The 61,000-nt window shown below is 43.0% G+C and overlaps 1 protein-coding gene and 1 long non-coding RNA gene across 2 annotated transcripts; both read right to left on the bottom strand.

Annotated features, from left to right (window-relative positions):
• Positions 1-50,830: 50,830 nt before the first annotated feature.
• On the bottom strand, positions 50,831-52,161 carry LOC138956187 (dopamine receptor 1-like). The gene has a single exon (XM_070327614.1). It carries the CDS (start codon positions 52,159-52,161, stop codon positions 51,055-51,057), a length of 1,107 nt encoding a protein of 368 aa, XP_070183715.1. The 3' UTR covers positions 50,831-51,054.
• A 1,308-nt stretch (positions 52,162-53,469) lies between these two features.
• LOC138956186 (uncharacterized) lies at positions 53,470-57,620 on the bottom strand. The gene is made up of 2 exons (XR_011452540.1): positions 55,806-57,620; positions 53,470-54,817 (listed from the first exon to the last, which is right to left on the bottom strand). It is a non-coding gene; the product is annotated as an uncharacterized lncRNA (long non-coding RNA).
• Positions 57,621-61,000: the final 3,380 nt, after the last annotated feature.

The following is a 61,000-nucleotide window of genomic DNA, read 5'->3' as shown; positions in this document are numbered from 1 at the left end:
AAGCAGAGCCTCTTTGTAAACCGCCATAAAACGAAGTACCGTGATGTGCAATGCTGAAAGCGTAAATCTGACTTTTGAGAGGTTCCCTGAAATGCGTCAACTCGGCTAAGATTTAAAATCTACGAATGACGAACACAGTACGTGAACAGAGCAAACACATTGCTTGAAACCGTTTTGTTGCATAATGAAGCCTTGTTTGCAGCCACTTAAAAGTCTTATACGACAAGAATGTATTGCATAATTGATAAAAAGAACTTACCAGAGAACTTTCGTCAAGCCAGCGGCTGCTCACCGCTAGGAATTCTGGGTGGTTGAGCACTTTGAAAACTTCCGGTTTACATTATGTTCCAAATAAGGATATCCTACTCCGATTATGTTCCAAATAAGGATATCCTACTACGATGTAATACATCAATGAATTTTCAAACGGCTACACTTGCTCCGTCCTTTCTGATCGGAGGGGGGTGTTTTTTTGAAAGTGTTAGTGAATGGATTAAACATTTTAGCGGTCAAATCTCAATTTCTGTCAGAAAATGTAGACGAGGACCTTTAATCAGTGACAAAATCTGCTGCCTGAAACTGGTAATGATCATCCTCAGAATGCACCAGATTGCACCATTTTGCATCCTTTTTTTCAAAATTTTCCGGGGGGGGATGCCCCCGGACCCCCCTAGCAGGCTAGGCGCTTCGCGCCGTCGGCTCGGCGATTTGCGCCTTCACACTCATATCTTCACAATATACTTTTGAAAAAAAACCACCATAAAATGAACTGATCCGCCCCTGCCGCCAGGGGGGACATTCCCCTGGGCCACCACTGGCAACCCCCCCCCTCCTCTTCGCCTAGTCCGGCCTTGGTGTGTGTGTGTGTGTGTGTGTGTGTGTGGGTGTGGGTGTGTGTGTATCTGTGTGTATATATCTGTGTGTGTGTCTGTGCCTTTTACCTTTGCAGACAGGAAGACTTGAATATCATTCAGTGACAAAAACTTCCTGAAAAAGACACCTAGACGCGAGGTAGAACTATTCGACACACATTTGCGAACAAACTTTGCTGACACCACTGCGAGGTTCCTTTAAAGGTTCCAACGTCTGTTTGTCATGCTAATAGTGTCGTCTGCGTTTCCCAGCTGTCGATTTAACTTTCTTTTTTTCTGTATCGGCTTCGAACCTACCGCACCACCAAATTACACAAACATTGCGTTACACCACGAGTACAACAGAGAAAATCGTCATACAGCGATATTATGACGTTAGTTTCTCCTCACAAGAGAAGATTGCGTCAGTGTTCATTCGAAAGTTAGGGGAGTCTTATTTTCCACTGAGTCTCGGAAACCAAGACCAGAATCATGGCGATTATTTTGAAGACTCGTGCTATAATGCTGCGTGGCCCAAAACAAATAACGGTTTTGGGTGTGACGAAAAAAAGAACAGGGCCGGAGTGCTATGTTAATTAAATTACATATTCTTACTCCGAATCACATAAAAGCATTGACGCAGTCTGAATTGCTAAGGTCTGAAAAGGCTACCCGTCTTAAACAATTTTAAAGGGAAGCAACCCAACCACAAAAAGGTAAACATAGCAATGGTAATGACCATATACCCAGGGAGTTACCTCCCGTACCGGGGTATGTGACGTCACTTCCACTGCTACACCACATGGAATCCTCATTACGACTTTTCAGCTCTGGAGGAGAGGTCGTCTTTTGAAGGCTCTGTGTGGTTTGTTGGAGTTTTTACTCCCACCGACCACCTACCCGTCTGCTTGTCTTCTACCGTGTAGTTGGTGAGCTCTTTCCATTTTCTCTTGCTTTTAGTAAGAATATTTGACTTGTTATTGATAATTTTCCGTCCTTTTGGACTTGCGAATTTTCGTCAGTAGCTTGTTGTTGTTGTTGGCCGCCATTTGTATTTTCGGCCGGCATGGCAGATAACGGTAGTAAACGGGGCAAGGGCGACGTCAAGGGCCAAGTTAAGCCTTAATCGTCTTCTGCGGTTCCTATACCTCCCGTGTTAGTGGTTCTTCCGGACAAAGAGATTAACACTATCATGTCTGTTACTTTTTCTTCCCCTGACGCACGTTCGTTGTCAGGGGTCGTTCTTCTACTTGCGGCTTGCTCGTCCGTTTCGTCAAGACGGGCAAGCGTCTCTTGTTACTTCTCTGTTGAGCTTTGTTGTTCCAGAGATATGCAATTTAGTGCGCGGGAATTGAAGCGTGCTACACCTGCTCCAAGCCTCGTACATCCGCCGGCGGTGAGCGTTCTCGCTCGTTCGCTTCCGGTTCCTTTCCGGTTGCGACGGCATCCGGTGATGCCGGAACTTCTGCTACTTCTGCTTCCTCTGGAAGCTTACAAGGTATGCGAGCTTGTCCACCGGCTCTAGTGAAGCCACCGGACGGTCCCTGCTGGGACGGAGCTCACTTGGCAAGGGTCACTCCCTTTTTCCTGTTCAGTTTCGTCCAAACACAATGCGTGTGCGGCAGTCTCTGAGCAAAGGCGGTTTCCTTCGGAAGTCGCGTTTCCGGGTTTTCCCGGAAACGAAGGTCCTCCTGCACACTCACACTCAGAGGTGATGGTGGGAGTTGACCGTGGACTGGCCTCAGGGCAACAGGGCTTCCGGCCCCAGTCATCGCAACCTTCGTTTCCGCATCATGGTGCGGTTTCGTTTGTTGCGTTTCCTGTTCAGTTTCGTCCAGTACACAATGCGTGTGCGGTAGACTCTGAGCAAAGGCGGTTTCCTTCGGAAGTCGCGTTTCCGGGTTTTCCCGGAAACGAAGGTCGTCCTGTACACTCACACTCAGAGGTGGTGGCCGGAGTTGACCGTGGACTGGCCTCCGGGCATCAGGGCTTCCGGCCCCAGTCATCGCAACCTTCGTTTCCGCATCATGGTGCGGTTCCGTTTGTTGCGTTTCCTGTTCAGTTTCGTCCAGTACACAATGCGTGTGCGGTAGACTGAGCAAAGGCGGTTTCCTTCGGAAGTCGCGTTTCCGGGTTTTCCCGGAAACGAAGGTCCTGCACACTCACACTCAGAGGTGATGGTGGGAGTTGACCGTGGACTGGCCTCAGGGCAACAGGGCTTCCGGCCCCAGTCTTCATGCCTTGCGTTTCCGCATCAAGGTGCGTTTACGTCGGGTGTGTTTCCGGCTCAGTCCTGATTTGCTTTTCCTCTTACAGACACTCCTTCACGGATTGTTGGTGAGCGAGGATCAGCATCCGCCCTATGGGCTGTTAGGGCAGTCTTCTTTTCACCACCCTGGTGTTGGGTCGACACCCCTTTCAGCGCCGGCGGCACTGTTTTGATCTCTCCTTTGTCCCGTTGCGGGCATTGGCGTTTTCAGTGCAAGGGCGGTAGCCGCTGGCGCTGCGCTTCCGTTTACCGGAACCATAGGTCCTCCTTTGTAATTACACTGTGTGTTCTTTCCTGGAGTTGACCGTTGTCTGGCCTACGGGCGTTCGGGCTTCCGGCATCAGTCCACGCAACCTTTGCTTCCGCATTGTGCGGTTTTGTCTGTTGCGTTTCTGGCTTTGCCGGATTCATTGTTCTTCTTACTAACACTTCCTTTTGGGATGTCAGTGAGTGAGGAACAGCGGCTGGCCTACGGGCATTCAGGCTTTCAGCCTCGGCCGTGACAAGTAGTCTCTTCACTGGTTGGGTGTTGCGTCTACTGTTTATGCCTGGTGGCTTCGGATGTTACCTCCTCTTTTTCTTACCCTCTTACGGGAGGGGTTGAGACAGGACGGTTTCCGGGTGGACGGGTTTCCGGTTTTCCGGTCATCCCGTTCAGTAGTGTTCCACTGGCAACTGTGACTTAGGCCGTGTCAGTTCTCTTGGCTATTCTGTTATACAGTCTTTAGCCAACGATCAGACATGTCCTGGATTTCCGTCGAGGCTCTTGGCTTCTCTCGAGGTCTCGACGGAGGTTACTTCCAGATATTTTATGGAAGTACATCGGCTTCCTCTTTGGTTGCATTCAACGATGTCGGACTTCCGTTCCGCGAAGGAGGAGTTTTTTCCTACTTCCGGTTCAATAGTCTCCTTCAATGTGGGTACCACCTTTCGCAGGTTTTTGGCTAGTCAATCTCCTACCTGAAGTGGTATCCACGGGTTCCGGTTCTGCTACTCGTTATTTACGGGTCAGTTCCGGAACACGCTCAGCCTTGGCTGTCTTCGGCTACACAGGCTTCGGTTTTGGTTTCTTCTTGTTATAAGAAGTTCTCATTTCTGAAGCTGGGTCGGAACTTGCTGACGTCTTTGCTCTTCCGCATACACCTTTACTGGTAATGCAGGAACTTAGAGGATTTTGGACGTCAGTTTTTGGAATTTGTCTCTTTGTCGGAGATGATCGTCAGAGCGCCCTCGCGCTCTTTCCCGGAGTCACTGAACCGTTCACACTTAGCGTGTGTCAGGACCCTGATGTCATCTCCACTCTTTTAGTCAGCCCTGTTAGGGTGAACGAAGAGCAAACAAGAAGGGCAAAGCCCATACGACTCACATGCTTTACACATTTTTCCTACCAAAATACATGTGACCTTGACCCAAGGTCAAGGTCATCCAAGGTCATGCAACACAAAGCTGTTAATTCAAGACATAGGAAGTACAATGGTGCTTATTGGCTCTTTCTACCATGAGATATGGTCACTTTTAGTGGTTCACTACCTTATTGTGGTCACATTTCATAAGGGTCAAAGTGACCTTGACCTTGATCATATGTGACCAAATGTGTCTCATGATGAAAGCATAACATGTGTCCCACATAATTTTTAAGTTTGAAACAGTTATCTTCCATAGTTCAGGGTCAAGGTCACTTCAAAATATGTATACAATCCAACTTTGAAGAGCTCCTGTGACCTTGACCTTGAAGCAAGGTAAACCAAACTGGTATCAAAAGATGGGGCTTACTTTGCCCTATATATCATATATAGGTGAGGTATTGAATCTCAAAAACTTCAGAGAAAATGGGAAAAATGTGAAAAATAGCTGTTTTTTAGGCAACATTTATGGCCCCTGCGACCTTGACCTTGAAGCAAGGTCAAGATGCTATGTATGTTTTTTGGGGCCTTGTCATCATACACCATCTTGCCAAATTTGGTACTGATAGACTGAATAGTGTCCAAGAAATATCCAACGTTAAAGTTTTCCGGACGGACGGACGTCCGGACGGACGGACGGACGGACGACTCGGGTGAGTACATAGACTCACTTTTGCTTCGCATGTGAGTCAAAAAGGGGCTGTCCTCCCTTCACCTCACTTTACAGTCAGGTGTCGGAGGGACTTGTTTCTCTCGCATTCTCAGTTCTCTGAGCAGCCTAGGAGAGACACTCGGGCTTTGCTCGGGGTAGAGGGACCTACTTTTTGAACTTTGGTGTTTTTACCAGAAAAGAAAGGTAGATTCAGTCGAATAGAGATCAGCAGATCTCTGACTTCTCTCTACAAGGGTTAAAACAGAGCTAGCCGCCTTAGAGGAAGCATGCTCAGGCATCTGGACAATTTAAGCCGGCGGCCAATAGGCAGTCTCTGCCTGATTCTCGATTGTCGAGAAATAGATCACTTTCGGGCAGGGAGAAGGGCAGCCCTAGCAGCAAGCCTCTCCCCACAAGGAAGTGCCCCCGATCACACACACCCCCTCCTCCGCCCTCCACTTGGGATGGCGGTGGGGTCTCCTCCTTGCAATTTTTATTGGATGGTCTGATGATGATGATGATAATTAGTTTTAACGTCCTCTTAGAACCATTTGGCCTATCTTGGGACAGGTAGAGTTAATATGCTTTATGTGGGGACAAGACACTGGACAAACATGCAAACAGAGAACACATATGATCGTGTTATATATCTGGAGGTCCTGTTGCGATATTTCGAAATGGGGATGGAAGTAATGATTGTGTACGCGGAATGTGGTTGGACTGGAGCGGTTTTGTAGGCTTATTTGCTTTTTATGTATGTAGAATATGTTTGTATGTGTGGCTGAATAAAAAAAATAAATAAATAAAAAAAATCAAATTAATTCTTAGCCAAAGGAAAATATTGAAGCAACTTGCTAAAAAATATATCAGAATGGGGAACTTAAGTTCAGGTAGGAGGGCAGTATGTGCGTAAGCCTTGTTTGATCAATTGAGTATAGCTATGCTTTGTGTTTTAGACGCTTTAGTTGTTGGGCGTGGGAGGGGAGGGGGGGGGGGGGGGTAAGGGGTCGGTGGGAGAGAGGGCTGAGGGGTGGGAAGGAGGAAAGGGGATAAGGTTTTCAGAACAGATGTCCTATTTTAGCCTTATATATTGAGAGACACAGGGTGTATGCTGGCTTCCATTGAAGCGTGCAATGTTTATCTAAGAACTCATGGGGTTTCAGTTTGTGTTCGTTGACAAGGGTGTGTAGGTTGCGGAAATCTTGTTGGAGTGATTGGCAGCGGTCAAAGAGGTGTAAAAAAGATAGCAACTGTCCACATTCACAGAGACGGGGAAAGAACTTGTAAGCGCATCCATCCGTGCGAATTCTGCGAAGTATTTTAAGGAGGGGGTTGGGGAGTGTAGGCCTGTTTTGTTTTGTTTGTCGGGGCAGAATAAGCCAACCATGGGCATTGCCTTCTGTTTTTAATTCTGTTTCCCAGTGACACCAGGAAACTTTGGCCATTTTGTGTTTTGCTTCCGTCTTTGTTAATTTTAGGTCATGAAATGCTGCTTGATCTGTGACAGCCTCTTTTGCTGCTCTGTCAGCCATATCATTGCCTCTGATCCCTGTGTGTGAGGGGATGTACATGAGGGTCAGTTCTGTCCCAGAGGCAATGATCTGGTGACAGAGGAACAATATTTCCGTCTGAAGCTCTTCCCGGTTTCTGGAACCATTTTGGAGAGCAGTCAGAGCTGATTTTGAGTCGGAGAGAATGACGACTCTTGTTGGGGGTCGAGGGAGGTCATTGACATAGTGGCATGCTCTTAAGATGGCGTACATTTCTGCAGTGAAAATGGACACATCCTCATTGAGTTTAAATTTTTTAGTTATTTTGAGGTCGGGAATGACAAAAGCACAGCCAGTTTGGTCATCATTTTGTTTTGAGCCGTCAGTAAATATCTGTAGGTGATCTTTGTAACTGTTTGAGATTATTTCTCTTACTAGTGATGAGACAAGTACAGGGTTATCTTTTTTTGTTACACCCAGATCATGATCAGGGATGATAATGGGAGATTCCATGAGCCAAAAGGGGAAGGGGTGAATGGGAATGTGGGCCATCCTACCTGGGTTTACCCCACTTTCTTGAAATATCGGTTGAACATAGTCTGCTAGTGGGATCGTTGCTTCGTATATTGTGGGTGTTTTTCTTTTTAGGTTTTGGTAAGGGGCCGAGGTAATTGTGTCGAACTCAGCAGTGAGCTCTTCGTTCACAGCATTATCAACTGTACTGGCTCTTGATACGTACTGGGCCGACTTTAGTCTTCTTTCTTCATCGAGGGGCAGCCAGCCAGCCTCTTGATACACTAGTTTGTTTATGGAGTGTTTTGGGAGATCAAAGATGATTTTGAGTGCAGCCATTTCGGCTCTTTCCAATAGTTTTAGATTCGATTTTGATGCAGCAAAAAATGCTTCTTGACCATAGGTTAAACGGGATCTTATAATGGCTTTCGTAATGTGAAGCAGGCTGTCTTTATTTGAGGCCCAGGTCTCTCGTTTTAACACTTTGAGGAGACTAAGTGCTTTCTTGGCTTTGCCGACAAGGTTTTTGATGTGTGGCCCCCATGTTAGGTTCGGGGTGAAGGTAACGCCAAGGAATTTGACTTGGTTTTTAGGCTCCAGGGGGGTATTGTTGACGATAATGGTGGATTTTTCGTGTACCTTCTTTCTGGTGACAACCATGAATGTTGTCTTTTCGGCGGCGATTTCGAAGCCGTTTGTGTATAAATACTTGACTATGTTGTCTACTGCGTTTTGATATCTCTTCAGGTTAGTTCTGTGTTGAGTTTCTCCTGGTTTGTGATTTGACCACAGAGCCAGGTCGTCCGCATACAGTGAAATCACGGTTCCATTCGTCTTGACTTTGTGAATGTCATGCAGCATGATGCTAAACAATGTCGGGGCAATGACACTGCCCTGAGGGACTCCCATGTTAACTTTGTGTGCTGTGGATACATCTCTGCCTACTCGAACTTCTAGCGTCCTTTCGTTGATAAATTCCTTCACGAAATTGTACAGTCTTCCTGATATGCCAATGTTTTTCAGTTTTTCCAATAGTTTGGTGTGCCAGACTGAATCGTAGGCGCGTTTAATGTCAAAGAAGGTGGCAAACATGGTTTTATTTCTTGCTCGAGTTTTTTTAATGTGGGCAGCTAGTTTAACAATGTTATCTGTACAGGACCTGGATTTTCTGAAGCCGGCCTGGCACGTTGGGATGATGCCATGTTTGTCTAAGTAGTGTTCCAGCCTATTCTTGATAATTCGTTCATAGATCTTACCAATATGGGGCGTGAGAGATATGGGTCTGTAACTAGATGCTAACTGCTTTGGTTTTCTGTCTTTTGGGATTGCTATCACCAGCGCTTCTTTCCACGCCTTAGGAATTGTGTTGCTTTCATAACAGGATTGGAAAAACTTTAGCAGTATGTCAAGGAGGCAGTCAGGGAACTGCTGTATCATTTTATATGAGATTGGATCTTTGCCAGTGGACTTGTTTCCAGTCTTTATGCTTTTTATTGCTTTCTTTAGTTCCTTTTTGGTAAGAGGGTGATTTATTGGTAGGGTGTTATCTTCAGCTGGGTGGGTGTAAGTCTTTTGGTGTTCTTCTCTGTATTCCCGCCTGTCTGCTTCAAGGTGTTCAGTCTGACTGGCCCTGGCAAAAGTTGCAGCCAAAAGCTCAGCCTTTTCAAGGTTGTTTGTGGTGAGTTTATTGTCAACTATTAGAGGTTTTTCTGGGAGTTTATACCTGTGTTTGATTTTAGTTATCTTTTTCCAAATTTTTCCAGTATCCTGTGGGTTATTTACTTCCTCCTTTACAAACTGGTCCCAGTAATCTCTCTTGGCTTTAGCGACTGTGCGAGACATGAGACTTTTTGCTTCTCTCATTAACTCTTGATTAGCATCTGTTTCATTCTTCAGGAGGTCTGATGTAGCTCTGTTTCTTGCGTTTTTGGCCTGTTCACAGTCATCATTCCACCAGGGGTTTGGTTCTGTCTTTCTTTTATTTCTGTTGGTGGTGTTTGTTGGGATTGTTACATTAGCTTTTGATATGATGAATTCTCTAATGTTTTCATAAAATGTGTCTATGCTTTGTGATTCTAACTTGGTTATGTCGCAAGTAGAACATTCTTGTCTGAAGGTCGACCAGTTGGCTCTTTTATAATTAAATTTGGGGAGGCTTGTGCCCTCTGCTATACCGGGGTTTATGTTATGTAGTGTGAGTAGAATTGGCCTGTGGTCTGAGTGGAGTGTATCGGGAATGATCGTCCAGTCAGCTCTACTCGCTAGTTTTGTACTGACAAGGGTTATATCTATAGCTGTGGCTGACTGTTTGTTATTATCAGGAAGTCTAGTAGGGGAACCGTCATTTAACACAACCATGTCTGAGTCTATTATATGGTCTGCCAGATGACTGTGTGTGTTGTTGTTCTTGAGTTTGTCATCCCAAAGTGCGTGATGGTCATTGAAATCTCCAAGTACCACCCAGCTTTGTGTGTCACTTTTGAGTTCCCTGATCCATTTTGTATATTCTTCTCGACAACCTGTTGGGTAATATACATTCACAATGTGTGCCTTGCCGCTCCCTTCCATCGTGATCTCAATTGAGCATGTTGAGCCATGAGCGCCAACGGTGGGTGCGGGAGACATGGTCTGTTGATAGTGAATATCTAGTTTGATATAGATGGCTACATCTGTTTTATTTCTTTTCCCATTTGGGTCTGTAACTGGTGGGTAATAATACCCATCTATTTGTGGGAGTTTGTATTTTGGGACAGTTAAGGACTGTAGGGCTAAAATATCTGGTTGTCTTACACTTAAGAACTGTGTGAGGTAGTTAAGGGTGGTGTTTCTACTTCCGCATTTCTACTGTAGTATGTTTAAGTTTCTTTTTAGTTTTGTGGATTGTGGATTTTGTTTTGCCCTTCACGTTGTATTGGCCATTAGGAAAACAAGAAACAGAGAAATCATACAAGACGTGTATTTCTGTGTTTTTACTTTGAACATATCCATTATAGATTTTGCATTGCCTTGCCAAGGCCAACAATTTCAGTATCTGTAAGGTCTCTGACACCTAGTGTGGTGAGTGTGAGGAGAGCGGGGCTTGGTTGTTTAATTGACACATTCTTGCCGGTTATATTTCTGTATACCTTGGACATGCATTCCAGGAGGTAACCGGGGTTTTGTTTGAACTGGGCATCGACAATTACAGTCATCACTTGCCCCAGAAAACAATGCAACCCCTGGTCTTCTCTTTCAGGACTTGCCTGTCTAGTGCGTATTTTTTCCATAGCAAGAGTGGCCAGTTCCAGCTCTGCTTGGTTTCTTTTCATTTTGTCCTGTTCAATGGCCAGGGAGATTTGCTGGCCAATGCTGGCTTCAATTTTTGTCAGAACCTTCTGTGCGATTTCATCTTCTTGTTTTTGAGCTATTTTGTGTTTTGCGGCTGTGAGGCGCGCCTTTTGTTTCAGGACTTCTGCTTTGTCTTTAGTGATTTTCTTGTGGAGAGCCTGCGGCCGTTCGTCAGGTAGAGCCTGTGTGTTTTGGATGGTAACAGTGGGTTTATAGGAAAGGCGACGTCTAGGGGCTGGTCTTGGATGAGAATCCCGTTTGTTGGCTGCTTCCCCTAGTGATTTGGGTTTTGCAATGAATGCAAATGTGGGTTTGAGGGACTCTTCCCTTCTGTAGAAGGCATCATGTATTATAGGGGGGTCAATTTCGGCATGCTTGGCCATCAGTTTAGTTTCATTTTCTGTTAGAAGCTCGTTTTTGGCTCTTCTCAAAGCTTCTGAGAAGGGAAGGTAAGAGCAGGCCCTGATTTTGTTTGCACGTTGTCTGAGTCTGTACTCGGGGCACCCTAGGTATGCCGCTGAGTGATCCCCGAGACAGTTAATGCAATGTTTTGGGTTGGTGCAAGTGCTGACAGGGTGGCCGTCCTTAGACCCACATCTGGGACAGACTTGGGCTTTGGATCGGCACTGGTCTTTTGAATGTCCGAACCGGTTGCACCTGACACAGCGCCTCACAGGAGCCACAAAAGGGATGACGCGAAACTCCTGGTTCTCGAGGCGGACTGTGTCAGGCAACACGGCCGTCAGGAAGGTGAGCCGTACTGCCGCTGAAGGGGAGCCATCCTTGTTGGTAAGGCGCCGGGCAACCTTTACCAGCCCAGTATGACCCCCATCAGCTGTGACGGTGACGAACTCCATGTGTAGAATGTCATCGTTGGTGTGTGACCGATCAACACCTTTGATCACTCCTTCTGTAGTTGGGACGGGGATGGAACATTTAATGGGGATCCCGTTTAGAGTCTTCAAGTTTGCGAGTTGTTGTTGTTGTTTAGAACCGTGGCAGCCTATCAGCCACTTGTTTTGGGGTAACGGACGAATTAGCAGGACTTCCCCTACGACATGCTTTATCTGTTTGTTTCTTCCCAAACCGAGGCCACTGAAGGTTGCAGGGCCTGTTTTGAGGTCCTCAAGTATGCAAGGGAATTGGAGAAACACTGGTTTTGTTTGATCCGGTTTGTTTATGTTGCCAGTCTTGGATGGTCTCTGTACACAGCCAATAGTTTGTGGGAGTGGTGAGGTCGGGCGACTCCCATCGATCTTATGTGTGCATATTTGCTTATGCGTCAGTCCGATCTTTTAACAGTGATCTAGGCCCATCAGCTCGAGCACCCGCTGAGATCTCTTCTGGTCGGATCTAACGCTGTTCTTCGGGTATACTGCTTCAGTCCTCAGTTAGTGTAACAGTAGTTCAGCCACGGGCTGCTACAGTGGCACTTCCGGTTTTACCGGAGAGGTTGTTTCTTTCACAGACGCTTCATAGGTACGTCTGAGTTTTGGAACAACGGCTGACCTTCGGGCATCCAGGTTTTTAGCCTCGGCTGGTGCAACAGCCATTCCACCTGTTTGCGGTGATGGTTGTTGCTTTCCCTTTTCTTGTGGCTTCGGACTTCGACTTTCTTCCTTTATTCTCATCTTAAGCAGGAGATGAGATAGGACGATTTCTGTTGAGTGGGGTCTCCTGGCTTCAGGCTTCCCCGTTTTTTCTCACGTTTTGCCACAAGCTTCTGGACTTGGTCCTGGTTTGTCTTTCGCAGAGTCTGACTCTGTCTTTCTCTAGCAATCAGACTCGTTCTGGTGTTTCGTCCAAACTTGAGTTGGCCTCAGAAGTAACATTCAGATTTTCCGGAGGGGGCATTGTCTTTGGCAATGTATGTTTGAGGAGTCATTCTTTGTGGCTTAACACCTCTCTCAGGTTTTTTGGCTACTCCTCTCCTTTTGGGCAGAGGGTTAGCTAACGTTCCGGTTTTTTCTTTGCTGGGGCTTTTAGCCCAGCATCTTATTTGACAGCCGAAACTTACGTTTCTTACGTTTACACGTGTACTGTTGGTACTTTGGTACATGGTTGTCCTTCGGGCTTCTTGGCTTTCAGCCTTAGCCTGTGCTATAGCCTCCTGTCTAGCGTGGGCGACTATGGCATTTTCGGTTCCTGTGACTTCGGATTGGGCTCTTCCTCTTCTTCCTCGTCCTAGCACGAGGTGAATCAGGACGACTTCCCTTGGGTCGGGTTTCCTTTTACAGTCACCCTTCTACCACAGGCAACTATGACTACGGCGTTTGCCCGTTGATCTCTGCGTCTGCCTCTCAGTCTTTCAGAGTTAGTCAGACGCGATCTACTTCCCCGTAATTACCTCTCTCTCTGATTTCGCATTGACTGGTAGAGGATTACTGGCGAACGTCTCTTTTTGGGATTTTCCTGTCGAGGTGGTCTCTGGTACCTTGTACGCAGGTGTCTCTCTCTCTTTCTTGGTTAGATATTGGTCACTCTTTTCTGGAGCTGACCTTTATCTCACAGTCCTTTCGGGCTTCACTCCATCCCAAGGTTGCATACTTTGGCATGATTGTCTGACGGTCTCCGTGAGGTTTGTCCTTCACTGCTCTGAGTGGACATCCTTACGCACGGATCGTTTCTAGGGCGGCATTTCCTTCCAATAGAAAGGGGGGGGCAGCTTGTCTTTCCCTCTACTCGGCTAGGGTTAATCCAAGGCTGGGGTCTCTTTCTGGGTCGTTTGGTCCAGCAGATCGGAAGAAGTGCTGGGCACAGATTTCTGGCTCTCTGACGTTGTCTTTCGCAACTTTTTGCCTGAGAGACATCTCGGCTGTCAATCAAGATGGTTCTCAGGTCCTTTCCTGCCTTTTTGGCAGTGGGCCAGTTCCTGGCTAGGGTTTAGAGTGAGTTAGATTTTCTTTCTCACTGGGCCCTTCCCTGACCTTTTGGCAGCAGGCCAGGTTTTTGGCAAGGTTTTAAGAGTGTGTTTGGTTTTCATTCCCACCGCCTTGTTGAAGCTATCTGCTTTTATGTGATTCGGAGTAAGAATATGTAATTTAATCAAAAATTTTTAAGTAAATTTTCATTTGATTAATATACTTACCCGAATCACATAGTGTATTCCCTCCCGCCAACCCCGCTTATGGTTTTTTAGTTTCTTTAAAGCCGTAATGAGGATTCCATGTGGTGTAGCAGTGGAAGTGACGTCACATACCCCGGTACGGGAGGTAACTCCCTGGGTATATGGTCATTACCATTGCTATGTTTACCTTTTTGTGGTTGGGTTGCTTCCCTTTAAAATTGTTTAAGACGGGTAGCCTTTTCAGACCTTAGCAATTCAGACTGCGTCAATGCTTTTATGTGATTCGGGTAAGTATATTAATCAAATGAAAATTTACTTAAAAATTTTCGATTATGAGCAGTTCTTCCACACCCATTTAAAAAATATGACACTACCGGCATGTTCCCGCATACTGAGCCAGAATTTTTGGTTTTGGCAAATCGACGTTGCAGTTCCGGAGCAAATGAGCAACATTACTTTGCGAATTTGCGTTCAAACGTGTTTTTCTCATAATATAAAGATGCACAGGTTGAAAATATGGCCAAGAACAAATCTATGGTACTTCGAAGAAAGAAGAATAACAAACTTTTTGTCCAATACGACTTGCACTTTACCGTGTGCGCTGTAAAATCTCCCTACCTTCAAAGCAGACGAAAAGCAGACATCTTCATTTACTTCCAAGGGAGAAATCGTTGGTCATAAAGTCTTGCAGAACCCAAACATACTTCTGCACGCTTTCTTTTCTTTTCATAGTCAGTTGCTTCGCAAAAATGAAGTGTCATTGGTTTTCTCAACTTGTCAAGTCAGTCAAAACGAACGCAGAACACAGAACTGGGAAATGACACTGATTGAAATACGAAAGATCTCCGATGACAAAAGTATAAATGACGTCATCTGGTCACACCTATCTCGAGAACTAAGCGTCGCTCAGAACCAGCGCCCTTCCATTACACGCAATACACCCCCACCCATGCACCCACCCTTCCCCTCCTCCCCACCTCCGAAAAAGCACTAACAAACCAAGTAACACGAGAAATTTACTCTCACGAGATTTTTACTCCGGAGTACAAATTTCCAACGAAAATGTTACTCCCTTTACGAAAAAACTACTCCCCTATAACAAGAGAAAATTACTCCCCACGACAGGTGAGTTTCGAGTCAACATTTAGGTCGAAAATGTTACTCCCCTGACGAATAAATAACGAATATACTCCACCCTAACACGAGTGCTCAATTTACTGCCCACGCCTGTCCGCTGTTAGTCCTGGTGGTGGAAGGGGTGGAAGGAGGGTAGCGTGACATTTGTTTGTGCGAGATCACAGTCATATTGGCATTATCCCTTCGCCCGCATCCCATTCTTGCGTACGAGATTTTTATTTTTTTTTTTTTTTACACCTGTTCCTTGTCCCGTTGTGCTCTCGCACCGCCCCGTCCCTGCACTCACTGCTCCAACCACCTCTGAATTTCGTTCCGCTGCCATACTTGTCGATTGTACAGACGCTCCAGGGATGTCAGGTCCCTGCGGTAGGCTACCCTCGGAAGATGACACTGCACTTCTGCTGAGTCACTTCGACGGTGTTCAGTAGTGGGTCTGTCCCGAGCTAACGGACGCAGCCCACTACCTACTATGCCACCTACTAACGACATTGACTTTTTAAGTCGCGGAGCCAGACTTAGTGAGCGTCCCCTCCACAGAGCAGACCGACACCACGTCCCTCCGTCGACCCCCCAGAACGTCACACGTTGATAGGGAGGCCCACTGACAGTAAGCGTGAACAGACCACAGAAGGCCATTTTTAGAGTGCTGTAAACAGCTTCAAAATTAAGCAATGTTCTTATAGTTCAGGTTTGAAATGTAAAAGTACTTATAGAATTGCTGTGCAAAGTTTGAAGCCTGTTAGAATTATACATTTGGAGGTATTGGACTGTAAAGTCAGGCAAATATGCGATTTTTTCACAATTGGGAAGTTATGTACAGGGCGACAAATTAAAAAAAGCAAAAAGAAATGACCTTTTCGGTTTTATTTTATAAAACAGATTGCAGCAACCACAAATGTATCACAGTTGAACCAATAAATGCAATAAAAAGGGTTTTATAGCCGATTGCAATTTTAGGCTATATTGACGTCATCACACGAAATTTAAGAAACGCGAACAAGCAAATCTTCAGTGGTTTTACAGGTAAAGATGTCATACGATATATCAAATTGAAGATCTCTTTGTGTACAATCTAGCTGTCATACTTTTGATGCTGTATAATCAAAACTTTACAACTTAAGCTTGAAAATCAATATTTTCAAAAATAATAAATTTAAAATAAAAACTATAAAATGTATTAATGTTCCGCAATGTCAATCTTTATAAACATTTGTAACCTCACATTTTAGCATATTTCCACACATTGAATGATAATAATGTTACTTCCAAACAAGAAAACACTAACTACAGCACAAGTTTGCAGTTATGCGTTATATTTTAATCTGCCTGACTGAAAATGTGTGCTTTCTTCCTTAACCTGTATATCCGCGATTATATAGCAAATTATGTGTATGTAAGTGTGTATATATCCATGTATGCAGGTATGTATGTGTGTATGTATGTATGTATGTATGTATGTATCCTTATTGTTTTTATGTGAATCTCTCTCTCTCTCTCTCTCTCTCACACACACACACACACACACACACACACACACACACACACACACACACACACACACACACACACACACACACACACATACATTCACCAACACACACACAATATCTGTTATCCTTGTTGTGGTGCAATTAAGGTCAGGTATACAGCATGACAAAATCCCCTGCAATGCAATAATGACACAAACAACAGATTTTCCAAAAAAACTGTCATAGCAACACAGAAATTGTCTAATCAATGAAATGTAACAAATACAATTGCATAACAGAACAAAGAAACATTTGAATATAACATCAGGTATTTAGCGCCAAAAAGAAACCCAAGTCAGATCATTAGTTATGAGAACCAATTAAGAACATCAAACAACTCAGCGCCATAAAAGTCATTTCAAGTCATCAGTCACAGTTTAAATGTCAAAAATCGTCGGGAAATTAATTCAGCATTATAATAATACCATCAATAAACACACAAGCATGAAGATGAAACAGAACAGACGGAAATTGTAGCACCGAAATGAATTATGCAAACACATCGCGATCAAAGAAGAACACCAGGTGACTTTGTGTATTAAAGCCATCGTTAAACAGACATTACACATTCAATGAGATGTACCTACAGATCAGGTAATTCCGTGCTACAAAACCCAGTGCAGATCATAGTCTAAAAGACATCGAGATATTACTAAATTATACAGTACTTCAGCGCCATATAATAATGTAAGATCATCAGTCACACAAAACCGAGATGTAACAAAAAATTCGATCGATCAGCACCATATAAAAACATTGCAGATCATTAGCCACACAAACAAAGAGATGTAACAAAAACATCAGGTAATTCGATCGATCGGCACCATATAAAAACAGTTACACAAGTTCTCACTGAAAGTGAAGAACGAAGCGGTTCCGCAGGTTGAAATGACACCTTTTTTTTGGAGTAACCCAAGACACACGCTTGGCTTGGAAGCCATATATATTGCAGCCACAGAAGCAACAGGTGTGTGTGTGTGTGTGTGTGTGTGTGTGTGTGTGTGTGTGTGTGTGTGTGTGTGTGTATGTGTGTGTATATGTGTGTGTCTGTTCGTCTGTGTGTCTGTCTGTGTGATTCTGATTAAAAGTGAATGTGCATGTCTATGGGTGTTTTTGTGTAAGTATGTATGTATGTATGTGTGTATGTATGTATGTGTGTATGTATGTATGTATATATATATACAGTCGACTCCGGTTAATCGGCCACTGTTGGGACTGACTGAATTATGGCCGATTATCCGAAGTGGCCGATTATCCGAACATCGCATCGGGAAGTTCCTCAGAACAAAAATATTGGATGTTGGAAGTTACTTATGGTAGCGGAAAGCGGAAGTTTCGTGCATTGGCATACGTGCTCTACATGTCTCCAAAAAATGTGTCCAGTGTCGTCTGCTTCTGTTTGGCATTGGCACGTTTCCTCACTGCAGCACAGACAACCGTCGTCCAGGCAATGCAGTTCTTCTTCCCCGAAGGCATTTTCCAGGGCATATTGAACCAATCAACCAATGCCTCGTCCACTTCATCGTCTTTTCCTCCTCTTTTCCTTTTCTTTGAGACAGACAAGCGTCCACCTACAGCTTCACTCCTGAGATGATCCTCGTCGTTAATCCATCGACAAAGGGTTTTTCTTGGGACCCCTAACTGATTTGCAAGCTGCAATTTTGATGTGTTAGGCGGATATCCTTTCACTTTGTCCAAGAATTCAAGTTTTTCCAAGACGCTGTAATCTTTCCTTTTCGTCGCCATGGTTTGTGCAAAGAGGCTTTCGGCACAAGCAAGTCAGTGTTTGACTGTCAGTTGTTTCGATCACAGTGTGTAAACTCAGTAAACTCACTGGCAGACCTTTGTGCTGTCATGTGAGTAATGATCATGGAACCACTCACAAAAACGTGAAAGTGTGAGGTGGCCGTTTAGCCGATGTGCAAAGTTTTCGTGGTGGCCGATTAACCGAACATTTTAACACATAATATCCTTTCCACAGCCGGAAGGCTCGGTTATTCTTTTTAAAGATGTTGCTAGTTCGTTGATCTAACTTTGGTGGGGAGTTGAAAAACCTAAAATTGTAACGTATTTGCATGTGACATTTTCACGGCATGCCTTGATTTAGCCTTCGGCGGTGAAACAGTTGAAAAGCGTTTTAATTCAATCGCAAGGCAAAGTCAAACACATTTACATCAGTATGAGAACAGACTTCCGGATAGATCTGTTGCAGAGATCTTTCACTACACAATATATTTTTCTGTTTTAAATAAGTTTTCTTTGCGAGCTCGTGGAAAATAAGCGATAATTTCGAATTTCGGCTTGTCGCGACGTCAAGTTTTTCACTGTGCATACTCTGATACTGAACACTGCGTAACAAACTGATTCAGCTTTTGCATGACTGCGAGAGTTGATCAGCTTTTGGTTTTTCACTTCAATCGCTTGTCAAGGTCAAGCCAAAGCACATACTGATTAGAAAAATGTTAGTGAACTTACTGGTAGATGTATCTCTTGAGATTAATGAGAAGAAAGATGGAGCCCTAAAACGCCTGTGTTTAAAAGAAAACACTGTGTTCAGAATTAACCCTTTCAACAACGTAATGATATTTGTGTAAGTTGCTCTTTTAAACATATATATAATAACAGAAAGTTGATTGTATCGCACGCAAAATTACACGAATCTGGTTAGAATATCTTTCCTTTGCGAGTCTTTGGAACTGGGGCGATTATTTCGAGTGTTTCAGCTTGCCGCGGCGTCATGCAAATAGCTGTATCACTCTGTACATGACTAGATTCAGCCAAACACTGTACATGAGGAAGACGTGGAACTTGCGAAGAAAATGCGAAAAAGTGTTTGTGGGTTATCGTCCCTAGTTACATGCTGGCGGCGAAAACAAAATGGCGGATCGCGTAGGTACCGATCGCGTGCGAGGTGGTGGTAAATTGTGCTCGGCTTTTTGTTGCAAGAACGCCCGTTACAAACAGAGCTGCTTCGGGAACACTTTCCACAAGTTCCCTAAAGAAGAAAAAAGGTGGGTTGTGCAGTGATTATTTCATCAGGTTTACCTTCTTCAGAATGAGAATGCAATGGCTCGAGTCAACTCACTCAGTAGACTACAGCGTCAGCGAGTACTCAACTGTGATCGAGTGTGAGTCAGCAGTCAGTACAAAACAACCCGTGGGCATATTTGCCGAATACTTTATCAAACCTTGCTTACGGGAAAACTACAGTACAAAAGTACATCACTCATCCGTTTTGCGTTCAGGCAGAGCGTTAGATTTAGACTGAAGATCTGATTTAGCTTTTTTTGTCTTTCCTTTTTGCTTAGTTTAACAATAACATTGTTGTTTTTATTGTCAAACTAGGTGCAGAATATGGATGCAATTCACAAGCGAGAGGACTTTGAAAAGCTGCAGCCAGCTGATGTTCAAGGTCTCAAGCTTTGTACTGATCACTTTGAGGCCAACCAGTAAAACAATCCTGCAGAGAGGATCACTTGTGTGGAATGCTGTCCCGACATTGTTTGCAGTGCCCAATCCACCACCGAAGGTTATTTATTTATTGGTTTTAGGTTTTTGCAAACCAAAGAAGCACACTATTAAATGCAGGTTGAGTAATGACAAGTTTGAGGCAGATAAGAATTGAAAAAAACAGCATTGTTCCCATCAAATAATGCCTGTTTGCATTTAGCGCAAAAAAATTATAAGGCCAACAAAAAAAAGTTACTTATTTTGGATCGACATCTTGATTATGATGATATGATGAACTTATTTTGCAAAAAAACAGCCCCAAATGGCAAAAAAAAAGTATAGCGTCGGCGTCAACAACAAAAAAGTTGTATGTTTCTGGTCACCTGACCCTACCTATGTTTTCCCGACGACCCTAGACTTTTTTTTTTGCATTTTCAAAAATAAAAGGGGTATTCGAAAATCAATTGTTTTCCTGTTTTTCAACAAAATAAGTTAAAAAGATGGTTTAAAAAAAAAAGTTTAGAAAAAAAATCTGCACCTTTAGTCATGTTAGGCCACAAAAAAGTCTGTTTAAGGTAACATAGGCCCCCCAAAAATAGCGTCGGTAGGTCGGCTTTTTATTTTTGTATTTTAGCCATCTGAATATTTTAATTTTATTTTTTAATGCCCCCAAAAAGTCTAGGGCCGGTGGGAAAAAAATAGGGTCGGTCCGGATACCGTAAACAGATTATTTTTTGTTTTGCCTTACCAGAAACATACACTTTTTTGTGTGGCCTAAGACCAATGCCATGAAATTGGGAGAATTGTTTCATTGTGACTGGGTGTTGGTTGTGAGTTTGTCAGTTAAAGAGCTGTGCATTTGCAGGTTGCTAGTGGGAGGAAGCCACCATCGCAAAGGGTAGCTACAAATGAAGCCAGCACCGACCTGTCGCCTGATGCACAAATTGTTCAACCAGGTAAGAGATTTTTAACCATGTAGAACACCCTGACATCAAAAAATGTTTAAACCCATCCATTACATAGTTGATAATTGCTGTATAGGGTGACGGGCGCTGTGGCGGGGTGGTAAGACGTCGGTCTATTAACTCGGAAGGTCGAGGGTTCGAATCCCGGTCGCGGCCGCCTGGTGGGTTAAGTGCGGAGATGTTTCCGATCTCCCAGGTCAACTTATGTGCAGACCTGCTAGTGACTTATCCCCCTTCATGTGTACACGCAAGCACAAGACCAAGTACGCACGAAAAAGATCCTGTAATCCATGTCAGAGTTCGGTGGGTTTTAGAAACACAAAAATACCCCGCATGCTTCCTCCGAAAGCGGCGTATGGCTGCCTAAATGGCGGGGTAAAAACGGTCATACACGTAAAATTCCACTTGTGCAAAAAAAATGAGTGCACGTGGGAGTTTCAGCCCACGAACGCAGAAGAAGAAGAAGAAGCTGTATAGGGCAGATGCATGGATGGATGAAATTGTACCTGTAGTTCCCACACGTAAAGATGGGAAACATATCCTGTTAGAGGCATGGTGTAACAAGAAACAATTAAGTGGCTCTATTCCCATCTCCCCCCCCCCCCCCCCCCCCATTCCCCGTCGCGATATAAGCTTCGTGGTTGAAAACGACGTTAAACACCAAATAAAGAAAGAAAGAAAGAGGCATGGTGTGTGAGGAGTTTACCTGATACTGTTGTCCTAATCAATCAATCAATCAATCAATATGAAGCTTATATAGCGCGTATTCCGTGGGTACAGTTCTAATGGCCTCACCCATTCAGTACCAAACAAGGTCAATTCCATCATTGTTCCACATCGTATCCATAGTTGCTAATACACTTCATTTCTGGCCTGCCTTCCTACGCTATTGTTTATTTTCATTTTGTGATTTAATTACACGTGTTTTAATTTCTTCCAGGTTGTAACTTGTTATGGTTATGTTATTTTATGTGTGTTTTGTGTGTGTGTTTTCTTTTTTAGATGACATTCAGGCGATCCTGGAGGACATAGGATGTAAAGCATCAAAGTCGTCATCCTCCCCATCCCCTCGTGAAGCGGAACTTCGGCAGAAGGTCAACAAACTGAGGAGCAAGGTTTTCCGATTAGAAAAGAAAACGATGGAACCCCGTGTAAAACGAGCGAGTAAATTAGCCAAGCCTCCCAAGAAAGACTTTGTAATAGAACAGTTGTCTCATATATTATCAGGCGAGGCGAGCTATTTTGCCATTTATGCCTGTTACATATTTACCGTTTATCTGCTGCTGTGTCCAATCCTGGCAGAGACGGGAACGCATGTTACCAAGGAGCCGAAGGAGAGTCAATGAGATGAGAGAATGTGATTAACAATTGCCAACTCTCTCCGTACAAAGAGGGTCCAAAATTGTATCAAAATACAGATGGTAGGGAATTCAAAATAAAAAAAGACAATAGACAAAACATGTACTTCGGCTCATAGAGCCTTCTTTAATTTTTGACTCATTAAGTCCATGCTCCGAGAGTCCTTTTTTTAATTTTGAATTGCCTACCATCTATATTTTTATACATTTTCAAAAAGATTCAAGTCACCTTCCGTTATTCTTGAACTTGGCTATCCCAGCCTTACCTCAACATTCGATATTCCTGTGATATTTTTGACGTAAAATCAATTTTTATTGTAAAACTCTTCGGCAAGAGGATTGGTCCAAGCAAACAAATAATAAACTTGTTTACAAAAACTGTATACATGTATTTTGTTAATACCCCAAAAATTGTATAGTATATACAAGATTTTTACTGATATTTCCGATCAATTGCCTATGGTTTTATTTACCTAAAAGATTCAAACGTCACACCTATGACTCATGGCTATTTTTAAGGGGGGAGTAGCATCCCTGGTGTGTTGTTTGTGATACATGTACCTTTTAGTCTGTTCACAGTAACATAGGCACACAAAAAGAGGGTCGGTAGGTCGGCTTTTCTTAATTTTTTTTTATAACCATCTTTTTAAATTATTTTGCAAAAAAACAGGAACAAAATTGATTTTTTTTCTTTCTTTTTCTCCAAATGCCAAAAAAAAAAGTCTAGGGTTGGCGGGGAAAAAATAGGGTTGGTCGGGATACCGTAAACAGACTATTTTGCTTTTTTGCATAAGTGAACAGCTCAGATCATGGGTCACTGAAGTGTTGCACAGACGGTCAAAAATAAAGTGCAAGAGAATGCACTCTAAGTGATATAGTACTGTTGCTTAGAGTCTGTAGGATGCAAAACGGCGAAAAACGCAAAAAGAAACAAGCGTTCCAGACTTTGACAGTCTTTCTGTGTTGGTTACTCAAATTCTTCTGCTCTTACAGGTATACCCAACAAGTTAAGGACATGTCTTCAGTGCTATTGATCAGGTGTTTAACAGCCGTGTTTGGGTCACAGACTTATGTGTATTCAAAGATATGCATTTCTTCTTCTCAAAACCGTTGTTCCTGGATTTGAGCAATATTGTACTATGACGTCACAGGTCACTGACCACGCCTACCCTCAGAATGGCGTTTTTGATGGTATGACTCACTTTCAACCGTGGAAACGGTGACTTAAACTGAACGATATTTCAGATGTTTTACTCCAGAGAGTTTGTTTGGTATCTGAACTTACAGGGCATACCCATTCCGTGTAAATCCACCGGGCAGTCAGGCTGATCTAGCGTGTAAAAGAGAGTGACCGCCCTATTGGATCGTGGTTCTGGATGGTGTTTTTGCCGGGTAGCTGCAGTTGATGTGCAATAAATCTAACACCTTAGGTAGCAGCCTCCCCAGATTTTACAGAACAATGACAGAAACCCTCATCTGTATTCGTTTCAGTACTAAGAGCAAAACGAAACAGAAAATGGTCGCTGTAACGGTTTTCCGTTACTATTTTGTTATATCAAATATTATCTTATGTACGCGCATAACGTAGACACCAAGACATTCCAATGCATCCACACACATTGAGGCAACACTGTTTCAACATATTTTATGATAATGCATTCAAGTTGGCCGCATATTTTATTGCAATGAACTGGCTAGCAGGGGAAAATTCGGCCTGAATACGGCTGGAAACACAGAATCAGTCTATGTTTCTCGCAATACCTTTACACTCAGTTGACAAAAAAGGAACATAACTAATTCTAACAACCAATACATCAAATTAAAGCTACGAACTTTAACTTTCCATCACAATAAGTAACATTACGTAAAAACCGACATTTATTTAATGGGATAGAAAAATAACGGTTCTAGCGAAGGCACTGAAACTTATTCGGTGCAGAAAATAACAAAACTCTCCAAACTGAGATAATCGGCAAACGTATATATCATACACATAAAAAGTAGAACTCGAGACAAACATTCTGATATGCATTACATGGAGGAACATTATACAGTGACTTAGCATGAAACGAAAAACTCTACCAACTGAGCTACCGGGCCCCCATCTGGGCTGACTGACTGACTTTGAGGCTTAACGTCCTCTCAGGTAACTATGACCTATATTGGGACATGATTTGTTTATTTGCTATAGTGGGGGGGGGGGGGGGGGGGGGGCGTAGGATGATGGGTTGGGGTTGTTTGAAGGTTAAAAGTAGTTTGGTAAAAGGGTTGGTTGTAAAATGTTCTTTCTTTTTGTGGTACGGACACTTTGTAGGGGAGGGGGGATTAAAAGAGGTTTTGGTTTCTTTATTATTTCCAAATTTGTGGTGTAAAAAATTGATAAAATTTCAGAGCCACTCTGATAAAAAATTTAAAAGTCCAATTTTTTCAATTTGAAGTTGGTATGCCGCAGCAATGTTCATATGTACATAGAGCGCAGAGGTTGCCTTGCCTTTACACATATAACATATATATATATACAACATAGATCTTTCGTTCTGTCATTCGCACCCTCAAAAAAAAATAAAATAAGAGGATTGGTAAGAGTGGACATGAGTCCTTTTAGGGCTTGTTTATGTACGGATAATCTAGTAGATTAGTTTTAGTTTTTCATCGGGTGTCATAATTTGGTTGAGTCTTGGTGTGCGGTGCTCAGTGACCCACCCACCAGAAGAGGCGGGGAGGGGAGGGGGGGGATGAGGTTGCAGGGAGGGGGCCCGTCGCTCCCGTTGGGTGGGTACCGGGTATGGTGGTGAGGTACGTCTCGTTTTATGTGGGTGTTTGGTGTGCGGTGCACAGCAACCCTCCCGCCAGGTGGAGCAGGGAAGGGAGAGGGGGGGGGGGGGGGGGCGGGGGAAGGCCCTTCGTTCCCGGCGGGGGGTGCTGGCGGGCGCGCACACCTAATAATAGAAGAGAGTGTTGAGGTATGGTAGGTATGACGTCTCAAGACACGAACCCCCTTCCTTCTGAAACTGAACGCAATGCAACGCAGCAAGACCGTATACTCGTAGCATCGTCAGTCCACTGCTCACGGCAAAGGCAGTGAAATTGACAAGAAGAGCGGGGTAGTAGTTGCGCTGAGAATGATAGCACGCTTTTCTGTACCTCTCTTCGTTTTAACTTTCTGAGCGTGTTTTTAATCCAAACATATCATATCTATATGTTTTTGGAATCAGAAACCGACAAGGAATAAGGTGAAAGTGTTTTTAAATTGATTTCGACAAATTAATTTTGATCATAATTTTTATATATTTAATTTTCAGAGCTTGTTTTTAATCCAAATATAACATGTTTATATGTTTTTGGAATCAGCAAATGATGGAAAATAAGATGAACGTACATTTGGATCGTTTTATAAAAAGAATTTTTTTTTTTACAATTTTCCGATTTTTAATGACCAAAGTCATTAATTAATTTTTAAGCCACCAAGCTGAAATGCAATACCGAAGTCCGGGCTTCGTCGAAAATTACTTGACCAAAATTTCAACCAATTTGGTTAAAAAATGAGGGCGTGACAGTGCCGCCTCAACTTTCATGAAAAGCCGGATATGACGTCATCAAAGACATTTATCAAAAAAATGAAAAAAACGTATGGGGATATCATACCCAGGAACTCTCATGTCAAATTTCATAAAGATCGGTCCAGTAGTTTGGTCTGAATCGCTCTACACACACACACACGCACAGACACACACACACACACACACATACCCCTCGTCTCGATTCCCCCCTCTACGTTAAAACATTTAGTCAAAACTTGACTAAATGTAAAAATGATAATAAGATGTCGTTTAGACATGTAAAACGATTTTTTTCTTCTTTCTAAAACCATTTCCCAAGCGGCGATGTGGCAGGTGTGCGGGCGTAGCTGGCTGATGTGGCAGGTGTACGGGCGTAGCTGGCTGATCTGGCTGGTGTCCGGGCGTTGTTGGCTGATCTGGCAGGTGTACGGGCGTCGCTGGTTGATCTGGCAGGTGTCCGGACGTAGCTGGCTGATGTGGCAGGTGTCCGGGCTGATGTGGCAGGTGTACTGGCGTCGCTGGTTGATCTGGCAGGTGTCCGGGCGTACCTGGCGGATTTGGCAGGTGTCCGGGCGTAGCTGGCTGATCTGGCAGGTGTACGGGCGCAGCTGGCTGCTGTGGTAGCTGCAGAGGCGAAGCGTGTCCGGGGGCCGTTGGCTGGTCTGCCCGTGCTTGTCTCCGTCTTGGAGGTGCAAGTCGCGACACGTTCCAGTCTCCAGCAATTTCAGCATTTTCACAGTCAGCATCTTCTTGGCAGCCCTGGCAAAAACAAGAGCGCTCTCGTGTTGCAACCACGAAAGGTTGGATTCCCTTCACGCAGTGAAGTCTCTGGGTGTTCTTCAGTGGCTTTGTCCCTGTCCGCTCTGGCCTGTGCCTGTTCACATCTTCTGCAGGCACATACACAAACCGACGTTTGATGTGGCTGTGCTCATCCGTTCCTGCACGCGGAAGACTCAAGCTCTTGGTACAAAAGTCGTAGAAGGTCTTCGGTGAGGGTACCTCGGCCCTTCCTGCCGCAGCAGCTCTGTTCACCGACTTTTTAATGACCCCTGTTTCGCGGTCACAGGGACCTTTGCCATGCCTGCTGCCAAAGAAATGGCGTTCCGTCTTGACGCCCATGTCAGACTGTGCAAAGCTGCAATCAACGAACCCAATTCTGTTCTTGTACTGGGTGGGGGCGCCGTCAGAGAATGCGATGACTCGGGTGAAAACTAGATTATCTGCCAGCAGCATCTCAACTGTCTTTGACATGTAGTGTTGCACTCCATGGTGATCATGAGTGAGGTCGTCGCTCACAAACACTATGGAGTCAGTAGTTACCAGATCACACCCAGCCTGCTTGCATTTGTAGGTCGCAACAACAGGATGCACTGTAGTCTGGGTGTTGTTCCAGTGGAAGCCTTGAGGTGCATCCTGTTGCTTGGCCGTGTAGTTCTCTGCATAGTCCATACACAGAATGACAGATTCCCTTGGTACAGTCCTGGTGATGTGGCAGTACTGCTCGTACTGCCATTTAGCGTTGAACAGATGACGGGAGAAAGGAACAAGGGCAGACTGGAGAGCTTCAACGAGGCCTTGAAAACTGCCTTCTTTTCGGACTTTCGTCATCCGGGTGGAAGTATTCGTGATGGCCACATTTTCCCACTGCCACCAGGTTGCAGGAGAATTCCGGAGAGTCTCATTTTCCAGTACAAGGTGAAGACGCTCACGAAGGAGGGCTGGGCCACAGTTGTCACACTGCCTGTCAATGCAGGCCTTTTTGTAGACCCCTTCTTCTTTTGGGCAGAGGGTGATTCTGCTGGCTTCGAAATGATCTCTGATCTTCAGCTCTGGTTCATTGCTAAGATGGCTGTTCAGTGCTGCGCACTTCAGGTCGATATTCACGCAATACTCGCACAAACATTCCCTGAATTTATGCGAAGTGAATGGGAGCACTCTTCTTGGCTTCAACCTTTTAAAAGAGCTGAAAGAGATTGCTGCTCCGTCTTGTCGTCTGAACTCTTTGGTAGGCTGATCCGAGTGAAGTTTCCATGACTTTCCGTGGTTGAACTGATCCACCTTCAACGACAGCTCATCTCGCATCTGGCAGATCTTTACTGACTAAACCACTTTAAAAAAAAAAGTGAAAGACTTCATTGACCGTTGTGTCTTGGAGAGCATCCTTGCGCGTTGCACGGTAATCTTTCCACCCGTCTGAAAAACTTGCTAACGCTATCTTCTTTCTCAGTTTATGGCTGATGCCCATGTGATTAGCCAATGACTTGTTTTTGATGAGTATACATACTTTGCATAGTCTCCTCAGCCTCAGAGCTTTGGCTGACCTTTGCGTCTTGGTCTTCTCCATCTTCTCCTCCAAAGCCGAGACCACGCTGGTATCTAACTCCAGTTGTCGCTTGGTTGTTGGGCTGAAAACACCCAGCTTGGAGTTGACCGGTTTCTTGCTGCTTGGCGACTAAGCTCTCAGTCCAGCGGAAATAACCTCAGCACGCACTGTGGGATTGGTTGGCAGGATTTCCAGAAACCGTTTGCAGAATCTAGATTTTGCGCTGCGAACAGCAACACCTGACGACACGCTAGTTTGCGTCGCAGATGAAGGTGAGGGCAAGCATTTCTTTAATTGGGAAATCGGTATTTTCTTTTGGATTTCATTTTTTGCCCTGTAGGCTTCACAACGGTTTTTGTTGATGTGGAAGCGTTTGATGTGATGCATTTCTGCTCGGTGTTTCCTCTGTCTTTCTCTGTTTTTCTGCCTGGTTTCTTCGGACGGTTTTGAGGTTGATGCTACTCTTATTTCTCGTTTGGCAGTTGTTTCTTTCTGCCTCTCCCTGTACGTTCTTTGTCTAATTCTTTGCAATTCACGGTTTCGCTGTATTGCTTCATCTGTTCTTCTCGCATTGTAATCTTTCTTTCGCTTTCTTTCTGTCTCTCTGTGTTTGAGGTAAGTCTCAGTGCTATCTTTTAGTTTTTCCCTGTATTTTTTGGAGAACCGTTTCTGACGTTCCTTCTTCTTTTCCGATAAAAGAGCTGCCTCCCGTTCGCTCCGACGAAGTTCCATCCCTTACCTTGGAAAAACCGAGATCAAAATTAAGAATAAAAAAAGTCAGTTAGACAGACGGACCAGATGCGATTTCGTCCGGGACTATAGAAAAAATAGTAAAATAATGATAAAAACAATAACAATAAAACTTGTTCCGTCGGCTTTCCACTAACTACCAAGACGATGTCTTCGTTTTGTGCAGAATAAAAACGTAAGACACAATTTTCAGATCCTCGGAGAAGCAACTTTATTTTCCCACCATCCCACACTAACCCACCTAAGCTGCATTATCAAAAAAATAGGTCACACCCGCCCACCTGTACTGCTTTATCACAAAGTTGTGTCACACCCACCCATCTGTACTGCTTTATCACAAAGTTGTGTCACACCCACCCATCTGTACTGCTTTATCACAAAGTTGTGTCACACCCGCCCACCTGTACTGCTTTATCACAAAGTTGTGTCACACCCACCCATCTGTACTGCTTGATCACAAAGTTGTGTCACACCCGCCCACCTGTACTGCTTGATCACAAAGTTGTGTCACACCCGCCCACCTGTACTGCTTGATCACAAAGTTGTGTCACACCCGCCCACCTGTACTGCTTTATCACAAAGTTGTGTCACACCCGCCCACCTGTACTGCTTTATCACAAAGTTGTGTCTCACCCGCCCACCTGTACTGCTTTATCACAAAGTTGTGTCACACCCGCCCACCTGTACTGCTTTATCACAAAGTTGTGTCACACCCGCCCACCTGTACTGCTTGATCACAAAGTTGTGTCACACCCGCCCACCTGTACTGCTTGATCACAAAGTTGTGTCACACCCGCCCACCTGTACTGCTTGATCACAAAGTTGTGTCACACCCGCCCACCTGTACTGCTTTGTCACAACGTTTGTTATCGTGCTTATTGAATGTCCATTTGACAAGCAGGAGGCAATTCATATGTGGACATCATGACAAATAAACGCAACAGCTTTTAAGCTTAAGAAAAACACCAAAAAGTTAACTAACTTTGACAGCCACGAATTCAGGAATCACAGAACATTACAAATCACGTATTTCCAAGTGCTGAAACGTATTTAATAGAATTCAATTCCAATCAATGACTTTGGATATAATGGAAGAAACATTTCTTACCTTTGGATTTGTTCCAGCTTCATTAAGACACCGCAAAAGTGGAAAACAAGAACATCACCGAAAAAATCTCACGCCCATAACAGGTATGATAAGTTTGACGGAACGAACTATGAGGTCACGCTCTCAATTACGTCATATTTTTACACAATATTTGGTGCATCAAAAGTCTATGGGCGCTACTTATGATACAGACAGCAATTTTTCAATACAATTTTCGTCTACTACAGCGTTTGAACACAATCTTCCGCCCATAACGATGTGACACGAAACTCATTTTACTTAACGAGAGGCGTGTTCTGCCGACACTATAATGTTTTTCTTTTTTAAAACACATTATTATGGTAAAGCTTTTCTATTTCTATGCTAAAAATGACTTTTCTTTGCTGTCAATGATATTTTGCAAGAATGCGACCTGCCTCAAGTTTGCCCATAACGTGTGACACCAAAGTTATTAGCGGAAGACAAATCTTCCGAGCGCTATGACGTCTTAAAAGTCAATTTACTGCAGCATTTTATCCCTCAGGCATGTAAAAGAACAATAAGACTGTAGTATGCAGGCCTCCATTGCTTTCTTCTGTCATTGATGAAAGTACTGGACTGGGTTTAAAAAGTGTACTGTCGCTGTGCAACAAATCAGTCGCCATTTTCTGCCGTGTTTTGTGAATAAAATGTGTTTAAAATCCACACACACAAAACAATGTTGTTGGTTCCTTTCATTTCGTTTTTGTTCATTTCAAGCTAAGCAGTGTGGTATGCTCTGTTTCCTTTTAATTCAAATGGATGGCTTTAAAATGAGCATTTTAATCTGGTGGTGTCAATTTTACCCATGATCTGAGCCGTTCACGTAAGCAATGACTAACAAACTTTCTTTAGGGTCTGACATTGTATATACTATACAATTTTTGGGGAAATACATGTATACAGTTTTTGATTCCTTTTATACTTTTTCACAAATTAGCCCCCCCCCCCCCTTTTTTTTGTAGTCTGCCCTGGGGGCGGGAGGTCTCCTAATTTCGGTTTCTAGGGTCACCTTATGCTTCCCCATGAGCTGAGAACTTAATTAAAATGGGCCTCGATTTTTTTATTTGTATTTTGTAATTGTGCCTTTGTCCAGTCACATGATTTCACTTTGTACTTAAAAACTTGGCACTGTCATCATTTATTGCTATTTATTGTTCAGTTGTTCAGTATTTATTGCTATTGGGCATCAGTTGTTCAGTTGCCCTCTTTCGAATGAGCCATGCATGCATTATGGATGTGTTTAGCGAATTGGGATATCCAAAGCAATGTAAAAGAAGAAACAATGTGAAGCAAACATATAGCACCAAATAAAATAACCGAATCAGAATGGAAACTTCTTCAGTGTATGTGTGTGTGTGTGTGTGTGTGTGTGTTTGCTGTTTTAAATACCGAAAATGTGAAAATAAAGCAAGTCACAGCATGAGAAAGATCGACTGTACTAGTCATGACAAAGCAGGAGACAGCCTGATCAGCATGTAGAAAAGGGGAATAACTCGTATTTAGCCATTCTCATTTCTAAGCATGCCCAATGAGGAAGTTATCCTTCTTCCCATTGTAGTTTCTTTGATTCAGCCTTCGGCGGCGCAACCGTTGGATAATCGCTTCACTTCAGTCGATCGGCCCGGTCAAAGTATAGCCCGTATTGATGAGAAAAGATGTTCTTCTTGTAGATTAGCCTTTTAAGATTACTGAGAGAAATGGGCGATTTCCAAAAACGCCTGTGTCAAAACAAAAACACTGTGTTCAGAATCAACTATATTCACAACATGTTAATAGTAATTATGAGTCGCTCAGCGGAATACATAATTACAAAGGATTGATCTGATGGTATGCAAAATGTCAGTAAACTGCATCTAATACTTTTTCCTTGCGAGATGTCAGAACATACGCGATTCGGCCTTGGACGGCGCAAAAGTTGAAATATTGCTTCACTTCAATCGGTTGGCCCGGTTAAAGTATTGCACACATTGATTAGATAAGACATTGTCCTGGTAGATTGGCCTTTTAACATTATTGACAGGAATGGGCGATTTCCAGAAACATCTGTGTAAAAAGTAAAACACTGTGTTCAGAACCCACCCTTTTTCAAGACGTTAATAAAATGTTGATAAGTCGCTCTTTCACATACATCATAACAAAGGGTTGATCTTATGCCACACTAAATTTCAGTATTGTACTTTAAATAGTTTTTCTTCGCGCGCTCTTGGAACTTGGGTGACGATTTCGAGTGTTTCGCTTGCCGCGACGTCAAATAGCTTTTTCCCTGTACACCGTGTTTGCGGCTAAGTACGAAGCGGGAGATAGCGTTTTGGGGCAAGTTCGGGACTTGTTTTACTCATGAACCAAAAACAGCACGTTCACATACCAACAATCATTCAAAATAACAACAACTGGAGAAACCCTTGCAAGTTGTTTGACGTTTTGAAAATATTTATTTAGCCTTTTAAATCTTCATAGAAAAGTAAATAAAAATCACGGCTGTGGCCGCCATTTTGGATTTTCTCTGTGGACCTCCCTAACGTTGAAGACTGACAGCAGAACTACTATTCAGGGAAGGATCGAACAGGAACACTGAGACCAAGATCACTATGAGAGCTCCGGGCATGAAGGGCCACAAGAGCAAGGACAATGTATATTTTGGATGATTAATGAGATGAGGATGATTAGGGGAAGGGCTCCTAATATGGACCACTTTTTGTTTCATGCTAATAACTAGGTTGTTTTCTTGCGAAGAAGTTTCATTTTGTGTTTGGTAGTCCTTCTCTCTTAAGTGAACCGTTAAGCCTAATTAGAGTGAAATAGCTTTGATAGACATTCAGCAAAAATTAAATACAGAAAAAATCACAAAGGGTCCATATTAGGCACCCAGGCTCCTAATATGGACCAGTGAAGCGGCCTTCACGAATCGCCCCCTATACTTCAAAATAACATAATACAACTTATTGTGCATGTCAGACAATTTGATATATTTTTTTGAAAGCTCGAGGGCTAGTTATAGGTTTCTTCGATATGTTGAAGGTGGTCCATATTAGGGGACTCACGCATACTTTGAGATTTTGCTATTATTTTTTGTTTGCAGTAGAAACTCGGGTCAAAACTGCTAAAATGTAACAAATACGGTCATAGCTGTCATATATAGCAATTTTTGTGTGATAAAAGCTTTGGCTGTGGACAGAAACGAGTCCGTTTTAGGCGTCAAAGTTAGAGTGAATGCTGCCAAAAGTGAAAAAAAGATAAAAAGCCTAACGGTTTTAAAGGTTGTGTTTCAGCAACTGTTTTAACATGCGCAAGTTTTCCAGAGAGGGTGAATACAGCGAATGAAATTGCTTTTAGCGCTCTAGCGCCGTTAGTTTGTCAGATCAAGAGGTGGTCCATATTAGGAGCCGGTCCATATTAGGAGCCCTTCCCCTATAATGATGATGCTTTGGATTTCCAATTTTGGTTTTGAGACTACGTGACAGGGCAGCACTCTACGCTTACTGTCATAATATATCCTGGTGCACTAAATCAGTCCTGGATGGCTAGACAAGTCACATGGTGCATTAAATTGGTTTTAGTTGGTCAAACAAGTCACATGGTGCGCTTAATCACTCCTGGTTGGTCAAACAAGTCACATGGTGCACTAAATCGATCCTGGTTGGTCAAAAAAGTCACATTGTGAACTTAATCGTCCTGATTGGTCAAACAAATCACATGGTGCACTAAATCTGGTTGGTCAGAAAAGTCACATGGTGCACAAAATCAGCTCTGGTTGGTCAAACAAGTCACATGGTGCACAAAATCAGCTCTGGTTGGTCAAAGAAGTCACATGATACACTATATCAGTCCTGGTTGGTCAAACAAGTCATATATGGTACACAATCAGTTCTAGTTGGTCACGTGGTACCCTAAATTGACCCTGGTTGGTCAAAAGAAGTCACATGGTGAACCTAACCAGTTCTAGTTGGTCAAACATGTCACATGATGCACTAAATAAGTCCTTGTTGGTCAAAGAAGTCACATGGTGCGCTAAATCAGTCTTGGTTGGTCAAACAAGTCACATGGTGCACATAATAAATTCTGGTTGATGAAAAAAGTCACATGGTGCGCTAAATCAGTCCTGGTTGGTCAAACAAGTCACGTGGTGCATTAGGTCAGCCCTGGTTGGTTAAACAAGTCACATGGTGCGCTAAATCAGTTCTGGTTGGTCAAACAAGTCACATGGTGTACTGAATCACTCCCGGTTGGTCAAACAAGTCACATGGTGTACTGAATCAGTTCTAATTGGTCAAACAAGTCACATGGTGTACTGAATCAGTTCTGGTTGATCAAACAAGTCACGTTGTCAACTAAATTAGTCCAGGTTGATCAAATAGGTCACATGGTGCACTGAATCAGTTCTGGTTGGTCAAACAAGTCACGTTGTCAACTAAATTAGTCCAGGTTGATCAAATAGGTCACATGGTGCACTGAATCAGTTCTGGTTGGTCAAACAAGTCACGTTGTCAACTAAATTAGTCCAGGTTGATCAAATAGGTCACATGGTGCACTAAATCAGTCTTGGTTGGTCAAACAAGTCACATGGTGTACTAAAGCAATCCTGGTTGGTCAAGTAAGTCACGTGGTAAACTAAATCAGTCCTGGTTGATCAAACAAGTCACGTGGTGCATTAGGTCAGCCCTGGTTGGTCAAACAAGTCACATGGTGCACTAAATCAGTTCTAGTTGGTCAAACAAGTCACATGGTGGACTGAATCAGTTCTGATTGGTCAAACAAGTCACATGGTGCATGAAATCAATCCTGGTTGGTCAAACAATTCACATGGTGCTCTAAATCTGTTCTGGTTGGTCAAAAAAGTCACATGGCGCACTAAATCAGTTCTGGTTGGCTTAAACAAGTCACATGGTGCATTAAATCGGTCCTGGTTGGTCAAAAAGTCACATGGTGCACTAAAGCAATCAAAAAGTCACATGGTGCGCTAAATCGATCCTGATTGGTCAAACAAATCACATGGTGCACTAAATCAGCACTGTTTGGTCAAAGAAGTCATATGATGCACTATATCAGTCCTGGTTGGTCAAACAAGTCACATACATGGTACACAGTCAGTTCTAGTTGGTCACGTGGTGCCATAAATTGGTCCTGGTTGGTCAAAAGAAGTACATGGTGAACCGAACCAGTTCTAGTTGGTCAAAGAAGTCACATGGTGCGCTAAATCCGTCTTGGTTGGTCAAACAAGTCACATGGTGCAAATAATAAGTTCTGGTTGGTCAAACAAGTCACATGGTGCGCCAAGTCAGTCCTGGTTGATTAAACAAGTCACATGGTGCACTAAATCACTTTTAGTTGGCCAAGCAAGTCACATGGTGCGCTAAATCAGTCCTGGTTGGCCAAACAAGTCACATGGTGTACTGAATCACCCCTGGTTGGACCGCCCTGATATGGCCCTCCGTGGTCGGCTGGGCGTTAAGCAAACAAACAAACAAACAAACAAACCCCTGGTTGGTCAAACAAGTCACATGGTGCACTGAATCAGTTCTGGTTGGTCAAACAAGTCACATGGTGCACTGAATCAGTTCTGGTTGGTCAAACAAGTCACATGGTGCACTGAATCAGTTCTGGTTGGTCAAACAAGTCACATGGTGCACTGAATCAGTTCTGGTTGGTCAAACAAGTCACATGGTGCACCGAATCAGTTCTGGTTGGTCAAACAAGTCACATGGTGTACTGAATCAGTTCTGGTTGGTTAAACAAGTCACATGGTGGACTGAATCAGTTCTGGTTGGTCAAACAAGTCACGTGGTCAACTAAATTAGTCCTGGTTGATCAAATAGGTCACATGGTGCACTAAATCAGTCCTGGTTGGTCAAAAAAGTCACGTGGTGCACTAACTCAGTCCTGGTTGGTCAAACAAGTCACATGGTGTACTAAATCAGTCCTGGTTGGTCAAACAAGTCACTTAGTGTACTAAATCAGTCCTGGTTGGTCAAAAAAGTCACGTGGTGCACTAACTCAGTCCTGGTTGGTCAAACAAGTCACGTGGTGGACTAAATCAGTCCTGGTTGGTCAAACAAGTCACTTGGTGTACTAAATCAGTCCTGGTTGGTCAAACAAATCACAAGGTGTGTTAAATCAGTCCTGGTTGGTCAAAAAAGTCACGTGGTGCACGAACTCAGTTCTGGTTGGTCAAACAAGTCACATGGTGTACTAAATCAGTCCTGGTTGGTCAAACAAGTCACTTGGTGTACTAAATCAGTTCTGGTTGGTCAAACAAATCACAAGGTGTGTTAAATCAGTCCTGGTTGGTCAAAAAAGTCACGTGGTGCACGAACTCAGTTCTGGTTGGTCAAATAAGTCACATGGTGTACTAAAACAGTTCTGGTTGGTCAAACAAGTCACATGGTGCACTAAATCAGTTCTGATTGGTCAAACAAGTCACATGGTGCACTGAATCAGTGCTGGTTGGTCAAACAAGTCACATGGTGTACCGAATCAGTGCTGGTTGGTCAAACAAGTCACATGGTGCACTGAATCAGTGCTGGTTGGTCAAACAAGTCACATGGTGTACTGAATCAGTGCTGGTTGGTCAAACAAGTCACATGGTGCACTGAATCAGTGCTGGTTGGTCAAACAAGTCACATGGTGTACTGAATCAGTGCTGGTTGGTCAAACAAGTCACATTGTGCATGAAATCAGTCATGGTTGGTCAAAGAAGTCACATGGTGCACTTAATCAGTTCTGGTTGGTCAAAGAAGTCATATGATGCACTATATCAGTCCTGGTTGGTCAAACAAGTCACATACATGGTACACAGTCAGTTCTAGTTGGTCACGTGGTGCCATAAATTGGTCCTGGTTGGTCAAAAGAAGTACATGGTGAACCGAACCAGTTCTAGTTGGTCAAAGAAGTCACATGGTGCGCTAAATCCGTCTTGGTTGGTCAAACAAGTCACATGGTGCACTAAATCAGTTCTAGTTGGTCAAACAAGTCACATGGTGCACTAAATCAGTTCTGATTGGTCAAACAAGTCACATTGTGCATGAAATAAGTCCTGGTTGGTCAAAAAGTCACATGGTGCACCTAATCAGTGGTGGATGGTCAGAAAAGTCACATGGTGCACAAAATCAGCTCTGTTTGGTCAAAGAAGTCATATGATGCACTATATCAGTCCTGGTTGGTCAAACAAGTCACATGGTGCAAATAATAAGTTCTGGTTGGTCAAACAAGTCACATGGTGCGCCAAGTCAGTCCTGGTTGATTAAACAAGTCACATGGTGCACTAAATCACTTTTAGTTGGCCAAGCAAGTCACATGGTGCACTAAATCAGTCCTGGTTGGCCAAACAAGTCACATGGTGTACTGAATCACCCCTGGTTGGACCGCCCTGATATGGCCCTCCGTGGTCGGATGGGCGTTAAGCAAACAAACAAACAAACAAACAAACCCCTGGTTGGTCAAACAAGTCACATGGTGCACTGAATCAGTTCTGGTTGGTCAAACAAGTCACATGGTGCACTGAATCAGTTTTGGTTGGTCAAACAAGTCACATGGTGCACTGAATCAGTTCTGGTTGGTCAAACAAGTCACATGGTGCACTGAATCAGTTCTGGTTGGTCAAACAAGTCACATGGTGCACTGAATCAGTTCTGGTTGGTCAAACAAGTCACATGGTGTACTGAATCAGTTCTGGTTGGTTAAACAAGTCACATGGTGGACTGGATCAGTTCTGGTTGGTCAAACAAGTCACGTGGTCAACTAAATTAGTCCTGGTTGATCAAATAGGTCACATGGTGCCCTCAATCAGTCCTGGTTTGTCAAATAAGTAACACGGTCCACTAAATCTCTCCTGGTTGGTCAAACAAGTCACATGGTGAACTAAATCAGTCCTGGTTGGTCAAACAAGTCACATGGTGAACTAAATAAGTCCTGGTTTGTCCAATAAGTCACATGGTGCACTAAGTCAGTCCTGGTTGGTCAAATTAGTCACAGGGTGCACTAAAACAATACTGGTTGGTCCAATAAGTCACATGGTGCACTAAGTCAGTCCTGGTTGGTCAAATTAGTCACAGGGTGCACTAAAACAATACTGGTTGGTCAAAAAGGTCACATGGTACATTAAATTAGCTCTGGTTGGTCAAACAAGTCACATGGTTCACTAAATTAGTCCTGGTTGGTTAAATAAGTAACTTGGTGCACTAAATCAGTCCTGGGTGGTCAAACACATCACAAGGTGTGTTAAATCAGTCCTGGTTGGTCAAAAAAGTCACGTGGTGCACGAACTCAGTTCTGGTTGGTCAAACAAGTCACATGGTGTACTAAATCAGTTCTGGTTGGTCAAACAAGTCACATGGTGCACTAAATCAGTTCTGATTGGTCAAACAAGTCACATGGTGCACTGAATCAGTGCTGGTTGGTCAAACAAGTCACATGGTGTACTGAATCAGTGCTGGTTGGTCAAACAAGTCACATGGTGCACTGAATCAGTGCTGGTTGGTCAAACAAGTCACATGGTGTACTGAATCAGTGCTGGTTGGTCAAACAAGTCACATGGTGCACTGAATCAGTGCTGGTTGGTCAAACAAGTCACATGGTGTACTGAATCAGTGCTGGTTGGTCAAACAAGTCACATGGTGCACTGAATCAGTGCTGGTTGGTCAAACAAGTCACATGGTGTACTGAATCAGTGCTGGTTGGTCAAACAAGTCACATGGTGCACTAAATCAGTCCTGGTTGGTCAAACAAGTCACGTGATGCACTAAATCAGTTCTGGTTGGTCAAACAAGTCACGTGATGCACTGAATCAGTTCTTGTTGGTCAAACAAGTCAGGTGGTCAACTAAATCAATCCAGGTTGATCAAATAGGTCACATGGTGCACGAAGTCAGTCCCGGTTGGTCAAACAAGTCACATGGTGCACGAAAGCAATCCTGGTTGGTCAAATATGGCAAATGTACATTCGGTCTTAGGCGGCAACGTATATTTTCTACCCACCGCTGCAATGTATATTCGGTCTTGTCTGCAAATGTACATTCGGTCTTAGGCAAACTTGTATATTCGGTCTTATCCGCAAATGTATAAACACTTTCATTCGACCTTAGGCGCATTGGTATATTCGGTCTTGTCCGCAAATGTATATTCGGTCTTGTTCTGCTTCCCCGTCAGTGTATGCTGTTGTCGATCAGTGAAACATCGTGTGGTACAGGTGGGTAAACCGGAACCATGCGTCTTTGTTATTGACAATATGCTTTTGGATATTGAGAAAAATGGCCGACTTCCGTAGCATTATGCTTTGATGATCGGAAGAGACCATCCAATCACAGCCCCCGAATTCCCCCACGTGTTCATCAGAATAGCTATATATAGTTATGTCAGGTTTACTCTAAAATGTGCTCAGAATTACAGAAAATAGGTTTAGTAGTAAGTACTATACGGTCTCATGCTTTGCGGAGACGAGCGTGATCCGTCTCGGTATTGTTAGCCGAGACTATCTAAATGTATCTCGTAGTCTTGGCGATGACTGGTTTGTGGTGTTGATTGTGATACTGATTGACTAAATGTTTTTATATCGCTTCACGCGATTTGTCATTGTTATTGTGGTTAACATTATTCTCACACTCTTCCATTACCTCTAGTGTGCTCCCTGCTTTCAAAATTCCTTGTTGGAATGTAGGCGGTGGAGACACACACAGAGGAAAGGATGATCTCCCTTGCTCATGACGTAATTTCTATGCATTCTCGCTCTTCAATCAATCAATCAATGAGGCTTATATCGCGCATATTCCGTGGGTACAGTTCTAGGCGCTCTGCAGTGATGCCGTGTGAGATGAAATTTTATACGGCCAGTAGATTGCAGCCATGTCGGCGCATATTTACCTTTCACGGCCTTATTCCAAGTCACACGGGTATGGTAGACAATTATTAACTGTGCCTAAGCAATTTTGCCAGGAAAGACCCTTTTGTCAATCGTGGGATCTTTAACGTGCACACCCAATGTAGTATACACGGGGGGTGGTTTGGACACCGAAGAGAGTCTGCACACAAAGTTGACTCTGTGAAATAAATTTCCGCCGAACCTGGGATCGAACTCGCGCTGACAGCGGCCAACTGAATACAAATCCAGCGCGCTACCAACTGAGCTATATCCCCGCCCCAAGGGTGATTCAGGGGATGGTTTACACCCAATGGCACATTCTCGCTCTTGACGTCATTCTATATTTAACTTTTACTTTAAAAGTACAAGCGATCGAGTGCACATTTTGGCATTTTTAGCAGCGCTCTCATTATAAATTTCTCTCTATATATATAGAATGACGTCAAGAGCGAGAATGCATAGAAATTATACATGAGCAAGGGAAATCATCCTTTACTCTGTGTGTGTCTCCACCGCCTACATTCCAACTAGTGGAATTTTGAAAGCAGGGAGCACACTAGAGGTAATGGAAGAGGTGGGGGGAGGGGGTAATAATTAGACCTAGAAAGAACTCTTCACAGACAGCCTACTGGAGAATCAAACCCTTTCGGAGCCGATTGCAACACTGAACAAGAATAACCCGAGGAGAGTTCCACAACCTCAATGGATTGATAATTCACCGTAAGTGCATTTAAGGGCATTCTCATAGAGTGCTGAACCCGAAATGGTCCGTTTTTGTTTCTAAAGCCAAGACTGCTACCGGTTTCGAGCTGAGAAGCTCTCATCAGGCAGTCTCTTGGCATAAAACAGAGAAGAATTCTCAAACTTCTATGCAAAAGAGAAAACCACATTTCTGCGGTAAGCCCTCTGCATAGACGAGAATCCTCCTTTGATTCCCATGCAACTGTCAGTGAAGAGTAAGAAAAAGAAATTTGAAGTATTAGCAGCTGCTCTTGATATTAATGGTGGCAATATCGCAAGTAAGTAGTTTGGCACCTTACGGTAAGTACCAGATAGCGAAGATGCGAGCCTTTAATGGCATAGACAGTTTGAATAAAATGACACAGGAATAAATGTTTGAGTTGGGGTATGAAAATGGGTGCAATAATATTTTTGCACAGTTTAGATGCTGACAGTTTTCACAGGCATGCAAGCACATTTGCAGAGAGCTGTGCTCTGCAGTCCTTCTTTGCAGCATTTGCAGCGTTTTGTTGTACAGCTCTTCTTGCAGGCACACCTCATGAGTTCTCGCCACACGCTGGATACCTCTTGAAAGCTCGTCCAGAATGACTCCCACTTTCCAGCCTTGAACTGCCAGCCCACAGAGTTGGGTAGTCTAATAGGTAGATGGCTCTTCTCAATCTCATGTCCTGCAGCAGCACCTCACTTGTAAGGGGATTATGGTCAATTTGGCAGCTCTTTTTACTGAAGAGGTACCGTCTAGCACTGTTTACACCCAGTACGTTGCTGGTTTTGTCCTACAAATGTACACCAAAAAGCTCTTGTGCTGCCCTGTCAGTGGTACTCAGCTTACAAAGAGGAGCAGACAACCTGAAGAAAGTTTGAGTGACGTCTTCAAATGCTTGCCATACTTCCCAAGCCTTCTGTTTCCCCAATACCATTGAAGAACGACATAGTGTCACAGCCTGTAAGGCTATGCAAAATGGGCAGACAGGGTGACTTCAGCCTGGGGTGCAGGAAATCAGCCTGGGGTACCCTTCACACAAAAGATGAAAAGTGACATTTTTATTTGAATGTATTTGAATAATGTTTACTATCTCAGAGAGTCGGTCAAAGCCGGGGTAGCAAGCCTTCACACAACAGACCAAAATGAAAGAAAATTTTATTTCATGAATTCGTATAATTCTTACTGTTTCATGTTATAAAAAAACAAGTCGCGTGAGGCGAAATTACTACATTTAGTCAAGCTGTGGAACTCACAGAATGAAACTGAACGTAGTCCGCCGCTAGTGCAAAAGGCAGTGAAAGTGACGAGCCTGTTTGGCGCGGTAGCGATTGCGCTGTGCTTCATAGCACGCTTTACTGTACCTCTCTTCGTTTTAACTTTCTGAGCGTGTTTTTAATCCAAACATATCATATCTATATGTTTTTGGAATCAGGAACCGACAAGGAATAAGATGAAAGTGTTTTTAAATTGATTTCGACAATTTAATTTTGATCATAATTTTTATATTTTTAATTTTCAGAGCTTGTTTGTAATCCAAATATAAGATATGTATATGTTTGTGGAATCAAAAAAATGACGAAGAATAAGATGAAATTATTTTTGGATCGTTTAATAAAAAATTAAGTTTAATTACAAGTTTCCGATTTTTAATGACCAAACTCATTCATTAGTTTTTAAGCCACCAAGCTGAAATGCAATACCAAACACCGGGCTTCGTCGAAGATTGCTTTGCCAAAATTTCAATCAATTTGATTGAAAAATGAGAGTGTGACAGTGCCGCCTCAACTTTTACAAAAAGCCGGATATGACGTCATCAAAGGTGTTTATCGAAAAAATGAAAAAAACGTCCGGAGATATCATACTTAGGAACTCTCATGTCAAATTTCATAAAGATCGGTCCAGTAGTTTAGTCTGAATCGCTCTACAGACAGACAGACAGACAGAGACAGACACACATACACCACGACCCTCGTCTCGATTCCCCCCTCTATGTTAAAACATTTAGTCAAAACTTGACTAAATGTAAAAACACAGTTTCCAGTGACCCAACTGATTCTGGAATCTTTCTGACCGCTACATTTATTCGCTTCAGAAAGTCGCTAACAGAATGTTGACCATAGTGAGGGTACGTTAAACCCATCAAATTCACAGAGGTCGCTTACAAATTATGTGCAAACATGTTTCAATTAATAATTTTAAAAAACCTTACTGTTAAGCTAGACAGGATGTATTAGGTAACAAACCTTGATACAGTAGTACTAGTGAAATCAGCTCCCTTCTGTGGCACCGGTATAATTGCAGAACGCTTGTTCCCAGGAACCGGCATGTGGTGTAACTCTTGTATATCCTGTAAAAAATAAAATTCACACCAATGCACGGTCAACTTAAAATAAGCAAAAGGATGAGAAACAAGCAACAAACCAAAATTGTAAAACTCAAAGAGCGGTACCTCTTCATTTTTCAAAACCACTTATCTCATTTGATTAGCATACACTGTATGCTTTTGTCTGTTACCTACCGTCTTTCAACGTTTGATCACAACACTGTAAAGACATGGGAAGTGGAGTGTTTTTATCTCCAGCGGTCATCCTGCTATTTGGCCTACCCTCACTCAGTTTTTGACTCTACCCCTCCTCACCTCAGCCGTTTAGAGACTTATGGAAGTCCTTAACGTAGGCAGGACTAATTATCATGCCATGAACAATCTCTTTCTCCTCGCCTTTTATTCAAAGTTCGTTTAATCTGTTTAAAATCACCAGCGTGGCGATCATGATTTCCTTACTTGTAATCAACAGATAGATCTAGATCTATCAGTATCACAATCCAGCTAATGATTAAACAAAGTCTCTGCATTTCAGCGCTTCACCCGATGAATAACAGACCCCAGGGGAGAATTAAAGATTAAAATGATGTGACATTGGTGAATGAATGCGTATTCTTGAAAACTTACCCTCAGAAACGTTGTTTTCGCTCAAATCAAAACACGCAATGTTGCGGAGGCCGCCATCTTGAATTTTCATGCTGCGGATATATAAAATTCTAAAAACGATCAAATTAAATACCAGAACACAAAAATACCCATAAGGGTATTTATTTCATGCATGTGTTATCAGCAGACAACTTCTGGTACATGGTTAACCATTGAATTTTACATTTGCTGAATTGGGAATATTTACTTCTGGGCGCTTTTGGTACGAATTTTGTCTGCTGTAAATGCAGCCTTTTATTCACTATCAAAAACAAACAAGTCGCGTAATTAGTCAAGTAGCTGTCGAACTCATAGAATGAAACTGAAGGCAACGCAACGCAGCAAGACCGTATACTTCGTAGCATCGTCACTCCACCGCCCGTGGCAAAGGCAGTGAAATTGACAAGAAGAGCGGGGTATTCGTTGCGCTGAGAAGGATAGCACGCTTTTCTGTACCTCTCATCGTTTTAACTTTCTGAGCGTGTTTTTAATCCAAACATATCATATCTATATGTTTTTGGAATCAGGAACCGACAAGAAAAAAGATGAAAGTGTTTTTAAATTGATTTCGAAAAATTATTTTGATCATAATTTTTATATATTTAATTTTCAGAGCTTGTTTTTATCCAAATATAACATATTTATATGTTTTTGGAATCAGAAAATGATGGAGAATAAGATGAATGTAAATTTGGATCGTTTTATAAAAAAAATATTTTTTTTACAATGTTCAGATTTTTAATGACCAAAGTCATTAATTAATTTTTTAGCCACCAAGCTGAAATGCAATACCGAAGTCCGGGCTTTGTCGGAAATTACTTGACCAAAATTTCAACCAATTTGGTTGAAAAATGAGGGCGTGACAGTGCCGCCTCAACTTTCACGAAAAGCCGGATATGACGTCATCAAAGGAATTTATCGAAAAAATGAGAAAAAAAAGTCCGGGGATATCATACCCAGGAACTCTCATGTCAAATTTCATAAAGATCGGCCCAGTAGTTTAGTCTGAATCGCTCTACACACACACACACAGACAGACAGACAGACACACACACACACATACACCACGACCCTCGTCTCGATTCCCCCCTCTATGTTAAAACAAGAGCGATTCAGACTAATGTAAAAACAAGTCGCGTAAGGCGAAAATACAACATTTAGTCAAGTAGCTGTCGAACTCACAGAATGAAACTGAACGCAATGCCATTTTTCAGCAAGACCGTATACTCGTAGCATCGTCAGTCACCGCTCATGGCAAAGGCAGTGAAATTGACAAGAAGAGCGGGGTAGTAGTTGCGCTAAGAAGGATAGCACGCTTTTCTGTACCTCTCTTTACACCCCCGGTATAGGGGTGTGTATAGGTTTCACTCGATGTGTTTGTGTGTTTGTGGCGGTGTTTGTGTTCGCAAGTAGATCTCAAGAATGAACGGACCGATCGTCACCAAACTTGGTGAACAGGTTCTATACATTCCTGAGACGGTCCTTACAAAAATTGGGACCAGTCAAACACACGGTTAGGGAGTTATTGGTGGATTACAATTATACAAGGACTTATAGAGGCACACCCCCGTTGGTCAAAGGGAAATAACCATTCTCACTGCCACCAACTGAGAAGGTTATTTCCATATAACATATTTATTTTCCAATCAGAGGAATTTCTTGTTGTTTTAACTTTCTGAGCGTGTTTTTAATCCAAACATATCATATCTATATGTTTTTGGAATCAGGAACCGACAAGGAATAAGATGAAAGTGTTTTTAAATTGATTTTGACAATTTAATTTTGATAATAATTTTTATATATTTAATTTTCAGAGCTTGTTTTTAATCCAAATATAACATATTTATATGTTTTTGGAATCAGAAAATGATGGAGAATAAGATCAACGTAAATTTGGATCATTTTATAAATTTTTATTTATTTTTTACAATTTTTAGATTTTTAATGACCAAAGTCATTAATTAATGTTTCAGCCACCAAGCTGAAATGCAATACCGAAGTCCGGGCTTCGTCGAAGATTACTTGACCAAAATTTCAACCAATTTGGTTGAAAAAAGGGAGCGTGACAGTGCCGCCTTAAATTTCACGAAAAGCCGGATATGACGTCATCAAAGACATTTATCGAAATAAATGAAAACAAGAAGCGAAGCCTTCAAGGCTCCCGTAAGAAATAGACAAACAATAACACAAACTCAATCACTCCATCACACACACACACACACGTACACACACACACACACACACACACACACACACACACACACACACACACACACACACACACACACACACACACACAGAAAGAGCATAGGTGAAACTGTGCAAGAAAGCGAGACACTAGATCTAGATCTGTCTGTCTGCATGTAGCCTACTTACATGGACACGACTGCCAAATAGTCTCGGCCCGCTCAAAATAACAATCACCGAGACTTTCAGTAATTCCATCGCGTGACGTCTAACCCTCGTACGTCATAATGTGACGTCAATGTAATATGACGTCTTCAAATGTTAAAGTTTCTCCACAGACATACATACATACATACATACATACGCACGCACGCACAGACAGACAAAAGTTAGCATCGCATAGGCTACACTTCGTGAGCCAAAAACGTCCGGGGATATCATTTCCAGGAACTTTCATGTCAAATTTCATAAAGATCGGTCCAATAGTTTTAGTCATAACTTGACTAAATGTAAAAAGAACAAACAAGAGCAGATGCATTTGTTTGTCTCCTTTCGCCGACAATGTTTGTATCTATCTACAAGGATTTCGTTGAGAATGTTATGGCAAAAATCCGGTCTGCTGTTCGTTCGGTCGCAAATTTCTTCGTGTGTGTGTGAGTGTGTGTGTGTGTGTGTGTGTGTGTGTGTGTGTGTGTGTGTGTGTGTAGGTTTGCGTGTGTGTGTGTGTGTGTGTGTGTGTGTGTGTGTGTGTGCGGGTGTGCGCGAGCGTACTTGTGTGAGTACGTGTAAGAAAAGAAGAACAAGTTGCGTAAGGCGAAAATACAACATTAAGTCAAGTAGCTGTCGAACTCACAGAATGAAAGTGAACGCAATGCAACGCAGCAAGACCGTATACTCGTAGCATCGTCAGTCCACCGCTCACGGCATAGGCAGTGAAATTGACAAGAAGAGCGGGGTAGTAGTTGCGCTGGGAAGGATAGCACGCTTTTCTGTACCTCTCTTCGTTTTAACTTTCTGAGCGTGTTTTTAATCCAAACATATCATATCTATATGTTTTTGGAATCAGGAACCGACAAGGAATAAGATGAAAGTGTTTTTAAATTGATTTGGAAAATTTAATTTTGATCATAATTTTTATATATTTAATTTTCAGAGCTTGTTTTTAATCCAAATATAACATATTTATATGTTTTTGGAATCAGCAAATGATGGAGAATAGGATAAACGTATATTTGGATCGTTTTATAAAAAACGTATTTTTTTTACAATTTTCAGATTTGTAATGACCAAAGTCATTAATTAATTTTTAAGCCACCACGCTGAAATGCAATACCAAAGTCCGGGCTTCGTCGAACATTACCCGACCGAAATTTCAACCAATTTGGTTTGAAAAATGAGGGCGTGACAGTGCCGCCTCAACTTTACAAAAAGCCGGATATGACGTCATCAAAGACATTTATCAAAAAAATGAAAAATATGTTCGGGGATTTCATACCCAGGAACTCTCATGTCAAATTTCATAAAGATCGGTCCAGTAGTTTAGTCTGAATCGCTCTACACACACACACACACACACACACACACACACACACACACACACACACACACAGACAGACACACACACACACACACACACACACACACACACGCACAAACACCACGACCCTCGTCTCGATTCCCCCCTCTACGTTAAAACATTTAGTCAAAACTTGACTAAATGTAAAAAGAATCATAACTTGACTAATGTAAAAAGAAGCGTGAAAATGCTTAAAACTAAAACGCTATCGTATTACACTTTCAGCAACTATGTATATTCATTTGTTGGCGTTGAAAAACCATCATATTGCATCTCTCTCTCTCTCTCTCTCTCTCTCTCTCTCTCTCTCTCTCTCTCTCTCTCTCTCTCTCTCTCTCTCTCTCTCTCTCGATTTATTATTCTCTGTATATGGTCCAAGGACAGGTTGGAAGATTAGGCTAAGCCTAAAACCTAACCTTATGTAATAAAGTTCTGAGTTCTGAGTTCTTTCGGTCTCTCTCTCCCTCTTTCTCTCTCTCTCTTTCTTTCTCTTTCTCTCTCTTGCTCTCTCTTTCTCTCTCTCTCTCTCGATTTATTATTCTCTGTATATGGTCCAAGGACAGGTTGGAAGATTAGGCTAAGCCTAAAACCTTTATCCTTATGTAATAAAGTTCTGAGTTCTGAGTTCTGTCTCTCTCTCTCTCTGTCTCTCTGTCTCTCTCTCTCTCTCTCTCTCTCTCTCTCTCTCTCTCTCTTGTTATGATAGTGCACCCAGGAAAGACAAAAAGCATGATTATTACAAGACAAAAACACCAGTCACGACCTCTTAAGTTAAATCTTTCTCTGGAATCACAACCTGTTCAGCAGGTAACGGAACATCGTTATACGGCGAGCTAGGAAGATATCCACTTTACGTTGATGCTGCAATACTGGTTTCGGCTGTTAAAACAACCATGCTCTCGACTCTCAAAGATGGCTTACCTGTCTCTTTTGAACAATCACGACAGAGGGCAAACAAACTGGGTCACACATGTCAAAGACCTTTTGTGCAAGTCTGGATATGGTTTCGTTTGGTTGTGTGCTGGGGTGGCAGATGAAAAGTTGTTCCTGGGAGACCTGAAGGAGACAATGAGGCACCAGTTTTCACAGGAATGGTTTACACGTCTGTCAGAAAGTACACGCCTTGAATTTTACCACAGTTTCAAAAGTTGTATTGGGCACGAAGAATACCTGGACATGATTCATGTGAGCCTTTATAAAGTTGCTTTGTCCAGATTTAGACTGGGGGTCTCCCCATTCAATGCCCATCGACATCGTTACTCTCTCTCTGACACCAGTCGTGACTGTCCTTTCTGCCCGGATACTACTGAAGACGAAAGCCATGTTGTTTTTACATTTAGTCAAGTTTTGACTAAATGTTTTAACATCGAGGGGGAATCGAAACGAGGGTCGTGGTGTATGTGTGTGCGTGTGTGCGTGCGTGTGTGCGTGCGTGTGTGCGTGCAGAGCGATTCAGACCAAACTACTGGACCGATCTTTATGAAATTTGACATGAGAGTTCCTGGGTATGATATCCCCGAACGTTTTTTTCCTTTTTTTGATAAATGTCTTTGATGACGTCATATCCGGCTTTTCGTGAAAGTTGAGGCGGCACTGTCACGCTCTCATTTTTCAACCAAATTGGTTGAAATTTTGGTCAAGTAGTCTTCGACGAAGCCCGGACTTCGGTATTGCATTTCAGCTTGGTGGCTTAAAAATTAATTAATGACTTTGGTCATTAAAAATCTAAAAATTGTAAAAACAATTATTGTTTTCTAAAACGATCCAAATTTACGTTCATCTTATTCTCCATCATTTGCTGATTCCAAAAACATATAAATATGTTATATTCGGATTAAAAACAAGCTCTGAAAATTAAATATATAAAAATTATTATCAAAATTAAATTTTTGAAATCAATTTAAAAACACTTTCATCTTATTCCTTGTCGGTTCCTGATTCCAAAAACATATAGATATGATATGTTTGGATTAAAAACACGCTCAGAAAGTTAAAACGAAGAGAGGTACAGAAAAGCGTGCTATCCTTCCCAGCGCAACTACTACCCCGCTCTTCTTGTCAATTTCACTGCCTATGCCGTGAGCGGTGGACTGACGATGCTACGAGTATACGGTCTTGCTGCGTTGCATTGCGTTCACTTTCATTCTGTGAGTTCGACAGTTACTTGACTAAATGTTGTATTTTCGCCTTACGCGACTTGTTACATTTAGTCAAGTTTTGACCTTTGGTGACTTAGGGTACTTTATGTCACTTCGTCGGTTCGCTGTATTAAGTATTGGCTGAGAGTGTTACATTTGCCAAGCGAAAGACTCCCAAGGAAAGCATATGACATGATGAAACATTTACAGGGTTATGGCAAGAAAACATGGTCTCATTATTTGAAAGAAATGTTATGCATGTACGGCTTTGGAGGTGTCTGGCTGCAACAAGGTGTAGGCGATTTGAATCGATTTATAGCAGTATTCAGACAACGACTGTTTGATTGCTTCCAGCAAGACTGGCATGACAGCATCATGAAATCGGAGCGATTTGAATTTTATTCGCTCTTTAAACAAAAAATTCGCGCTGAAGTGTATATAGACCATATTCAGCTCCGCTGTTTTCGAGATGAATACATACAATTTCGATTTGGTATTTCATCCATAAACACTCACAAATGCCGCTATCGAACTGACGTTGTACCGGGCCTTTTGATTTGCCCTGTATGCAGAGAGGACGTGGAAGACGAGAAACATGTATTGTTTGTATGCAAAGGATATTGTGATTATAGACTTGATGTCAAAATATTAAGAGAAAAAAAAACAGAGTGAAGATGCGAACAGTATTATACGTGTTATGTCTGTTGACAAAGAGGATTCAGTGATGCAGGTGTCCAGATTCTTATATCGTGTTTTTCAAAAAAGGAAAAGTTTTTTTGACTAGTTACCCAATGTGGAACAGGTGAACGAGACGGCGATGTGTTATACATAGTTTGTGCCGTGGAATGTTAGAGCAGGTTTGATTGCAAATAATGTATGCTGGTGTAGTACACTTGTGTTGTTGTTGTACCTATTCAAATTGTTGATTTTTGCGCTGGAAATGTTTGTATGTTAGAAAGAGAGAGAGGGAGAGAGAGAGAGAGAGAGAGAGAGAGAGAGAGAGAGAGAGAGAGAGAGAGAGAGAGAGTTTGTGCCGTGGAACGATAGAGCATGATTGAAAGCCGATAATGTATGTTAGCACTGTAAACTTGTTTGTCGTTGCACCTACCCATATTGTTAATTCATGCGCTGGATATGTCTTTAGGTTTAAGAGAGAGAGAGAGAGAGTGAGAGCGTGCGTGCGTTCGTGTGAGTATATGTTAGAGAGAAAGAGATAAAACCGGTTGATTGTCTATAAATACAAACACACGGCATGTATTACTGACCCCTCCCCACACCCCGTTGAAATGAACCTTGTGTGTTTAATCAATAAAATGTCTTACGTCTTACGTCTCTCTCTCTCTCCACACGCGCGCACACACACACACACACACACACACACACACACACACACACACACACACACACACACACACACACATACACACACACACTACGCACATGATTGTGCGAGGAGTAATTTTCGTCGGAGCAGTTGACCGAGAGGCGGTTCGAGATGGGGGGGGGAGGGGGGGGGTGGGCTTGCGGGACAGCTGTTGTACCGGTGTCCGACATAAGCTCGAACGACAAAATCTCGAACGACAAATGCTCGAATGGACAAATGCTCGACGCGACAAAAGCTCGACGCGACATTTGCTATACAGGATACCTATTTTTTAGAACCGTACCTACAACGGTGACAACAACAACAACAACAGCAACAACAACAACCACAACAACTAAATACGCATTAGTTACTTTTGCACGCACATTAAAAACTTCACCACCAAAATGTTATAAAGAAAACGCATTGTCAAACCATAGTGTTCGAACTTTACGCCACACGTTCGGATCCCGTCACACCCCGGTCCCTATAGTCCCTGTAGTTGGTGTCCTCCTCGTCATTCGACTGGCGACACTCTCTTGCATCACACTGGGTCCGGAGTCACGTTCGTCAGTCCACGGGCAAACGATGTTTCGTAAAGCCAAACGGAGCTCGGTGTTGAACATGGAGTAGATGATGGGGTTGAGACAGGAGTTGAAATACCCCAGCCAGATCAAAACCCGAAAAACCGTGGGCGGTAGGCACGTGCGGCAAAACGGCGCGATGACGTTAAGGACAAAGAAGGGCAGCCAGCACACCAGGAAGGCCCCAATCATAACGCCCAGCGTCACCGCCGCTTTGGAGTCCCTGCGTGTGTTACTCCCCCTTATTTTGAACGTCGCTCGCTTCTCGTTGGACACTCCCACGGGGTTGGTTTTGCGCATGTTCAGCACGTGGTAGCGCGCGAAGCCGAACACTTTGGCGTAGATAACCACCATGACAATGCACGGGATGAAGAAGCTGACTGCAGAAGACGTCACAGCGTAGACTTCGTTGACTTCGAACAAACACATCCCTGTCTCCGACACGACGTTGTGCTCCTCGAAAGGCTCGTGCCATCCGAAGCTGGTCGGCAGGAAGGAGATGAGAGCAGACACAATCCACGCCGTCAGGATCATCCCCACCACCTTCGGGGTCGTCCTCCACAGGAAGTAGAGCAGCGGGTCTCGGAGCTGCAGGAAGCGGTCCAGGGCGATGAGACACAGGTGCAGGACGGACGTCGTGCAGCACATAATGTCAAAAGAGATCCAGATCCTACAGAAGTCGGCGCCGAACGGCCAGTGCTTGTGCATCTCGTTGTAGACGGCAAAACTCATGACCAGGCAAGACACGAGCAGGTCGGCAACGGCTAGAGACACGATGAAGAGGTAGGACTTCTTCCACAGACGCTTATCGGTGCAGACAGCCAGGCAGACGAGGAGGTTTCCGAGGATGGAGGCGATGACGATGACAGAAAGGACGGTGCCGACCACCCGTATTTTCGCGGGACAAACTTCCTCTGCGCCGATAACCGGCGAGTGCGTGAGGTTTCTTCCGAGGATCGTGTTGGTTCTGTGGTGTTGTGCGAAAATCGCCGCCATTCCGGTAGTGGTGGTGGTCTCTTGGCTGGTGTCTGTCCTTGCCTGCACAGATGTGTTTGTTTGTTAGTGTGACAGGGTGACCAGTCACCAACTATAGAGTAAGCTGTTGTCATTGTTCAGTTCAGTCTTTGTTGCCGATCAGTTTGTGTTAGGTGTCTATTCATTATCTGTTAAAGGCATATGTACGCGCTCCCGTGTTTACAAAGTGTAGTTTGCCCATAATCGATGTCAAATTCATCATAATTAGGCCATATAATGATGATATGTCGCAATGCGCGGACCATAAACATGCATTACAGCTTGTTCTAGCCTCTGAAAAAATGAGGATATCAACAAAGACGCGGAGTTATTTCCCTTGCGTCAACGCTACCTCTGTTGGCAAATCTATAAATAGGACGATCCAGATCAAAATGAAAATTAACATATCTCAACATTGAAGGGGTCCTAGACCACAATATTTTGCAGGGAACTTAATTTAGCATGTCTCCAGCTGTTGGTAAAGCAATTAGCGTGTATATTCATCGAGTTAATATGCCTTTAACAAAAAGTACTGGTGTGCAGTGACCAGCCGTGTCCAGCCAGCTGCAGACAATTAAATCTGCTGCTGGGTGAAGGAAGTTCCTTATCTCTTTTTGAAGTGGGCGGTGCACTTGTTAGACGCTTGCTGTAGACGAGACATTAGGCCCCCAGGTGGTCGTTATGTAATGTGCCGCCAGCCAGACTGGGTATCTCGGGCCAGCCGGGGTTTGTCAAGTGGGTGTCATTCCTTTTGATCGGGTAGATCATAGGAGATGCCAGGTGGCTTGGAAGCTTTTGGTCCCTTACCCCCCCCCCCCCCCCCCCTTCTTTGTTTACTTGTTTGACCAATGTGATGTCACTTTTGTTAGCTAACTGTTGATTGGATGTTGTGACTCTAGCTAAAGTTGAATTCTGTGTGTACATGCTAGAGTGTGGGAGAGAACTCTGAGAGACACGGGAGAGAGTGGACGTTTTTTTTTGATAGCGTGCTCCACTGACTGTGGAGATGTAGTTCAATTAAGTATTGTGGCTAATAGCAAAGAAACTACAATGGGAAGAAGGATAACTTCCTCATTGGGCATGCTTAGAAATGAGAATGGCTAAATACGAGTTATTCCCCTTTGCTGCATGCTGATCAGGCTGTCTCCTGCTTTGTTATGACTAGTACAGTCGATCTTTCTCATGTTGTGACTTGCTTTATTTTCACATTTTCGGTATTTAAAACAGCAAACACACACACACACACACACACACACACACACACACACACATACACTGAAGAAGTTTCCATTCTGATTCGGTTATTTTATTTGGTGCTATATGTTTGCTTCACATTGTTTCTTCTTTTACATTGCTTGAGGTATCCCAATTCGCTAAACACATCCATAATGCATGCATGGCTCATTCGAAAGAGGGCAACTGAACAACTGATGCCCAATAGCAATAAATACTGAACAACTGAACAATAAATAGCAATAAATGATGACAGCGCCAAGTTTTTAAGTACAAAGTGAAATCCTGTGACTGGACAAAGGCACAATTACAAAATACAAATAAAAAAATCGAGGCTCATTTTAAATTAAGTTCTCAGCTCATGGGGAAGCATAAGGTGACCCTAGAAACCGAAATTAGGAGACCTCCCGCCCCCAGGGCAGACTACACAAAAAAAAAGGGGGGGGGGCTAATTTGTGAAAAAGTATAAAAGGAATCGAAAACTGTATACATGTATTTAGTTAATACCCCAAAAATTGTATAGTATACACAATGTCAGACCCTAAAGAAAGTTTGTTAGTCATTGCTTAGGCAAAACAAAGCAAAATAGCCTGTTTACGGTATCCCGACCAACCCTATTTTTCTAGACCAACCCTAGACTTTTTTTTGTGGGCATTTGGAGAAAAAGAAAAAGAAAAAAAAAATCAATTTTGTTCCTGTTTTTTTGCAAAATAATTTAAAAAGATGGTTATAAAAAAAAATTAAGAAAAGCCGATTTACCGACCCTCTTTTTGTGTGCCTATGTTACTGTAAACAGACTAAAAGGTACATCAGAAACAACACACCAGGGAGGGTCCAAAATTTTATCAAAATATAGATGGTAGGGAATTCAAAATAAAAAAGACAATAGACAAAACATGTACTTCGGCTCATAGAGCCTTCTTTAATTTTTGACTCATTAAGTCCATGCTCCGAGAGTCCTTTTTTTAATTTTGAATTGCCTACCATCAATTTTTTTTTATACAATTTTGGACCCTCTTTGTACGGAGAGAGTTGGCAATTGTTAATCACATTCTCTCATCTCATTGACTCTCCTTCAGCTCCTTGGTAACATGCGTTCCCGTCTCTGCCAGGATTGGACACAGCAGCAGATAACCGGTAAATATGTAACAGGCATAAATGGCAAAATAGCTCGCCTCGCCTGATAATATATGAGACAACTGTTCTACTACAAAGTCTTTCTTGGGAGGCTTGGCTAATTTACTCGCTCGTTTTACACGGGGTTCCATCGTTTTCTTTTCTAATCGGAAAACCTTGCTCCTCAGTTTGTTGACCTTCTGCCGAAGTTCCGCTTCACGAGGGGATGGGGAGGATGACGACTTTGATGCTTTACATCCTATGTCCTCCAGGATCGCCTGAATGTCATCTAAAAAAGAAAACACACATAAAATAACATAACCATAACAAGTTACAACCTGGAAGAAATTAAAACATGTGTAATTAAATCACAAAATGAAAATAAACAATAGCGTAGGAAGGCAGGCCAGAAATGAAGTGTGTTAGCAACTATGGATACGATGTGGAACAATGATGGAATTGACCTTGTTTGGTACTGAATGGGTGAGGCCATTAGAACTGTACCCACGGAATACGCCCTATATAAGCTTCATATTGATTGATTGATTGATTGATTGATTAGGACAACAGTACCAGGTAAACTCCTCACACACCATGCCTCTTTCTTTCTTTCTTTATTTGGTGTTTAACGTCGTTTTCAACCACGAAGCTTATATCGCTACGGGGAAAGGGGGGGGGGGGGGGGGGGGGGGGGGAGATGGGAATAGAGCCACTTAATTGTTTCTTGTTACACCATGCCTCTAACAGGATATGTTTCCCATCTTTACGTGTTGGAACTACAGGTACAATTTCATCCATCCATGCATCCGCCCTATACAGCTTCTTCTTCTTCTTCTGCGCTCGTGGGCTGAAACTCCCACGTGCACTCATTTTTTTTGCACAAGTGGAATTTTACGTGTATGATCGTATTTAGGCAGCCATACGCCGCTTTCGGAGGAAGCGTGCGGGGTATTTTTGTGTTTCTAAAACCCACCGAACTCTGACATGGATTACAGGATCTTTTTCGTGCGTACTTGGTCTTGTGCTTGCGTGTACACATGAAGGGGGATAAGTCACTAGCAGGTCTGCACATAAGTTGACCTGGGAGATCGGAAACATCTCCACACTTAACCCACCAGGCGGCCGCGACCGGGATTCGAACCCTCGACCTTCCGAGTTAATAGACCGACGTCTTACCACCCCGCCCGTCACCCTATACAGCAATTATCAACTATGTAATGGATGGGTTTAAACATTTTTTGATGTCAGGGTGTTCTTCATGGTTAAAAATCTCTTACCTGGTTGAACAATTTGTGCATCAGGCGACAGGTCGGTGCTGGCTTCATTTGTAGCTACCCTTTGCGATGGTGGCTTCCTCCCACTAGCAACCTGCAAATGCACAGCTCTTTAACTGACAAACTCACAACCAACACCCAGTCACAATGAAACAATTCTCCCAATTTCATGGCATTGGTCTTAGGCCACACAAAAAAGTGTATGTTTCTCGTAAGGCAAAACAAAAAATAATCTGTTTACAGTATCCGGACCGACCCTATTTTTTTCCCACCGGCCCTAGACTTTTTTGGGGCATTAAAAAATGAAATTAAAATATTCAGATGGCTAAAATACAAAAATAAAAAGCCGACCTACCGACGCTATTTTTGGGGGGCCTATGTTACCTTAAACAGACTTTTTTTGTGGCCTAACATGACTAAAGGTGGAGATTTTTTTTCTAAACTTTTTTTTTTAAACCATCTTTTTAACTTATTTTGTTGAAAAGCAGGAAAACAATTGATTTTCGAATACCCCTTTTATTTTTGAAAATGCAAAATAAAAGTCTAGGGTCGTCAGGAAAACATAGGTAGGGTCAGGTGACCAGAAACATACAACTTTTTTGTTGTTGACGCCGACCCTATACTTTTTTTGCCATTTGGGGCTGTTTTTTGGCAAAATAAGTTCATCATATCATCATAATCAAGACGTCGATCCAAAATAAGTAACTTTTTTTTGTTGGCCTTATCATTTTTTTGCGCTAAATGCAAACAGGCATTATTTGATGGGAACAATGCTGTTTTTTTTCAATTCTTACATCAGCCTCAAACTTGTCATTACTCAGCCTGCATTTAATAGTGTGCTTCATTGGTTTGCAAAAACCTAAAACCAATAAATAAATAACCTTCGGTGGTGGATTGGGCACTGCAAACAATGTCGGGACAGCATTCCACACAAGTGATCCTCTCTGCAGGATTGTTTTACTGGTTGGCCTCAAAGTGATCAGTACAAAGCTTGAGACCTTGAACATCAGCTGGCTGCAGCTTTTCAAAGTCCTCTCGCCTTGTGAATTGCATCCATATTCTGCACCTAGTTTGACAATAAAAACAACAATGTTATTGTTAAACTAAGCAAAAAGGAAAGACAAAAAAAGCTAAATCAGATCTTCAGTCTAAATCTAACGCTCTGCCTGAACGCAAAACGGATGAGTGATGTACCTTTGTACTGTAGTTTTCCCGTAAGCAAGGTTTGATAAAGGTTTCGGCAAATATGCCCACGGGTAGTTTGTCATCAAGTGTAAACTGTTGTTTTGTACTGACTACTGACTCACACTCACAGTCGTAAGTACAGTGTACACATGCACACACAGGTACACACGCAGACACACGCGTACATAGTACAGCTAGTACAGAAATCTCAGGATGAACCGATCCATGCTATGTTTGTAATATTTCATTTGCATATTAGTTCTATAAATACTGTAGTATCATGATTCATAGCAGACAAAAATGCTCAGAGACAGTTGGCTTATCTGAGTGAGTTGACTCGAGCCATTGCATTCTCATTCTGAAGAAGGTAAACCTGATGAAATAATCACTGCACAACCCACCTTTTTTCTTCTTTAGGGAACTTGTGGAAAGTTTTCCCGAAGCAGCTCTGTTTGTAACGGGCGTTCTTGCAACAAAAAGCCGAGCACAATTTACCACCACCTCGCACGCGATCGGTACCTACGCGATCCGCCATTTTGTTTTCGCCGTCAGCATGTAACTAGGGACGATAACCCACAAACACTTTTTCGCATTTTCTTCGCAAGTTCCACGTCTTCCTTATGTACAGTGTTTGCTAATAGCCACCGGCTTCGGTCGGGTTGGCGAAGAGGAGGAGGGAGGATCGAGAGACACAGAAATAAAGTGGGCCATGCCAGTATACTGCTGTTGTTATCACAATGTCATCTGTTGTGGATGAAATGGATAGAAAGACGTGTATGTCTTTGTACGTGTGTGTGTCCACGTGAGTGAAAGTCCAGTGAGTCCGTAACACAAGAGAAGAGAAACCAAAGAACATTCTTTTCCGAACCTCTACATTAGTGTGTGTGGATGTGTTTGTTTGCTAGTGTGTGTGGATGTGTTTGTTTGTTAGTGTGTGTGTGTGTGTGTGCAGACGGACCGACCGACCGACAGACAAACACGCATATAGACACACGCACACACAAACAGACACGCATATATATAGATACACACACACACACAAACACACACTCACCATCTCATGAACGCCTACGAGCGTTTATGTGTATGTGTATAATATTTGTGCGCGCGAGAGAGAGAGAGAGAGAGAACGAGAGAGAGTGTGTGTGTGTGTGTCTGTGCATCTGTGTGTGTGTGTGTCTGTGCCTTTTACTTTTGCAGACAGGAAGACTTGAATATCATTCAGTGACAAAAACTTCCTGAAAAAGACACCTAGACGCGAGGTAGAACTTCGACACACATTTGCGAACAAACTTTGCTGACACCACTGCGAGGTTCCTTTAAAGGTTCCAACGTCTGTTTGTCATGCTAATAGTGTCGTCTGCGTTTCCCAGCTGTCGATTTAACTTTCTTTTTTTCTGTATCGGCTTCGAACCAAAGCTACTTGGCCTACCGCACCACCAAGTTACACAAAAACTGCTTTACACCACGAGTACAACAGAGAAAATCGTCATACAGCGATATTATGACGTAAGTTTCTCCTCACAAGAGAAGATTGCGTCAGTGTTCATTCGAAAGTTAGGGGAGTCTTATTTTCCACTGAGTCTCGGAAACCAAGACCAGAATCATGGCGATTATTTTGAAGACTCGTGCTATAAATGCTGCGTGGCCCAATAAAACAAATAACGGTTTTGGGTGTGACGAAAAAAAGAACAGGGCCGGAGTGCTATGTTAATTATGAGCAGTTCTTCCACACTCATTTAAAAAATATGACACTACCAGCATGTTCCAGTATACTGAGCCAGAATTTTTGGTTTTGGCAAATCGACGTTGCAGTTCCAGAGCAAATTATCAAAATTACTTTGCGAATTTGCGTTCAAACGTGTTTTTTTCATAATATAAAGATGAACAGGTTGAAAATATGGCCAAGAACAAATCTATGGTACTTCGAAGAAAGAAGAATAACAACATTCTTGTCCAATACGACTTGCACTTTACCGTGTGCGCTGTAAAATCTCCCTACCTTCAAAGCAGACGAAAAGCAGACATCTTCATTTACTTCCAAGGGAGAAATCGTTGGTCATAAAGTCTTGCAGAACCCAAACATACTTCTGCACGCTTTCTTTTCTTTTCATAGTCAGTTGCTTCGCAAAAATGAAGTGTCATTGGTTTTCTCAACTTGTCAAGTCAGTCAAAACGAACGCAGAACACAGAACTGGGAAATGACACTGATTGAAATACGAAAGATCTCCGACGGCGATGACAAAAGTATAAATGACGTCATCTGGTCACAGCTATCTCGAGAACTAAGCGTCGCTCAGAACCAGCGCCCTTCCATTACATCAATACACCCCCACCCACCCACCCTTCCCCTCCTCCCCACCTCCGAAAAAGCACTAACAAACCAAGTAACACGAGAAATTTACTCTCCCGAGATTTTTACTCCGGAGTACAAATTTCCAACGAAAATGTTACTCCCTTTACGAAACAATTAATCCCCCAAAACATGAGAAAATTACTCTCCACGACAGGTGTGTTCCGAGTAAACATTTCGTACGACAATGTTACTCCCCTGACGAATAAATAACGAATCTATTACTCCACCCTAACACCAGCAATTTACTGCCCACGCCAGGTGTACGCAACTTTTAGTTTTACTCCCTTGTGCCCTGTTAGTCTTGGTGATGGAAGGGGTGGAGGGAGGGTAGCGCGACATTCGTTTGCGCGAGGTCACATATTGGCATTATCCCTTCACCCGCATCCCATTTTCGCGTACGAGATATTTATTTTCTTTTTTTCTTTGTTTTTCTTTACACCTGTTCCTTGTCCCGTTGTGCTCTCACACCGCCACGTCCCTGCACTCACTGCTCCAACCACCTCTGAATTTCGTTCCGCTGCCAGACTTGTCGATTGTACAGACGCTCCAGGGATGTCAGGTCCCTGCGGTAGGCTACCCTCGGAAGATGACACTGCACTTCTGCTGAGTCACTTCGACGGTGTTCAGTAGTGGGTCTGTCCCGAGCTAACGGACGCAGCCCACTACCTACTATGCCCCCTACTAACGACATTGACTTTTTAAGTCGCGGAGCCAGACTTAGTGAGCGTCCCCTCCAGAGAGCAGACCGACACCACGTCCCTCCGTCGACCCCCCAGAACGTCACACGTTGAAGACTGACAGCAGAACTACTATTCAGGGAAGGATCGAACAGGAACACTGAGACCAAGATCACTATGAGAGCTCCGGGCATGAAGGGCCACAAGAGCAAGGACAATGTATATTTTGGATGATTAATGAGATGAGGATGATTAGGGGAAGGGCTCCTAATATGGACCACTTTTTGTTTCATGCTAATAACTAGGTTGTTTTCTTGCGAAGAAGTTTCATTTTGTGTTTGGTAGTCCTTCTCTCTTAAGTGAACCGTTAAGCCTAATTAGAGTGAAATAGCTTTGATAGACATTCAGCAAAAATTAAATACAGAACAAGAAGGGCAAAGCCCATACGACTCACATGCTTGACCTCGACCTTTAGGGTAACTAAACCTAGCAATGACATCATACACTAAGAACTGCTTTACACATTTTTCCTACCAAAATACATGTGACCTTGACCCAAGGTCAAGGTCATCCAAGGTCATGCAACACAAAGCTGTTAATTCAAGACATAGGAAGTACAATGGTGCTTATTGGCTCTTTCTACCATGAGATATGGTCACTTTTAGTGGTTCACTACCTTATTTTGGTCACATTTCATAAGGGTCAAAGTGACCTTGACCTTGATCATATGTGACAAAATGTGTCTCATGATGAAAGCATAACATGTGCCCCACATAATCTTTAAGTTTGAAACAGTTATCTTCCATAGTTCAGGGTCAAGGTCACTTCAAAATATGTATACAATCCAACTTTGAAGAGCTCCTGTGACCTTGACCTTGAAGCAAGGTAAACCAAACTGGTATCAAAAGATGGGGCTTACTTTGCCCTATATATCATATGTAGGTGAGGTATTCAATCTCAAAAACTTCAGAGAAAATGTG

This window comes from Littorina saxatilis, unplaced genomic scaffold (assembly GCF_037325665.1).
Source record: "Littorina saxatilis isolate snail1 unplaced genomic scaffold, US_GU_Lsax_2.0 scaffold_833, whole genome shotgun sequence".
Lineage (NCBI taxonomy): Eukaryota > Metazoa > Mollusca > Gastropoda > Littorinimorpha > Littorinidae > Littorina > Littorina saxatilis.
This window is presented reverse-complemented; position numbering and strand designations above follow the sequence as displayed.

Excerpts from the sequence above, each read along its gene's own strand:
- LOC138956187 (XM_070327614.1), bottom strand. The coding sequence starts at position 52,161 with ATGGCGGCGATTTTCGCACAACACCACAGAACCAACACGATCCTCGGA.